The sequence below is a fragment of the Oncorhynchus kisutch genome, linkage group LG20 (assembly GCF_002021735.2).
Source record: "Oncorhynchus kisutch isolate 150728-3 linkage group LG20, Okis_V2, whole genome shotgun sequence".
Classification (NCBI taxonomy): domain Eukaryota; kingdom Metazoa; phylum Chordata; class Actinopteri; order Salmoniformes; family Salmonidae; genus Oncorhynchus; species Oncorhynchus kisutch.
The window spans coordinates 34,542,320-34,614,408 of record NC_034193.2 but is presented as its reverse complement, the minus strand read 5'-3'; the positions used below and the strand labels follow the sequence as shown (position 1 = coordinate 34,614,408).

The following is a 72,089-nucleotide window of genomic DNA, read 5'->3' as shown; positions in this document are numbered from 1 at the left end:
ATCAAATCACATTTTATTGGTCACATACACGTGTTTAGCAGATGTTTTTGCGGGTGTAGTGAAATGCTTGTGTTTCTAGCTTTGACAGTGCAGTAATATCTAACAATTTCACAACATATACCCAATACACACAAATCTAAGTATTTGAATCTAGGTTTCTCTGTAGACATGATCCATCCCACCAGGGTGGAGGAGAACCTGTTTCAGTGGTTTTGACCAGATAGACACCTGAAGACACACAGTATAGTGCCTCACATGTACTCTCCTAAGATTGGACTTTTCTATACCACGTATCACGTGACTGTATACAAAACTGCCAATGGTAGAAAACTCTGCCGGCGGTATACAGTGCATTCGTTAAGTATTCAGTCCTCTTCAGACCCCGAACCCTGTTTTTACACATTTTGTTACGTTACAGCCTGATTCTAAAATTGAATAATTTTCAATCTACACACAATACCTCATAATGACAAACCCAAAACATTTTTAAAAACATTTTTGCAAATGTATTTACTTAAGTATTCAGACCCTTTACTATGAGACTCGAGCTCAGATGCATCCTGATTCCATTGATCATCCTTGAGATGTTTCTACAACTTGATTGGAGTCCACCTGTGGTAAATTGAATTGATTGGACAAGATTTGGAAAGGCACACATCTGTCTATATAAGGTCCCACAGTTCATGTCAGAGCAAAAACTAAGCCATGAGGTCAAAGGAATTGTCCGAAGAGCTCTGAGACAGGATTGTGTTGAGGCACAGATCTGGGGAAAGGTACTGAAAAATGTCTGCAGCATTGAAGGTCCCCAAGAACACAGTGGCCTCCATCATTGTTTCATGGAAGAAGTTTGGAACCACCAAGACTCTTCCTAGAGCTGGCTGCCCGGCCAAACTGAGCAATCGGGGGAGAAGGGTCTTGGTCAGCGAGGTGGCCAAAAACCTGATGGTCACTCTGACAGAGCTCCAGAGTTCCTCTGTGGAGATGGGAGAACCTTTCAGAAGGACAACCATCTCTGCAGCACTGCACCAATCAGTCCTTTATTGTAGAGGGCCAGACGGATGCCACGCCTCAGTAAAAGGCACATGACAGCCAGCTTGGAGTTTGCCAAAAGGCACCTAAAGGAACCTCAGATCATGAGAAACAAGATTCTCTGGTCTTATTAAACCAAGATTGAACCCTTTGGCCTGAATGCCAAGCGTCACATCTGGTGTAAAACTCCCACTTAAAAAGATGAGAGAGGCCTGTAATTTTCATCATAGGTACACTTCAACTATGACAGACAAAATGAGAAAAAAAATCCAGAAAATCACAATGTAGGATTTTTAATGAATTTATTTGCAAATTATGGTGGAAAATAAGTATTTGATCACCTACAAACAAGCAAGATTTCTGGCTCTGACAGACCTGTAAATTCTTCTTTAAGAGGCTCCTCTGGCCTCCACTCGTTACCTGTATTAATGGCACCTGTTTGAACTTTTATCAGTATAAAAGACACCTGTCCACAACCTCAAACAGTCACACTCCAAACTCCACTATGGCCAAGACCAAAGAGCTGTCAAAGGACACCAGAAACAAAATTGTAGACCTGCACCAGGCTGGGAAGACTGAATCTGCAATAGGTAAGCAGCTTGGTTTGAAGAAATCAACTGTGGGAGCAATTATTAGGAAATGGAAGACATACAAGACCACTGATAATCTCCCTCGATCTGGGGCTCCACGCAAGATCTCACCCCGTGGGGGCAAAATGATCACAAGAACGGTGAGCATAAATCCCAGAACCACACGGGGGGACCTAGTGAATGACCTGCAGAGAGCTGGGACCAAGGTAACATGGCCTACCATCAGTAACACACTACGCCGCCAGGGACTCAAATCCTGCAGTGCCAGACATGACCCCCTGCTTAAGCCAGTACATGTCCAGGCCCGTCTGAAGTTTGCTACAGAGGATTTGGATGATCCAGAAGAAGATTGGGAGAATGTCATATGGTCAGATGAAACCAAAATATAACTTTTTGGTAAAAACTCAACTCGTCGTGTTTGGAGGACAAAGAATACTGAGTTGAATCCAGTGAAGCATGGGGGTGGAAACATCATGCTTTGGGGCTGTTTTTCTGCAAAGGGACTAGGACGACTGATCCGTGTAAAAGAAAGAATGAATGGGGCCATGTATCGTGAGATTTTGAGTGAAAACCTCCTTCCATCAGCAAGGTTATTGAAGATGAAATGTGGCTGGGTCTTTCAGCATGACAATGGTCCCAAACACACCACCCGGAAAATGAAGGAGTGGCTTCGTAAGAAGCATTTCGAGGTCCTGGAGTGGCCTAACCAGTCTCCACATCTCAACCCCATAGAAAATCTTTGGAGGGAGTTGAAAGTCCGTATTGAGATAAACTTTTGTTATTGACCAATTACTAATTTTCCACCATATTTTGCAAATAAATTCATTAAAAATCCTACAATGTGATTTTCTGGAATTTGTTTTTTCATTTTGTCTGTCATAGTTGAAGTGTACCTATGATGAAAATTACAGGCTTCTCTCATCTTTTTACGTGGGAGAACTTGCACAATTGGTGGCTGACTAAATACTTTTTTGCTTTGGTTGAACTGCAGATTTGTTGATTGATTGTTGTGTGGCTTTTTTAAAGGGGCAACCTAGTTTTTAAACAGCAACAAAATGGCAGCCCAGAGTCCTAAGCTGTGTTAGAATACTCATACTAACCGCACTATTTGTGATGTTAATTGAGTATATAGTATGCTTATTGGTCATAGTATGATGTAGTTAGTATACCAAAAGTTCCCGGATGTCGTACTAAATTCGCCAAAATATGACGCAGTACTTTAGGGCCCATAATGCAATTCTTCAGGAAACGGTCGTGGCTTCACATCGTTTTCAGATTTGAAGAAAATGGAGGAAAATATGCAGCCAAAGTCCAACAAGAGCCAATACAAATGAACTGCTTTAAGTAATTATGACAAATGTTGAGCAATGTAATAATGTGATGACTTTACAAATAAGTTACACGTTATGTTAGCAACACTATCCTTACAAAACGCATAGTATATCTTTACAGCAGTATGTACCAGTATGTGAGCTAGCTACCTAACGTTAGTTGTCTACTTATACATCAAACTTGCCAGTATAGTAACTATATTCTAACTAACTACCCAATGTTTATGGACTTGATTAGAGCGCAGAATAACTGATGAATTTAATAAAGCTCATCACCCGTTGAATATGCCATCTGCAAAAAAGCTCAAATTAAATTGTTGCCAGCAGCACAGTTAGTCACCAACGCTCTGGATAACATGAAAACAACCTAACCAGCTCTGCTAGGGCAAGTAAAATGGTAAGAGTGAGGTTTTCTCTGATTTGTGTCTAGCAAGCTATCCAACGTTAGCCAGTTAGCTTGGGTGCTTTACTGTCATTGTGAGGTCGAACACTTGGATCAACCCTACTCCTCACCCATATAGTATTTGTTTACAAACAGTGGCCTTATACAAGCTTATGTTTTGGTTTCTGGTGGGGTAATACGGTTGAAACATTTGAGGCATTTATAAGTTATATTCTTCAAGAATCAATGGTTATATAGTAAATTGGTCTTTCTATAACTACCAGTGTAGATTTCCTGTGGGGGTCAAATTGTTAGAGCTGTTGATAAGTCATTGTATAATATTCTGGCAATTATTTTCATGCCATTACATTAAAGGCGAGAGATTGTCTTTTCTTAGTAAGGTGTTGCTCAAATAATGTTAGCTGCTAATCGCTAGTTAGCGGGCTAGCTAGCTTGCGAAATGTATTAAGAGTCAGAGCAAACGTAGCTAGCTAATACTGCCTGGTACCAGTGCTGGTGTAGGCCTAGATAAGCATGTTTGTGCAGCGGTATCTTATCAGAGAGGAGTAAGCGAAGTATGAAGATGTTGGCTAGCTAGCCGTCTACATGAAGTAATGTAACATCTAATTAGGGTCACCTGGAAACACTGCCCAACACTTTGGTTCCTACCGTGTCTTCTTCTTCTCTGAGGTTTATTGTCAGACTACACTCATCAGGTGTATTGCTGCCACCTACTGTACGGGGATGTAAAAAATAACTAAAACGCCCCAGAAAATTGGGATTAACAAATCATACTAATTACGTAAAATAAAATAAAACACGGCCCAAATTCACTCCACTACCCTGAATTTCAAACAAAAATTGGACTATTCAGATCTCTACACAGGTTCAGGAACCTGGGAGGGGGGAACGTCTTCATTCAGTACTCCCTGTAACATTTCGTCTGTGAAGTCCTGGAGATCCAGAAATCCATTTGCCACCTTCACAATGATGTCTAGCTTCTTAGATGTTTTATTAGTTTATTATTAATGCAATTTATCACTCCGGCAGTGAGGGCAATGCAAATGCAATTTTGTCGTCGAAACTCCTCCATGCTAATGCGGAAACTGCTAGTTTTGGACGAAGGTTACTAATAATTTATTAATGCAATTTATCACTTGCTCTATAAACACAACAAAGTCCACCTCTTTCACTATTAGTCTGTTGGGATCCTTCGCCTGCATGGCTTCACTGCAGACTGTGGGACATGAACTACCTTCTCCTCTCTACTCCTTCAGCAATTTTCACTGCCTCCACATAGGACACCTGCTAGATGGGCCTGATCATCCTAGCTACTGTGACATCCTTCATCCGTACAGGGCACTCCGGGAACTCGGGAACGTGATTCCCATCACAATTACAACATGCTTCATCTGACTACGACATATTTATTCCTTCGACAAACACTTGCCACATGTACAAACTTTTTTACAATTGTAACACTGCAGCGGCTTCTGTATATCTCACTTACCCAGGTTTTACATAAGATTGGAGAACCACTTCACCAAACCACAGTAAAACCTTCCGTCTATCATTCATTTTAATCAACGTGCGTCTACCTGAAATGTTTAACCTAAACCACACAAAGCTTTCTCCTTTTGCGCTGTTGACACACAATCAGAATCATACCGCTTCTGGTCACTCAAACCGATTCCACTTTACCCAATTCATCCTTCACCATCTTTGAGACCGTTAACAGGTCACCCACAAAAACATCCTTGCTGATGATTCCCACTCTGACCCTAAACTGCTGTTCATTACCAACTTTAGCCCTTTTCACTCCACTGTTCTTCACCATCGTCCACTCACTCTCACCAACTGTACTCACTCCAAGAGAATCCCACAATGCTTCCTCTATTGCTCCTCCAGTCATCCCCCGGACTCCCTTGCTCTGTGCTGTGAAAGATGTGAGAGTTTGCGTTCTCAAAGTAGCACCTATATTGTTCTCATTCCAGCACATCTGTTGCTTCACCAACTTTTTCTCCCTTTTTCTGCACTACTTGCTGTCATTTCCCTTCCTGATTTCCCTGTCTTGGATGTCTCCACCATGCTCCTACTCTGTCAGTAATTCCTCCCTGGTTTATTAATTGGTAGTCATGTCAAACAACAATATATTCAAGGTGCTGCACATTCTATTCCAAATCTAGAATTAGAATCGTCATTAAGTTTCCATGATTTCAACAGTTCACCAGTTAACTAAGCCTATAATGTGGACACCAAGGATGTGGATACCAAGGAACTTGAAGCTCTCAACCTGGTCCACTACAACCCCTTCGATGAGAATGGGAGTTTGCTCAGTGTTTAGTCCCAGGTTACTTAGCTTAGTGATGAGCTTTGAGGGCACTATGGTGTTGAACGCTGAGCTGTAGTCGATAAATAGCATTCTCACATGGGTGTTCCTTTTGTTCAGGTGGGAAAGGGCAGTGTGGAGTGCAATAGAGATTGCATCATCTGTTGGGGCGGTATGCAAATTGGAGTGGGTCTAGGGTTTCTGGGATAATAGTGTTGATGTGAGCCACGACCAAGCCTTTCAAAGCACTTCATGGCTACAGACGTGAGTGCTACAGGTCGGTAGTCATTTAGGCAGGTTAACTTAGTGTTCTTGGGCACAGGGACTATGGTGGTCTGCTTGAAACATGTTGGTATTACAGACTCAGACAGGGGATGAAAATGTCATGGAAGACCCTTGCCAGTTGGTCAGCGCATGCTTAGAGTACACGTCCTGGTAATCCGTTTGGCCCTGTGGCCTTGTGAATGTTATCCTGTTTAAAGGTCTTACTCACATCGGCTGCGGAGAGTGTGATCACAAAGTCGTCCGGAACAGCTGATGCTCTCATGCATGTTTCAGGGTTACTTTCATCGACACGAGCATAGAAGTGTTTTAACTCGTCTTGTACGCTCGTGTCACTGGGCAGCTATTGTCTGTGCTTCCCTTTGTAGTCTGTAATAGTTTGCAAGCCCTGCCACATTCGATGAGGGTCAGAGCCGGTGTTCAAGGGGTATATCAATCTCCCCAGGGTAGCAGTAATACGTTGAGAGATTTGTCCACAAAGGGTTTCCCCTCCCATAGGTGGCTCATTATTGGGATTCATTGCTGATTCCTACCTGAAGCTCACTATGAAGTGTCTAGTGATACAGGTAAAGGGCCCTGTTGGAGATTGCTGGTTGGTAGTGGAGTCGAGGGAACAAGCAGGGTTGGACACGGCCATGTTATTATCCCACACAGTCTCTGTGGTTCATATGAACCCCGTTCCTGGGAATTAGATTTGATTACAAATCGTCCCAGTCTGTTACCACAGAAGGGGTCCGTTTGTCTCATTTCCAGCTAGGTTACGAGGCGCTTTGTCATTTCCAGAGTCCGTTTATTTTGGTACTGTCCATATGTAGCTTGTTTTTGGTCACAGAATGGCTGAAGAAGTGCAACATTTTACCTGGAGCTAACTATGCAGAGCATAGCACATGTCAGATGACTTTAGCTTCCCTCCAGGCCTGAGGTCACATGCTCTCTAGTAGGCTTAAATTAAAGATATGGAAAAAAGGAGGGGCAATATAGTCCGCTATTATCCTCAGTAATTTTCCATCTAGATTGTCAGACCCCGGTTGCTTGTCATTGTTGAAAGACAACAATTTTTTCACCTCTTCCACACAGACTTTACGGAATTCTAAATTACAATGCTTGTCTTTCATAATTTGGTCAGATATACTTGGATGTGTAGTGTCAGCGTTTGTTGCTGGTATGTCATGCCTAAGTTTACTATCTTGCCAATGAAAAAATCATAAAAGTAGTGGGCTTTGAGCCATCTGATTCAGTTAATGATGGAGCAGAGTTTGCCTTTTTTTCCCAAAATTGTATGTAAGGTTCTTCAAAGCTTTTTATTATCATTCTTTGTCATTTATCTTTGTTTCATTGTGTCGTTTCTTCTTTTTATTCAGTTTAGTCACATGATTTCTCAATTTGCAGGATGTTTGCCAATCAGTTGTTCAGCCAGACCTATGTGCCATTATTTTTCCCTCATCCTTCTCAACCATACCATTTTTCAATTCCTCATCAATCCACTGGTATTTAACAGCTTTTACAGTCAAAACTGTCAAAATATCGTCTGTGTGTATAACAGAACTGATATTGCAGGCGAAAATCAAACCCAGAAGTGGCTTCTATTTTGAAAGCTCCATGTTTCATAGCCTGCCTTCGCTCCATTTAAAGGGATATCAACCGGATTCCCTTTCCTATGACTTCCCCATGTTGTGAGCAGTCTTTAGACATAGTTTCAGGCTTTAATTGGGAAAAATTAGCGACAAAGATCAGATCACGTCAGAGGTTTGGCAGGGTGACAGCAGCGTTTTTCGTGTGCAACAGAGTGTGTCAGCCATTTTCTCTCTCAATCCTACTGAAGAAACTATAGTCCTCTTTACATATTATTGATTATTTATTAAATAAAACAGCTTGAGGATTGATTATAAAAACGTTCGACATGTTTCTCACGAACTTCACGGATACTTTTTGGAATTTTCGTCTGCCTCGTTGTGACCGCTCGAGCCTGTGGGATTTCTGGACATACGGCGCCAACCAAATGGAGGTATTTTGGATATAAAAATAATCTTTATGGAACAAAGGGAACATTTATTGTGTAACTGGGAGTCTCGTGAGTGCAAACATCCGAAGATCATCAAAGGTAAGCGATTATTTTTATTGCTTTCTGACTTTCGTGATCTACTTTTATGCTAGGTGTATGTGATTTTTTTGTCTACTGAGATGTTCTTACATAAACGCTTGGATAGCTTTTTCCAAAAAGCTTTGTTGAAATCTGACACACCAGGTGGATTAACAACAAGCTAAGCTGTGTTTTACTATATTGCACTTGTGATTTCATGAAAATGAAATATTTGTACTAATTTATTTTGAATTTGGCGCTCTGCAATTCAGCTGAAGTTGATGACAATTATCCCGTTAAAGGGATCGGTGCACCAATAGGTTTTAATGGGTGCATGCTTATAAGTAACTGGGATAAGCAATTTCATAAATACTTGCAGCATCTGGTTTCTCCTCATTACTCACCACAGAGCAGCAAATATTATTTACATCAACATAGGAATCCCCCGTTTTATTAAATAACTGAGACACACAAATGGCTCGAGGGAACAAGAGAAAAAAAACTCTTCCTTAGCATTCTCCTCACTCTGCTGCTGGCCTTCTGACGTTACGCTTTCCAGTAAAAGGCTCCAACAGCAGTCGGCAACCATTTCCATTTGTAGTGCCAATTTATCTGACCATTTCTACTGATCTGGTGCCAGTTATGATTTTCATATGCACATTTTACTGGAACAGTTTCCTTTAATTTATAATAGTAATAATAATTATAATAGTCTTTATCTCAAAATCATGATCTGTGGTTAATCTGTATTCTACGTATATAAATCAAAATTAAAATTATACAAATCTAAATAACTTTTATTGCCATTGACAACTATGTAAAAATAACCTACATAAAGCCAACAAATAAAAACAGCTAGAAAATATCCAGATAAAAATAAATCACATTGGCTGCGCATGGCCTGTCTACATAGAACTTGAAACAATATATCAACTATCACCTAGGTCTGTCCGAAACGTGATAGCAACATTGTATAAAATATTCTGGGCCCTCAGTTTCCTGCACCAGTGAGTTTGGGACAGACACAGCTGTAGGCTATTTGTGAAAGGGATAAAAAATCAGGTATTTTATGACATTTCCACTGGATCAGAGGATTACATTTTCCCCTTTCATGTCGAGTGGTTATCAAGAGTGAGAGCTGGAAATATTTTACAAATACTTTGAGGAACTATTGTCATTCGCCAATTGATTTTAGTAAGACTTTGTTTACTTGCTGTTTGAGGCGAAGAAAAAATTGCTTTGAGAAGCTCCACAAATCATTAGTGGTGGTGTGTAAATACTATCAGACATCCCCAAATAGGTGCATCGCTCTCTGCCCTCTGTGTTTGCTAAAACGCAATTTGGTTGCAGAAACTCCTCCATGCTAATGTGGAAACCACTAGTTATACCAATAACGTAGACTTACTGTAGGACCCGTAACTTCACCTAACATAGACCTACTGTAGGACCCATAACTTCTCCTAACAACAACATAGACCTACTGTAGTACCTATAACTTCACCAAACAATAACATAGACCTACTATAGGACCCATAACTTCACCTAACAATAACATAGACCTACAGTAGTACCCATAACTTCACCTAACAACAACATATACCTACAGAAAGGTGCCTATATTGGAGACCAAAAGTTGTCTGGCACATTGCTTAGGATTTCAACAACTTTAAAAACGTATTTCTAGCATACATACGTCGATGTTACGACTAACATGAAAACAAGACAAAATATGACTTGTTGTTCACTTGACTGTCTTAAGACAAATGTCAAATAATTAACATACATTACTGACGTCATTATCACTGTTATACAGTGGATTTTTGCTGTTATGGGCCTTAAACCATCTGTTTGACTTTTTGTTCACACAGGAGAGAGACGTGACTATCGAGGATCCTCTGGGGGCCCTCAACAACCTCATGATGCTGATGAGGCAGAGAATAGTCTCTCCACGTCAAAACACCTCAAGAAACACCAGCAGAGACCCACAGGGAAGAAATCTCATTGCTGCTCTGACTGTGGGAACGGTTGCAAATCTTCATCAGAACTTAAAATACACCAGAGAACACACACAGTAGAGAAACCATACTGCTGCTCTGACTGCAGGAAGAGTTTCTTAAGATCAGATTCACTAAAAATACACATGAGAATTCACACTGGAGAGAAATCCTATTGCTGTGATCAATGTGGGAAGAGTTTTACAACATCTAGCTTTCTGACTGTACACCAGAGAACACACACAGGAGAGAAGCCTTGTAGCTGTGATCAATGTGGGAAGAGTTTTCCTACATCTAGCCAGCTGACTTCACACCAGAGAACACACACAGGAGAGAAATCTCATAGCTGTAATCAATGTGACACGAGATACTCCGATAAAAGATCTCTGATTAAACATCAGAAAATACATGAAGGAGTTGTTTAATGATATCATTGAAATAATGTCACAATGTAGAATGTTTTAACATTGTAGTAGGAGTATTTTAATGATGTCACAATGTAGAATGTTTTAACATTGTAGTAGGAGTATTTTAATGATGTTCTACCTTTTCGTTTGCCCTGTTCAATTGATAGCAGCATGATATGGATATAAGCCTCAGGGGAAAATCCAGGCTCTGAATTGAAAGAGTATTATTTAACAAAAAGTGACTAACAAAATAAGAGTTGTGTTACACTTACTGTGTTGGTGACCCACTTGAATCAAAATGCAACACTTCAAAATGTAGCTAGCTGTTTTCTACAAGTAAAAAATAATACAGGTAATATGATAATTGTTGCAGATATTTGTGTGAAAACACAAGGACGCAGTATAATAAATTGGTCTATTATCTATTTTATTAACAATCTAACATCACTCCAGTATTTATTTACAACATTCAAGTGCTAATTGTCTTTATTCCACTACTGAAGAAGCATGACTCAAATCACCTACTCATATTTCAAACAGCCAGCCTGACAAAATATTTATTTATTTATTATTCCATGCCTCACCATTAAGTGAATTATTGTCAATGTATATTAACACAGGGGTGAACATTTGGTTTTGATTTTCATGTTTACAATTTGTAACATTTAGTAATTATTTAATGCAACCAGTTGACCATTTTTGGTACAATTATATTGACAATGTTGCCCTGCTTTTTGGTACAATTATATTGACATTGTTGCCCTGCTTTTAGAATATCAGGATTCATTCTCAGATGTGCCAACCCAAATGTACTAGAGCATGACATTGGGGACTGGGCCCCGATCCAACAACATGCCTATCTACTGAACCCTGAAAAGAGAGAGAAGCTCCGCAGTGAGGTGGAAAGTTACTACGGATATTGCAGGTGTTGGTTGCTGATTGTCTCAAGGGTGGGCAGTCAGCAAGTTTAGGGTTTAGCCAATGCTTTGCCATGGATCACAATTATTTTGTTCCAAGAGGCGAGAGTTCAAAAATATAGGATATATTTGTCTTAAGGTGGAGGGTGTTACAGGCTTTGGTTTTTCCATTTTTGTTTTGAGGTTGGACTTTAGCACGTCTAGCGCGTCTAGCTCGTTAGCACGTCTAGCTCGTTAGCACTGATTGGTGTCACCTCGTTAGTCAGTAAGTGTTACACCTGTGCTGGTGTAGCAGTGTAATGTTGTTCCACCTAGATTATGCACCAAGCTGCACACAAGGACCAATTCAAATAGGCCAGGTCAAGAGGGGATGTTAATAATTTGATAATAATAATTCAGTGTATTTTTTAAATGTAATTACAGCTGCATAGCGAACGTTTTTCAAACACTTTTATTGTACATACATATGATTGTAAAAGTTTTGTATATTTTGGTTTGGCCCATCGCGGGTTATCTGTATTTCCATACCCCATTATTGTTCTCTTTTGCCTGACCTTCGGCTAGCAAGGTATGTTGTCCTTGGCTCCGAAATTGTTTAATATAAAACCGTCATAATGTTACACATTGTACTGTTATGCTACCATAAGTTTGTTACGATGTGGATAGTATAAAGATTTATGTTAACAAGTTTCACAAAGCTCGCTAACTAGGGTATCTATTGTAACTTGTGAGTACTTGGGACAGTGTTTGAGTGAGTGTCCATGTGCTTGCACAGGTGCCTGAGAGCTAGGACTGCGTCAAGGGTTAACATAATGTGTGTTGTCTCTTCGTCTGCAGGGCAAATAAAAATAATTCAAGTAGCAGACCTTCAGTTGTGGCAGCGTCCTAATTAAAAGTACACAACGCAGAATGAACCACGCTACAAACTGGTGCCGTGACCTGCGGACTGGTCAGCTCAAGCCGACCACCGGAGCTGTGCGTGTGGATGAGATGCGCGATCTGCGCATGCGCCCTCGTTGATGGTTTGCTATAAGTGAATGTTTACTGTAAATTGTGAAGGTGAATGTAGCATATTCACTAGATAAGGGTATTGGTGTTTATTTGCATGTTTTGAGGGAATATGTTTATTGCATTTTTTTTGTATGCAGTACATTACATTGTATTTTAGTGCTCTATTGAGCCATAGAAGACTCAAGTCCATAAGATGAGTTATGCTGGGGATTTTAGTGTGGGTAGAGGGAGGGGTGTCCTTGCATTTACACGATTTGTACAGTCAGCTCCTGGGAGTAGAGTGTTTGCTAGTCCTGAGTTTACAAGCACTGGTAGGGGTAGGCTGTTTACTCCACCTGACCAGGGTATCCCACCTCTGTCTCTTGATGTACCATCATCCCCAGTCCTCAGTAATAATGGGACACCTCCGAGTCAGCTGAGTGACCTTATTAAGCAGATTGGGTCAGAGATAGGATAATCTATCAGAGCGAGTTTACTGCAGCCTGGGGCTTCAAGTCTTTCTCCTGCCCGTTCCCCTCACCAACCCCAGCAGTTTCCCCTGCCTGAACAATGTGCGTCAACTTTTATTGATGCGTCCAAGCTGAATCTGGTTGTGAAGTCAGAGGTAAGTACTCTGTCCTGGAGTGGGAGGAGCTAATGGGAGTCTACCTAGAGAAGAGGGGTTACACGGTCTGAGAATGTTAGGGAGGTGATGTCTAATCCAAGATGGCGTAGCAGTCGGACGTCTTGTCGTGTCGTGTCCCTTGTATATATCGTTTTTTTACATATTTTTCTTCGCATATTTTTTAAAACATTTTGCTAAACCTCAACTTCGAAATACTCTCCTGCAACCCGCCTCACCCAATGTAGCGCGGATCAGCTTTTATTCTAAAGTACTTATATTTACTTCGGATCCGGAACCCCTCAACTGAAGCTAGCCAGCTAACTACCAGCAAACCATTGCTAGCGGTCATCAGCTAACTGGTCATCAGCTAACCTTTAGCTCGGAAAGCTCTCGCCAGTTCGAACAACGCGACTCTAACCAGAGCATAACGGACCTATTATTTTTTTGTATTTTTATCCCCGGATTCCCACCGCAAACGGAACATTTTCAGCTGGATCTTCACAACTAGCTAACTAGCTAACCGCAACCCCGAATGATTACTCCTGGCTAGCGTTTCCATCCACTTAGCTTGAAGCTAGCCCGGCCAGAGCTCCTGTGCTACCACCGAAGCATACTCCTGGGCTACAATATCCGGACCCACGACTGGTCTATCGATGTCACCGCATGAAGAGGCATAAACAGACTCACCCCATCGCGACGTCCCCCAAATACTAACTTTCTAGCCCTTGCTATCTGCTTGCTTGCTAATTCGGCCTGCTAACTGCTAGCTTGTTTAGCCCCGGTCCGCTAACTGCTACCTTGCTCAGCCCCGGCCTACTAACTGTTAGCTTGTTAGCACAGGCCTGCTAACTGTCACAGGCCTGCCGCGTCCCCAGCCAGCCCAATCACTCACTGGACCCATATTTACTTTCAATCTCTTTTCGATTTTTAAATCGATTATACCCTCCGGTAACCTGCCTCACCCAATGTGATACGGAATCGCTATTATTTTTTACATGTTTTTATTATTTTTTTAGAACACATTCAAGAACCTCCAGAAGCTAACTAGCTACAAGCTATTTAGTCATTGTTAGCCACTGCTAGCGGCTTTACCTTCTGCACGGCCAGCCAGTTTTTTTTACCTGGATAATACTCGACAGTCCCATCCACCGCTGCCCCCTGGACACTGATCACTTGGCTACATAGCTGATGCATGCTGGACTGTCCATTAATCACGGTACTCCATTCTGCTTGTTTATGTTTTATCTGTCGGCCCCAGCCGCACTCAGGTGTAGTTAATCCGACCCTCCCTGCCCAGTCAACGCCATTTTACCTGCTGTTGTTGTGCTAGCTGATTAGCTGTTGTTGTCTCACCTACTGTTTAGCTAGCTCTCCCAATTCAACACCTGTGATTACTGTATGCCTCGCTGTATGTCTCTCTCAAATGTCAATATGCCTTGTATACTGTTGTTCAGGTTAGTTATCATTGTTTTAGTTTACAATGGAGCCCCTAGTTCCACTCTTCATACCCCTGATACCTCCTTTGTCCCACCTCCCACACATGCGGTGACCTCACCCATTATAACCAGCATGTCCAGAGATACAACCTCTCTCATCATCACCCAGTGCCTGGGCTTACCTCCGCTGTACCCGCACCCCACCATACCCCTGTCTGCGCATTATGCCCTGAATATATTCTACCATGCCCAGAAATCTGCTCCTTTTACTCTCTGTCCCCAACGCTCTAGGCGACCAGTTTTGATAGCCTTTAGTCGCACCCTCATACTACTCCTCCTCTGTTCCGCGGGTGATGTGGAGGTAAACCCAGGCCCTGCATGTCCCCAGGCACCCTCATTTGTTGACTTCTGTGATCGAAAAAGCCAGAAGCCTCCTCCCTAAGTTTGTTTTACTCACTGCTTTAGCACACTCTGCTAAACCTGATGTCCTTGCCGTGTCTGAATCCTGGATCAGGACGGCCACCAAAAATTCTGAGATTTCCATACCCAACTATAACATTTTCCGTCAAGATAGAACCGCCTAAGGGGGAGGAGTTGCAGTCTACTGCAGAGATAGCCTGCAAAGTAATGTCATACTTTCCAGGTCCATAGCCAAACAGTTCGAACTACTAATTAAAAAAATTACTCTCTCCAGAAATAAGTCTCTCACTGTTGCCGCCTGCTACCCCCCTCAGCTCCCAGCTGTGCCCTGGACACCATTTGTGAATTGATCGCCCCCCATCTAGCTTCAGAGTTTGTTCTGTTAGGTGACCTAAACTGGGATATGCTTAACACCCCGGCAGTCCTACAATCTAAGCTAGATGCCCTCAATCTCACACAAATCATCAAGGAACCCACCAGGTACAACCCTAAATCTGTAAACAAGGGCACCCTCATAGATGTCATCCTGACCAACTGGCCCTCCAAATAAACCTCCGCTGTCTTCAACCAGGATCTCAGCGATCACTGCCTCATTGCCTGTATCCGCTACGGAGCCGCAGTCAAACGACCAACCCTCATCACTGTCAAACGCTCCCTAAAACACTTCTGTGAGCAGGCCTTTCTAATCGACCTGGCCCGGGTATCCTGGAAGGACATTGACCTCATCCCGTCAGTTGAGGATGCCTGGTCATTCTTTAAAAGTAACTTCCTCACCATTTTAGATAAGCATGCTCCGTTCAAAAAATGCAGAACTAAGAACAGATATAGCCCTTGGTTCACTCCAGACCTGACTGCCCTCGACCAGCACAAAAACATCCTGTGGCGGACTGCAATAGCATCGAATAGTCCCCGCGATATGCAACTGTTCAGGGAAGTCAGGAACCAATACACGCAGTCAGTCAGGAAAGCTAAGGCCAGCTTCTTCAGGCAGAAGTTTGCATCCTGTAGCTCCAACTCCAAAAAGTTCTGGGACACTGTGAAGTCCATGGAGAACAAGAGCACCTCCTCCCAGCTGCCCACTGCACTGAGGCTAGGTAACACGGTCACCACCGATAAACCCATGATTATAGAAAACTTCAACAAGCATTTCTCAACGGCTGGCCATGCCTTCCGCCTGGCTACTCCAACCTCGGCCAACAGCTCCGCCCCCCCCCCCCCCCCCCCCCCGCAGCTACTCGCCCAAGCCTCTCCAGGTTCTCCTTTACCCAAATCCAGATAGCAGATGTTCTGAAAGAGCTGCAAAACCTGGACCCGTACAAATCAGCTGGGCTTGACAATCTGGACCCTCTATTTCTGAAACTATCCGCCGCCATTGTCGCAACCCCTATTACCAGCCGGTTCAACCTCTCTTTCATATCGTCTGAGATCCCCAAGGATTGGAAAGCTGCCGCAGTCATCCCCCTCTTCAAAGGGGGAGACACCCTGGACCCAAACTGTTACAGACCTATATCCATCCTGCCCTACCTATCTAAGGTCTTCGAAAGCCAAGTCAACAAACAGGTCACTGACCATCTCGAATCCCACCGTACCTTCTCCGCTGTGCAATCTGGTTTCCGAGCCGGTCACGGGTGCACCTCAGCCACGCTCAAGGTACTAAACGATATCATAACTGCCATCGATAAAAGACAGTACTGTGCAGCCGTCTTCATCGACCTTGCCAAGGCTTTCGACTCTGTCAATCACCATATTCTTATCGGCAGACTCAGTAGCCTCGGTTTTTCGGATGACTGACTTGCCTGGTTCACCAATTACTTTGCAGACAGAGTTCAGTGTGTCAAATCGGAGGGCATGCTGCCCGGTCCTCTGGCAGTCTCTATGGGGGTGCCACAGGGTTCAATTCTCGGGCCGACTCTTTTCTCTGTATATATCAATGATGTTGCTCTTGCTGCGGGCGATTCCCTGATCTACCTCTACGCAGACGACACCATTCTATATACTTCCGGCCCGTCCTTGGACACTGTGCTATCTAACCTCCAAACGAGCTTCAATGCCATACAACACTCCTTCCGTGGCCTCCAACTGCTCTTAAACGCTAGTAAAACCAAATGCATGCTTTTCAACCGTTCGCTGCCTGAACCCGCACGCCTGACCAACATCACCACCCTGGATGGTTCCGACCTTGAATATGTGGACATCTATAAGTACCTAGGTGTCTGGCTAGACTGCAAACTCTCCTTCCAGACTCATATCAAACATCTCGAAAATCTAATCAAGAGTCGGCTTTCTATTCCGCAACAAAGCCTCCTTCACTCACGCTGCCAAACTTACCCTAGTAAAACTGACTATCCTACCGATCCTCGACTTCGGCGATGTCATCTACAAAATTGCTTCCAACACTCTACTCAGCAAACTGGATGCAGTTAATCACAGTGCCATCCGTTTTGTCACTAAAGCACCTTATACCACCCACCACTGCGACCTGTATGCTCTAGTCGGCTGGCCCTCGCTACATATTCGTCGCCAGACCCACTGGCTCCAGGTCATCTACAAGTCCATGCTAGATAAAGCTCCGCCTTATCTCAGTTCATGCTAGGTAAAGCTCCGCCTTATCTCAGTTCACTGGTGGCAACACCCACCCGTAACACGTGCTCCAGCAGGCGTATTTCACTGATCAGCCGCCTTTCGTTCCAGTTCTCTGCTGCCTGTGACTGGAACGAATTGCAAAAATCGCTGAAGTTGGAGACTTTTATCTCCCTCACCAACTTCAAACATCTGCTATCTGAGCAGCTAACCGATCGCTGCCGCTGTTCATAGTCTATCGGTAAATAGCCCACCCATTTTTACCTACCTCATCCCCATACTGTTTTTATTTATTTTATTTTATGCTCTTTTGCACACCAATATCTCTACCTGTACATGACCATCTGATCATTTATCACTGCAGTGTTAATCTGCAAAATTGCAATTATTCGCCTACCTCCTCATGCCTTTTGCACACAATGTATATAGACTCTCCTTTTTTCTACTGTATTATTGACTTGTTAATTGTTTACTCCATGTGTAACTCTGTGTTGTCTGTTCACACTGCTATGCTTTATCTTGGCCAGGTCGCAGTTGCAAATGAGAACTTGTTCTCAACTAGCCTACCTGGTTAAATAAAGGTGAAATAAAAAATAAAATAAAAAATGTGGATGTGACAAGTCTGGATGCGTAACAACCCTGTTGTCACAGATCTTAAGGCAGTGTTCAGTGTTTTCAAGTAACACTTTGGGGGTACCGTCTGCTCAGGTATACCATTAGCTGATTTCTATTCAATGAAACCATATGCTAATGAGGGTCCACTAGATTTCTGGATTAGGCTTAACAAAGCTGCAGATGCAGCTGAACAGTACCTTGTCCAATCAGTGCTCAGAGTTGGCAGTCATGTTTGTACGGAACTGTCCTGATAAAGAGTTGGCCCAAGTGTTCAAATGCAAACCCCTTCGTGACTGGACAGCCAGTGAGGTACAGGATCGTTTGGATGAACTGTTAAGGGAGCGTAAAGCATGTAGAACACAACTTCCACAGCAGGTGGCTGCTGTCTTTGACTCTCCCCAGGAGGAAGTGGATCCTGAGAGCAGACCTAATGTATCATCTTTTTCTCAATGTGGCCATGAACCAGAACAGGCCCCATCTGTATCTGAGGGTGGGACATTAGAGAAAGTTTTGAGTATGTTAGAGAAGGCTCTTCTCAGCAATACTCAGTCTGTGAACAGAGGGCCCCCTTAAACAGTTCCCCAAATGTGAGCGTGAGTGCGCTGTCTGTGGAAGCACTAATCACTGGACTAAAGCTCACTGTCAGATGCACCAGCTTCTGTTTCAACTGCTTCTCTCCTGGCCACATGAGCTTTGACTGTAGTGAGACTGGGAAGCGAAAGAGCCCTGGATGTGGACAGACTGGCAGGTCTGGAAAACTAGAAAGTCTCCATTCTGAGGAAGGCAATGTGGGGCAGTCTAATTTTTCCTCCACTGATGATGATATCCAATCTGTTTATTCTTATTTTTGTGAGTCAGTACCCAAGAACAACACAGTCATTTTTCAGAACACAATGAGAATTACTCAGAATGACAGTTTGTTTTACTCCACCGTGCTGGTACAGGATAAAGTTGAGCTGAAGGGGAGTTTAGATAGTGGGTCCATGGCTACTAACTACTCTGTGCACAGATATTGTACCTCGGTTGAGGGAGGCAGGAGTGGTAGAGGGGAACTGTCTAGCTCCTTCAGACATCATCCTGGTGGGTTGTGGTGGGACGCAAACTAGCCCAGTGGGCATGTGTGACCTAAAAATACAGCTTTATGGCTTCAGTTATGTCGTCCCAGTGCTTATTGTAGATAGGCAGGTTGATGAACTCATTGTGTGCACTAACGTGTTGAAGTCTCTGATTAGACAGTTGAAATCAAATGACAGCTACTGGCGGGTGGTGGGTACGCCAGGTCCTTCTGGCCAGTGTGATGACAGCCAGTTCCTATGTCTCCTATCAAATCTGGAGAGATGGAGAGGAGACTCCATCCCAGATAAAGTGGGCACCATTAAGTTGAAGAGAGCAGTAACGCTCCAACCCATGAGTGAGCATCTGGTGTGGGACCGCCTACCCCCAAAGACAAAACTCTCTGTGGGCAGTACTGTTGTTGTCGAGCCCAGCACGTCTCGTTGTGTGAATCGACACATACTAGTAGGGAGAGTAGTTACGCCTCTGTGGGGGGATGGATGGCTCCCTGTGAAGATTGTGAATCCAACAACTTCGCCAGTTACCCTGAGACAAAATGCTAAAGTGGCAGATGTGTACCCTTGCATTGCATTGGAGGATTTTGATGATGTCAAGCAGCAAGCAGCTTACCCGAACGTGGCAAAAGTACAATGTGACAGCTCACCTGGCAGTCTGACAGCTAAGAGTTCAGTTGGTGGCAGTGCAGTTAATGGCAACAGTACACTGAGCAATCTTGGACTTCAAGGCCCTTCAAGGTTTCACAGTTCTGGAAAGACAAACTTGTCAGTTTAATTGAGAAGTATGACACAGTGTTCTCTAGACATAGCCTGGATTGTGGAGAGGCAAAAGAGTTCTGCCATCGCATATGGCTGACTGATGTCTGCCCATTTCGATTACCCTATAGTAGGCTTTCTCCAGCTCATTACCAAAAACTCAGTGAAACACTGGACAATATGGAGGAAAAGGTCATCGTCAGAAAATCCAGCAGCGAGTATGCCTCACCATTGGTGTTGGTATGGAAAAAGAATGGGGACTCGCGTCTATGTACTGACTTTAGATGGTTAAACGCCCACACAGTAAAGGATGCTCATCCCCTGCCTCATCAGGCTGATGTACTGGCTGCGCTGGGAGGTAATGCCTTCTTCAGCACAATGGACTTGACCTCAGGGTACTACAATGTGCCACTGCATGAAGAGGATAAGAAATACACTGCCTTTACCTCTCCTTTAGGTCTGCACAATCGTTTACGAATCGAGTACAATCGTTTACCTCAAGGCCTTTGTAACAGCCCAGCTACTTTTATGAGAATGATGCTGACCATCTTTGGTGACCAAAACTTTCTAAGTCTCCTTTGCTATTTGGATGATCTGATGGTTTTTGCTAAGATGGGGGAAAAGAGTCTGCAGAGAGTTGAGATGGTTTTTCAGTGGTTGCAGGAGCACAATCTTAAACTGTCTCCATCTAAGTGAACATTTTTGAGGAGGTCTGTTAAGTTTTTGGGCCACATCATTTCTCAGGAGGGTGTAGCCACTGACCCTGCTAAGGTTCAAACCATTGTAAATGTGACTGAGAGTGAGATGATGGAAGCTGATGGTGTCACTCCGTCTCCTAGCAAAATCCATTCTTTCCTTGGTATGGTATTATACTATCAACACTACATTGAGAATTGTTCCATGGTTGCTAGGCCATTGTTTCAGCTGACTACAGGTCAGAAGTAGGCTTCTACACCTGCATTGCTTGCTGTTTGGGGTTTTAGGCTGGGTTTCTGTACAGCACTTTGAGATATCAGCTGATGTACGAAGGGCTATATAAATAAATTTGATTTGATTTGATTTGAAGTATCCTAGGAGAGGCAAGGGCAGAAAGAGGCCTGGTGTCTCTCGCAGGCTGGACTGCCGAATGTCAACTTGCTTTCGAAGCTTTGAAAGCAGCACTAGTTGACTAGGCACTGCTGGCTCATCCAAATTTCTCTCAGCCATTTTTACTTTATGTTGATGCATCTACTAGTGGTTTGGGAGCTGTACTATTCCAAGTGCAAGATGGGAAGGCCATAGCCAGGCCAATAGCTTTTGCTAGTAAGTCTCTTAATCATGCACAATCCAAGTATCCTCCTCACCGGCTGGAATTTCTAGCCATGAAATGGGCCATTCATGATAAATTCAGCCATTGGCTGCGAGGGCATACGTTTACTGTGTGGACCGACAACAATCCACTCAAATATATTCTTACAAAGCCGAGACTTGATGCATGCGAGCAGAGATGGGTTTCAAAGCTGGCACCCTTTGATTTTGATATTCAGTACATACCAGGGCCCAAGAATGTCGTTGCTGATGCTTTGAGCAGAGAGCCATTTGTCCGCTCCAAAGTTCTGCACCGACTGACCCAGAATTCCATATGATGTCCTGCTGGAGGAAACCAGAGGTCTTCGAGTGGATGATGTACAAGACATGTTTCGTCTCCCCTGTGAAAAGCCCGAGGCTGGCTGTAGAACGTCTATGGCTCCGGGGAGTGAGTTGAATAGAGCTGGAGACGATGTCAGTGGGATGGTTTCCTGTGAAGAGGTGTCTGCTGTCCTCCATGCTCACCGCCAATGGGATGATGGTGCCACAGTGAGGGTAGTTTCACATGTGCAGCACCTTGAGAAGTTGATGTCCATGGGTCAGAGCCCTTTACCTGTCCCTACACACAAGGAGCTGTATGATAACCAGTCACTGGATCCTGTCATCAGCAGAGTCGTGTTCTTTGTAGATAGAGGCAGACGCCCATCTAGGAGAGAGCGAGTCCTTGAAGCTAAAGAAACAGTTTATACTCTAAGACAGTGGGGAAAACTCACCACGCGGTTAGGGATTCTGTATCGTGCCTCAAAACACCCAGTGAGTAAGAAGAAAATATTCCAATATGTCGTACCTGTGTCTTTGAGAGGCGTTGTGTTGAAGGGAGTTCATGATGATGCTGGTCATCAGGGTCAGCAGCGCACATTGTGGCTCGCGAGACAGCGGTTTTACTGGGAATCTATGGAGAAGGATGTCAAGGAATACATGGCCCACTGTAAGAGATGTGTGTTGAGTAAAGCACCTGAGCCTGAAGCAAGAGCTCCACTTGTCTCCATTGTGACAACAGCACCTTAAGAATTTGTGTGTATTGATTTCTGGACTGCAGAAGATTCAAACAACAAGTCTATTGATGTGTTAGTAGTGACTGATCACTTTACTAAGCTGGCCTGTGCGTATCCATCTCCAAACCAGTCTGCTAAGACTGTTGCTCGTGTTCTCTGGAATAATTTCTTCTGCATTTATGGGTTCGCTGATTGTATCCATTCTGACAGGGGTGAGAGTTTACTTTACTTTTACTTTACTGGCACAGTCCCCGCAGCCGGACAACTTTCTCACGGTTTCTGGAAGGAAATGCTGTAGGAACGCTCAACCGGTGTCGCTCATTCAGCCGACAGAAACTTTCAACCGTCTGAGACGCCGAAGCTTCCCACCATTAGCTCTGACAAATTGAAAACTCTAGTCATTGGCGACTCCATTACCCGCAGTATTAGACTTAAAGCGAATCATCCAGCGATCATACACTGTTTACCCGGGGGCAGGGCTACCGACGTTAAGGCTAATCTGAAGATGGTGCTGGCTAAAGCTAAAACTGGCGAGTGTAGAGAGTATAGAGATATTGTTATCCACGTCGGCACCAACGATGTTAGGATGAAACAGTCAGAGATCACCAAGCGCAACATAGCTTCTGCGTGCATATCAGCTAGAAAGACGTGTCGGCATCGAGTAATTGTCTCTGGCCCCCTCCCAGTTAGGGGGAGTGATGAGCTCTACAGCAGAGTCTCACAACTCAATCGCTGGTTGAAAACTGTTTTCTGCCCCTCCCAAAAGTTAGAATTTGTAGATAATTGGCCCTCTTTCTGGGACTCACCCACAAACAGGACCAAGCCTGACCTGCTGAGGAGTGACGGACTCCATCCTAGCTGGAGGGGTGCTCTCATCTTATCTACCAACATAGACAGGGCTCTAACTCCTCTAGCTCCACAATGAAATAGGGTGCAGGCCAGGCAGCAGGCTGTTAGCCAGCCTGCCAGCATAGTGGAGTCTGCCACTAGCACAGTCAGTGTAGTCAGCTCAGCTATCACCATTGAAACCGTGTCTGTGCCTCGACCTAGGTTGGGCAAAACTAAACATGGCGGTGTTCGCCTTAGCAATCTCACTAGGATAAAGACCACCTCCATTCCTGTCATTACTGAAAGAGATCATGATACCTCACATCTCAAAATAGGGCTACTTAATGTTAGATCCCTTACTTCAAAGGCAATTATAGTCAATGAACTAATCACTGATCATAATCTTGATGTGATTGGCCTGACTGAAACATGGCTTAAGCCTGATGAATTTACTGTTTTAAATGAGGCCTCACCTCCTGGCTACACTAGTGACCATATCCCCCGTGCATCCCGCAAAGGCGGAGGTGTTGCTAACATTTACGATAGCAAATTTCAATTTACAAAAAAAAAAAAGACGTTTTCGTCTTTTGAGCTTCTAGTCATGAAATCTATGTAGCCTACTCAATCACTTTTTATAGCTACTGTTTACAGGCCTCCTGGACCATATACAGCGTTTCTCACTGAGTTCCCTGAATTCCTATAGGACCTTGTAGTCATAGCAGATAATATTCTAATCTTTGGTGACTTTAATATTCACATGGAAAAGTCCACAGACCCACTCCAAAAGGCTTTCGGAGCCATCATCGACTCAGTGGGTTTTGTCCAACATGTCTCTGGACCCACTCACTGTCACAGTCATACGCTGGACCTAGTTTTGTCCCATGGAATAAATGTGGTGGATCTTAATGTTTTTCCTCATAATCCTGGACTATCGGACCACCATTTTATTACGTTTGCAATTGCAACAAATAATCTGCTCAGACCCCAACCAAGGAACATCAAAAGTCGTGCTATAAATTCACAGACAACACAAAGATTCCTTGATGCCCTTCCAGACTCCCTCTGCCTACCCAAGGACGCCAGAGGACAAAAATCAGTTAACCACCTAACTGAGGATCTCAATTTAACCTTGCGCAATACCCTAGATGCAGTTGCACCCCTAAAAACTAAAAAAATGTCTCATAAGAAACTAGCTCCCTGGTACACAGAAAATACCCGAGCTCTGAAGCAAGCTTCCAGAAAATTGGAACGGAAATGGCGCCACACCAAACTGGAAGTCTTCCGACTAGCTTGGAAGGACGGTACCGTGCAGTACCGTAGAGCCCTTACTGCTGCTCGATCATCCTATTTTTCTAACTTAATTGAGGAAAATAAGAACAATCGGAAATTCCTTTTTGATACTGTCGCAAAGCTAACTAAAAAGCAGCATTCCCCAAGAGAGGATGACTTTCACTTTAGCAGTGATAAATTCATGAACTTCTTTGAGGAAAAGAGTATGATTATTAGAAATCAAATGACGGACTCCTCTTTAAACCTGCGTATTCCTCCAAACCTCAGTTGTCCTGAGTCTGCACAACTCTGCCAGGACCTAGGATCAAGAGAGACGCTCAAGTGTTTTAGTACTATATCTCTTGACACAATGATGAAAATAATCATGGCCTCTAAACCTTCAAGCTGCATACTGGACCCTATTCCAACTAAACTACTGAAAGAGCTGCTTCCTGTGCTTGGCCCTCCTATGTTGAACATAATAAACGTCTCTCTATCCACTGGATGTGTACCAAACTCACTAAAAGTGGCAGTAATAAAGCCTCTCTTGAAAAAGCCAAACCTTGACCCAGAAAATATAAAAAACTATCGGCCTATATCGAATCTTCCATTCCTCTCAAAAATTTTAGAGAAGGCTGTTGCGCAGCAACTCACTGCCTTCCTGAAGACAAACAATGTATACGAAATGCTTCAGTCTGGTTTTAGACCCCATCATAGCACTGAGACGGCACTTGTGAAGGTGGTAAATGACATTTTAATGGCATCGGACTGAGGCTCTGCATCTGTCCTCGTGCTCCTAGACCTTAGTGCTGCTTTTGATACCATCGATCACCACATTCTTTTGGAGAGATTGGAAACCCAAATTGGTCTACACGGACATGTTCTGGCCTGGTTTAGATCTTATCTGTCGGAAATATATCAGTTTGTCTCTGTGAATGGTTTGTCCTCTGACAAATCAACTGTAAATTTCGGTGTTCCTCAAGGTTCCGTTTTAGGACCACTATTGTTTTCACTATATATTTTACCTCTTGGGGATGTTATTCGAAAACATAATGTAAACTTTCACTGCTATGCGGATGACACACAGCTGTACATTTCAATGAAACATGGTGAAGCCCCAAAATTGCCCTCGCTAGAAGCATGTGTTTCAGACATAAGGAAGTGGATGGCTGCAAACTTTCTACTATTAAACTCGGACAAAACAGAGATGCTTGTTCTAGGTCCCAAGAAACAAAGAGATCTTCTGTTGAATCTGACAATTAATCTTAATGGTTGTACAGTCGTCTCAAATAAAACTGTGAAGGACCTCGGCGTTACTCTGGACCCTGATCTCTCTTTTGAAGAACATATCAAGACCATTTCGAGGACAGCTTTTTTCCATCTACGTAACATTGCAAAAATCAGAAACTTTCCACTGTCCAAAAATGTCCAAAAATGATGCAGAAAAATTAATCCATGCTTTTGTCACTTCTAGGTTAGACTACTGCAATGCTCTATTTTCAGGCTACCCGGATAAAGCACTAAATAAACTTCAGTTAGTGCTAAATACGGCTGCTAGAATCCTGACTAGAACCAAAAAATGTGATCATATTACTCCAGTGCTAGCCTCTCTACACTGGTTTCCTGTCAAAGCAAGGGCTGATTTCTAGGTTTTACTGCTACCCTACAAAGCATTACATGGGCTTGCTCCTACCTATCACTCTGATTTGGTCCTGCCGTACATGCCTACACGTACGCTACGGTCACAAGACGCAGGCCTCCTAATTGTCCCTAGAATTTCTAAGCAAACAGCTGGAGGCAGGGCTTTCTCCTATAGAGCTCCATTTTTATGGAACGGTCTGCCTACCCATGTCAGAGACGCAAACTCGGTCTCAACCTTTAAGTCTTTACTGAAGACTCATCTCTTCAGTGGGTCATATGATTGAGTGTAGTCTGGCCCAGGAGTGGGAAGGTGAACGGAAAGGCTCTGGAGCAACGAACCGCCCTTGCTGTCTCTGCCTGGCCGGGTCCCCTCTTTCCACTGGGATTCTCTGCCTCTAACCCTATTACAGGGGCTGAGTCACTGGCTTGCTGGGGCTCTCTCATGCCGTCCCTGGAGGGGGTGCGTCACCTGAGTGGGTTGATTCACTGTTGTGGTCATCCTGTCTGGGTTGGCGCCCCCCCTTGGGTTGTGCCGTGGCGGAGAGCTTTGTGGGCTATACTCAGCCTTGTGTCAGGATGGTAAGTTGGTGGTTGAAGATATCCCTCTAGTGGTGTGGGGGCTGTGCTTTGGCAAAGTGGGTGGGGTTATATCCTTCCTGTTTGGCCCTGTCCGGGGGTGTCCTCGGATGGGGCCACAGTGTCTCCTGACCCCTCCTGTCTCAGCCTCCAGTATTTATGCTGCAGTAGTTTGTGTCGGGGGGCTGGGGTCAGTTTGTTATATCTGGAGTACTTCTCCTGTCCTATTCGGTGTCCTGTGTGAATCTAAGTGTGCGTTCTCTAATTCTCTCCTTCTCTCTTTCTTTCTCTCTCTCGGAGGACCTGAGCCCTAGGACCATGCCCCAGGACTACCTGACATGATGACTCCTTGCTGTCCCCAGTCCACCTGGCCATGCTGCTGTTCCAGTTTCAACTGACCTGAGCCCTAGGACCATGCCCCAGGACTACCTGACATGATGACTCCTTGCTGTCCCCAGTCCACCTGGCCATGCTGCTGTTCCAGTTTCAACTGACCTGAGCCCTAGGACCATGCCCCAGGACTACCTGACATGATGACTCCTTGCTGTCCCCAGTCCACCTGGCCGTGCTGCTGCTCCAGTTTCAACTGTTCTGCCTTATTATTATTTGACCATGCTGGTCATTTATGAACATTTGAACATCTTGGCCATGTTCTGTTATAATCTCCACCCGGCACAGCCAGAAGAGGACTGGCCACCCCACATAGCCTGGTTCCTCTCTAGGTTTCTTCCTAGGTATTGGCCTTTCTAGGGAGTTTTTCCTAGCCACCGTGCTTCTACACCTGCATTGCTTGCTGTTTGGGGTTTTAGGCTGGGTTTCTGTACAGCACTTTGAGATATCAGCTGATGTACGAAGGGCTATATAAATACATTTGATTTTATTTTATTTGATTTACTTATTGCAGAATTGCTTCAGTTATCTGGTGTTGAAAAGTCCCACACCACACCTTATCATCCCATGGGTAACGGTCAAGCAGAACGTCTGAATCGCACACTGGGTGGGATGATTAGAGCTCTGCCAGCTAGGTCCAAGGCTAAATGGCCTCAGATGTTGAACACATTGACATTCTCCTATAACTGCACTGTTCACGAGACTACTGGGTTTCCGCCCTTCTTCTTGATGTTTGGACGCACCCCTAGGTTGCCGGTAGATGTTATGTTTGAAAGTGTGCTGTTGGATGGGGACACAGTAGATGGGTAAGTGGGTAAGTATGTCCAGTCTCTAGTGAGGATCTGAGAGAGGCCATGACATTGGCCCAGCAGCATGCCAGTAAGCCACAAAAGAGACAAGCCGAGGTCTACAACAAACGGTCTAAGGGTCACTCGGTGCAGAATGCAGACAGCGTTCTACTTGCTAACAAGGGGGAGAGGAGCCAGAAGAAACTGGCTGATCACTGGGAGAGTGTGGTGTACATAGTGGTTATGAAGAACAGCTCACTCAACACATATCGTATCCAACACCCTACCACTGGACGCATCAAAACTGTGCATAGGAACCTGATTATGCCAGTCAACTTTCTGCCTTTTGCCTTCGTGGGAGGAACCTGAGGGTCACTGATCTCTATCGAGTGGTGACGTGATCTCTGAGATGTCTGCAGAGTCCATCCAAATGGATGGGAGGGACGCCAGGACTGTCCACTGGGTAGCAGGCCTTACTGAGTTTTCTGGGAGGATACTCCAAGAGGATGGTGAAGTCCCAGCTGATGGAAGTGAGGTGGAACAACCGTATGAAGTCCCCTTAAGTGAGGTGTGCTCAGCGGAAGTGGACCAGAGAGATATCCACGAAGCTCACAAGAGTTCTAATTGCGAAACTCCATTCAGTGTCGATGATGCTGTGACAGATAATGTTACCTTGGTTGAAGATGCTTCGTCAGTGTGGTCTGTGACAATCTACCAGGATTCTGATCAGTCGCCTGACACTACTAGTGTTGAGTCTGTAACTGAAAGTGTGCTGGCTCCGGATATGCCGATCTGTAATACTCCCCACCCTGAGGTTAGACCTCTGAGCACGGTTAGTGCTGTCTGTGACATTCCTGCTAGGTTTTTGGGTGAGGGTGTTCGGACTAGACTAGGTAGACTTATTAAGCCAGTGGATAGGCTAATCCAAACTATGTCTATACAGGAAATGAAACAGTTCTTGGTTTCTCAGAAACGGTAGGATATTGCCTACCTTTTCTTTTTTGATATATATATGTCGTAATCTAAGCGTGTCTTAGAATGATTTGTGGGTTTGTCTAATATACTTGACAATTCATGTAACTTTGTGTGTAGTCCGTTGGCATAAAATGTACATGCCATTTTTCTTATACGGTTGAATAAGGGATTAGCTACCCCTTATTTTTCCTAATCCTTCGCGGGATAGTTTTTCATCTGATCGACCATTTGTGGGTCTAGAATTAAGGGACTACACGGGGTTACTCTGTCGCCCAGCGGGTGGGTAATGTGTTTTTTTCTTTCTTTGCTTTGTTACCTTCGAGGTAATGTGTTTTGTGCCTATAATCTAGTGTAAAACAGTGGGGTGAATGTAGCAGTGTGATGTTGTTCCACCTAGATTATGCACCAAGTTGCACACAAGGACCAATTGAAATAGGCCAGGTCAAGAGGGGATGTTAATAATAATAATAATAATTCAGTGTATTTTTTAAATGTAATTACAGCTAATGTTTTTCTTTGGTGTACAAACACTTTTTCATATCAATATTGTACATATATGTGATTGTAAAAGTTTGTATATTTTGGTTTGGCCCATCGTGGGTGATCTGTATTTCCATACCCCCTTATTGTTACAAGGTATGTTGTCCTTGGCTCCGAAATTGTTTAATATAAAACCGGCATAATGTTACACAATGTACTGTTATGCTACCATAAGTTTGTTACGATGTGGACAGTATAAAGATTTATGTTAACAAGTTTCACAAAGCTCGCTAACTAGGGTATCTATTGTAACTTGTGAGTACTTGGGACAGTGTTTGAGTGAGTGTCCATGTGATTGCGCAGGTGCCTGAGAGCTAGGACTGCGCCAAGGGTTAACATAATGTGTGCTGTCTCTTCGTGTGCAGGTATGTCTTTTATTTTGTCTGAATTATGATCTGTATCATTTTACTTGTGTTGAATGGTGTGCTGTTGTGCGTTGAATGTGTGCACGCAGCACCTGTTATTTCCTTTTGATTCTCTTTTGCCTGACCTTCGGCTAGCAAGGTGCCTGAGAGCTAGGACTGCGTCAAGGGTTAACATCATGTGTGGTGTCTCTTCGTGTGCAGGGCAAATAAAAATAATTCAACTAGCAGACCTTCAGTTGTGGCAACGTCCTAATTAAAAGTACACAACGCAGAATGAACCAAGCTACACTGGCTTGTCCATCTCCTTAGTGGGAAGGTGTTTCACCTGAGCTGGTCCAGGATCTATTTAAGAGTGTCTGGCCCAGTGCTCCAGTTGTCTTGATAGATGTGGAGAGTTAACACCTTTAGTTGCTCCACCTTTTTGGTTTGCTTCCTGTCTTTAAGTTTGGTGTGGGTTTTTCTTTTGTTTGCCTCTTCTTGGGCAGATTTAGTGGGTCTCATGGTGGTCGTCTTTTAGGTCACAGTTGTTGTTACCAGTCAATTTTCAATCGATGCCCCCATAGTGTCTTCCAGAGCTCCTCCTAAAAAACAAGTTACTGTATGTTTTGGGTTGGATGAAGCATCATATTAATATTTTAATCAATGGCACTTCCTTGCAATGCTCATTAATTTCTGTTTATTTTCATTGTTTTTTCCTGTGAAGCCATTGTGTTGCATCTATGTCTGAAATGTGCTGTAAAAATAAAGCTTGATTTGATTTGAACATATTGCAAAACAAATTAACCCAATGACTGACCAATCAACAGACTCTTGGTCCCTCTTAGTATGAAAATCATTATCAATCCCACTTTTCAAGCCTGCTGAAGGCGTGGTGGAGTGGTAAACACCACCCCCGGCTCTACCAGGGGCTTGAGGTGGTCTCTCACAGCTCTGATTATGTCATGTTCTGTGGCCTTGCCGTTCCATTTCTTAACTGCCCCTGCAACACAGAAACACATTTAGTCATGTTACATATTACATAAAACACTGGATATGGAGCATCTATGGCCTCAGTTACACCTGGCACCTAAATGTGACTTTTGTCATCTGATCACTCCAAGCTGCATTAGGTTCAGATCTCCCAGTATGGGCCTTTGACATAGTCTGGACGCAGTCAAGCCACTGAATATGCATAAGCAATGTAAAGAGATGGGGTGTTTCTAACTAAATGCTTGTGTTCCTAGCTCCAACAGTATTATCTAACTAAATGCTTGTGTTTCTAGCTCCAACAGTGCAGTAATATCTAACTAAATGCTTGTGTTCTTAGCTCCAACAGTACAGTATTATCTAACTAAATGCTTGTGTTCCTAACTCCAACAGTATTATCTAACTAAATGCTTGTTTATAGATCCAACAGTCCAGTAATATCTAACTAAATCCTTGTGTTCATAACTCCAACAGTGCAGTAATATCTAACTAAATGCTTGTGTTCCTAGCTCCAACAGTAATATCTAACTAAATGCTTGTGTTCCTAGCTCCAACAGTGCAGTAATATCTAACAATTTCACAACAAATACCTAATACACACAAATCTAAGTAAAGGAATAAGAATATATAAATATATGGACGAGCGATGTCAGAGCGGCATAGACAGATACAGTAGAATAGGATAGAATACAGTATATACATATGAGATGAGTAATGCATAGACTAAGATACAGTAGAATAGGATAGAATACAGTATGTACATATGAGATGAGTAATACATAGACTAAGATACATATGAGATGAGCAATACATAGACTAAGATACCTATGAGATGAGATACATATGAGATGAGTAATACATAGACTAAGATGGAATTCTTTCCTGAACATTTTAAAATTTGATGATCTAGTTTCGTTGGTGGAGCTTAAACACTTGATCGATGTATATATCATAGAAGAGTGTAATTGTGTTTAGGACAGCTGTTTTTAGTCAAGACTTTCGTGTTTTTAACGTAAAATGTTATTGTTGTACTGTGTGTGTGTTTATAGCTTTGTTTAATGTTGTGTTAGTTTATGTACGTTGTTTTGTCTGAAACGTTGTTCCCCCTGCTGCTATTGGACCAGGTATCTTTTGGAAAAGAGATGTTATCTCAATGAGAAAAACCTGTATAAATAAAGGTAAATAAAAATAAAAATATTGTTTCATCGCTGCAACTCCCCAAAGGGCTCAGGATTCGAAGGTCGAGTCATGCGTCCTCTGAAACATGCCCCGCCAAGCCGCGCTTCTTAACAGCTGCCCGCTTAACCCGGAAGCCAGATGCACCAATATGTCGGAGGAAACACTGTTCACCTGACGACCGAGGTCAGCCTGCAGGCGCCACAACCAGTCGCTAGAGTAGTAAAGCACTAACCTGAGCAGTATAGACCTAGTCTGTTCATTATATACATCTACATGATGTATTGTTACACCATGTAGGAGCAGTATAGACCTAGTCTGTTCATTATATACATCTACATGATGTATTGTTACACCATGTAGGAGCAGTATAGACCTAGTCTGTTCATTATATACATCTACATGATGTATTGTTACACCATGTAGGAGCAGTATAGACCTAGTCTGTTCATTATATACATCTACATGATGTATTGTTACACCATGTAGGAGCAGTATAGACCTAGTCTGTTCATTATATACATCTACATGATGTATTGTTACACCATGTAGGAGCAGTATAGACCTAGTCTGTTCATTATATACATCTACATGATGTATTGTTACACCATGTAGGAGCAGTATAGACCTAGTCTGTTCATTATATACATCTACATGATGTATTGTTACACCATGTAGGAGCAGTATAGACCTAGTCTGTTCATTATATACATCTACATGATGTATTGTTACACCATGTAGAAGCAGTATAGACTGACAGTAGCTGGCTACTTATTTAGATTTAGTTTGACTTAATGAAACTGCCTTTAATGTTCTGCAGTAAACATTTTTTATTAGCACTAATCAATCAATACTTTCTTGTCTTTGTATGTCTCAATATAATAGTATTATTTAATTACATCCATTTTAAAATAATCTTTATCTGAAGATAAAATATGATCCTCAACTGCGTTTCCCCTCCAGTCAGCAGACGGCGGATGTGCGTCTTTCAGGCTACGCTGCCAGCGTGACGTATAATCTAGGGGACGGTTCTTTAGAAACAGCTCGTCAACCACCTCGGTATCTTGCTAGCCAATATAGCCGAAAGATTCAAGCTATTTAGACGCTTTTGGTGTATATTACCTACTGTGTTTTAGACACACTTATATCGTATCTACTTGTTTACCTATTTAATTTAATATTACGTTATTTTGTATTAGTCAGCTATAGTAGCTGGCTGGTTAAGTTAGTACTAGCATAGTCGCTAATGATAGATAGCTAACATCCCCGAACATGAGCTCCCTAAACTACTCCCCTCCTCTTAAAGAAGCTCTGGGGATGAACATTGTCGTGAAAGATGAGAAGGAAGAGAAGGATGTCACAGTAAAACAACAAGTAGAGGGTGAGGCTGTTACAGTGAAAGAAGAGAGAGACGTTTCAGTTAAAGAAGAGGAAGCCGCGTTCAGAGTGAAAGAGGAGGAGGATGTTGCAGTAAAGGAAGAGAAAGAGGATGCAGTTTTCAGAGTGAAAGAGGAGGAGGGGGAGATGACTGTCACATTGAAAGAAGAAGAGGTGGAGAAAGGAGATCTGATTAACACCAGTAAGTTCTGCCTTAAATTTGTAGTTCCCTCGTCAATACCTCTTCAACAGAAGGCCCTGGGATGATGACTGATATGTCTAGAATCAGACGACTTAGAGAACAAGCTACCCCTTGTTTTCTCTGTTCTGTTTCCAAAAAGTGACTTCACATATATAGAATTGAGAATGGTCTATCTGCTGGCCGCAGACTGGGGGGCATGTAGTGATTTTCATGTAGTGATGATTTACTACACACCGTGCCCCCCAATAGTGCCATGTGAGAGTTGGGTTGGCTCCACCAAAGATTATGGATATACTGACAAGATGTGTCTCTGCCCTAACAAGGGGAGTCGTTGTCCACAAAGCTTCACTGCGGGTTGTCTAATCTCCCACCTATCCTTTCTTTGGATTGGTGGATACATCTTATTATTGTAATCTATTGTTTATATTCTATGACGGTTGTTGACGTCAACCACCTGTATTCAATGGAGAGAGAGAGATGCTAAGCTACAAGCATGAATATGCATAGCGATCTGGAGACAACTCCTATAGTGTTTTTATCAAAGTTGTCGGTATGTCACATGTCCACATAATAACTTAATCATTATGGAACTTCTGTTGGATCCAGTAAACATCACGTAGCAAATAAGCCATTCATTTGGTTGTTGACCAAATTTGACACTTTCCACATTGGGTTGATAATTGTTTCCACTTGGATACAACCTACTGTAACCTACTGGCTTGACCTAGAGAGATACAACCTACTGTAACCTACTGGCATGACCTAGAGAGTTACAACCTACTGTAACCGACTGGCATGACCTAGAGAGATGCAACCTACTGTAGCCGACTGGCATGACCTAGAGAGATACAATCTACTGTAGCAGACTGGCATGACCTAGAGAGATGCAACCTACTCTAGCCTACTGGCTTGACCTAAAGAGATAAAACCACTTGGATACAACCTACTGTAACCTACCGGCATGACCTAGAGAGATAAAACCACTTGGATACAACCTACTGTAACCTACTGGCTTGACCTAGAGATTTACAACCTACTGTAGCCGACTGGCATGACCTAGAGAGATACAATCTACTGTAGCCGACTGGCATGACCTAGAGAGATCTAACCTACTGTAGCCTACTGGCATGACCTAGAGAGATAAAACTTACTGTAACCTACTGGCATGACCTGGGGCGGCAGGTTAGAGCGTTGGGGTAGTAACCGGAAGGTTGCAAGTTCAAATCCCCGAGCTGACAAGGCACAAATCTGTCGTTCTGCCCCTGAACAGGCAGTTAACCCACTGTTCCTAGGCCGTCATTGAAAATAAGAATTTGTTCTTAACTGACTTGCCTAGTTAAATAAAGGTAAAAAATAATAAAATACAACCTACTGTATTCTACTGGCATGACCTAGAGAGATACAACCTACTGTAACCTACTGGCATGACCTAGAGTTACAACCTACTGTAACCTACTGGCATGACCTAGAGAGCTAAAGTTTTACATTCCTGGATTTTAAATGAATATTTTCCAGTAATAATGATAATTTGTATCTTCCTATCCACATATGGGCTCCCTCTCCTTTGTTTTCCACTCTACACCAATAACAGACAACTACAATCATACAGCCTGGATTCGAACCAGGGACTGTAGTGACGCCTCTTGCACTGAGATGCAGTGGCTTAGACCGCTGCATCCGTGTGTGTGTGTTAACTATTTAACTGTACTAGAATGCTTAAAAGGCAGCTAAAATGTTAAATATCGGTTATCGGAATCGTTTTTTGGGGCAAAGAAAATATTGGATATCAGTATTGGCCAAAAAATGTAATATCGGTCTCAGGATATTGCTGCGAGAAAACCCCTCTATGCTCACACAGCTCTCCTGCACCTTTATCAGATCCTCAGCGATTCACGCCAGCCTCCAGAGAGGTAGTCAGGTGTAAAGTGCTGCAATCATCATGGTGTGGAACTGTTGTTTTCAGTGAGGCAATAACAGGCACAGTCTCGTTTCACAGATTATTTCAATCTGCTTTGAAAGTATCAGAAACATCTTCTATTTAGGTCTGAATTGTAGCAACTACCTCAGTTGAAATTAAATCTGTCTCCGAGCATAGTAGCTTGATGGTCTCGAATAGAGGTCAACCGATTATGATTTTTCAATACCGATACCGATTATTGGAGGACCAAAAAAGCTTGGTTAATTCTGAATTAACACTTATTTTATCTTAATATAATACATCAATAAAATCAATTTAGCCTCAAGTAGATAATGAAACATGGTTTAAACAACAATTTGGTTTAAATAATGCATAAACAGTGTTGGAGAAGAACGTAAAAGTGCAATATATGCTATGTAAGAAAGCTAACGTTTCAGTTCCTTGCTCAGAACATGAGGACATATGAAAGCTGGGGGTTCCTTTTAATATGAGTCTTCAATATTCCCAGGTAAGAAGTTTTAGGTTGTAGTTATTATAGGACTATTTCCCTCTATACCATTTGTATTTCATTAACCTTTGACTATTGGATGTTCTTATAGGCACTTTAATATTGCCAGTGTAACAGTATAGCTTCCGTCTCTCTCCTCGCTCCTCCCATGGCTCGAACCAGCAACAGAACGACCACAGCCACTACATCGAAGCAGCGTTACCCATGCAGAGCAAGGGAAACAACCATCCCAAGGCTCAGAGCGAGTGAAGTTTGAAACGCTATTAGCGCACGCTAACTAGCCAGCCATTTCACTTCGGTCAAACCAGCCTCATCTCGGGAGTTGATAGGTTTGAAGTCATAAACAGCGCAATGCTTGACACACAACGAAGAGCTGCTGGCAAAACGCACGAAAGTGCTGTTTGAATGAATGTTTACGCGCCTGCTTCTGCCTACCACCGCTCAGTCAGATACTTAGATACTTGTATGCTTGTATGCTCAGTCAGATTATATGCAACACAGGACACGCTAGATAATATCTAGTAATATCATCAACCATGTGTAATTAACTAGTGATTATGATTGATTGTTTTTTATAAGATAAGTTTAATGCTAGCTAGCAACTTACCTTGGCTTACTGCATTTGCGTAACAGGCAGTCAGTCTCCTTGTGGAGTGCAACAAGAGAGAGGCAGGTCGTTATTGCGTTGGACTAGTTAACTCTAAGGTTGCAAGATTGGATCCTCCCCCAGCTGACAAGGATAAATTCTGTCTTTCTGCCCCTGAATAAGGCAGTTAACCCAGTGTTCCTAGGCCATCATTGAAAATAAGAATGTGTTCTTAACTGACTTGCCTAGTTAAATAAAGATTAAATAAAGGTGTAAAAATAATTGGCAATTCGGCGCCCAAAAATACAGATTTCCGATTGTTATGCAAACCTGAAATCGGCCCTAATTAATCGTCCATTCCGATTAATCGGTCGACCTCTAGTCTCCAATGTTCATTTTAGCGCCCCCAGACAAAACCGCACACCCGGTTCAAAGTGCAAGTCTCTGGGCTTTCAGTCTCAGGAGAGGGCGTTGATGAAACTGAGTCTTGATTTTAACGAACTCCCCCAAACAAGACCAAATCTTAACAAATCATAGACTTATATGTTTCACAAGTTTTGCCACACAGTACAGCACAGTAGACAACTAAGTAACTAGATACTCTGTTTGTCTTTGACAGGAGAGAGACCAGACTCTCCCTCTGACAGCGGGAAGAGTCCTTCAGGGGAATCAGACCCAGAGACGCCCAAAGCAATAGGAGGACATCACTGCTCCCACTGTGGAAAAAGTTTGAACAAGTTAGGGAGCCTGAAGAAACATGAGGACACACACAGGAAAAAATACTTTCCAATGTTCCCAGTGTGGAAAGAGTTAACGAATTAGGGTACCTATTAATACATAAGAGAATACACTCTGGAGAGAAGCCTTACCACTGCTCCAAATGTGGAAAGACTTTTACCTGGTTAGGGAGCTTGAAAACACATGAGAGAATACACACTGGAGAAAATACTTTTCAATGATCCCACTGTGGAAAGAATTTTACCCAGTTAGAGAACCTAAATCAACACAAGAGGACACATACATGGGAGAAGCCTTACCAATGCTCTCAGTGTGAAAATAGTTTTGGGGGTATAGTGAGCCTGAAACAGAATAAGAGAATACGCACAGGAGAGAAGCCTTATCACTGTTCCCAGTGTGAAGAGTTTTAGATGGTTAGGGACCATGAAAATGCATGAGAGGACACACTGGAGAAAAGCCTTACCACTGCTCCCACTGTGGAATTACTTTTACCTGGTTAGTAAACATGAAATCTCATGAGAGAATACACACAGGAGAGAAGCCTTATCAATGTTCCCAGTGTGAAAATAATTTTAGGGGTTTAGTGAACCTGAAACAGCATGAGAGGACACTCCCACAAGAAAATCCCTACCAATGCTCCCTGTGTGGAAAGAGTTTTACCAAGTTAGGGGGTCTGACAAGGCATGAGAGGACACACACAGGAGGGGATAAGACGTAATCTCTGTGTGGCAAGAGATTTAACAGGTTAAGGAATCTGAATAAGCATGAAAGAATACATACACAGGAGGAGGATACATACCACTGCTCTCATTGTGGAAATACATTTTCCCAGTCAGAGAACCTGGAATCACACAAGAGAATAGAGAGGCTTTGTTCTGATTCATGTTTTTGACTTAGAATTTGTTTTTGTTTGTTCCACTTTAAATCATACTGTTTATATGAATTCTTATTCAACAATAGACGTGATTTTGTATTTCGAGACATATCTAAAATCAGATTAAATTGTTAAAATGTGTATTTTGTTTTGATTCGTTGATATGACCCCTAATGTTCAGTATATGGTTTGGATATTTTAAAATGGTGGCCTGAAAAGAGTGATTATTTTCTTCAACAACGAGAAACCTTCTTTTCACGTCACTTTTCATACAGCTACGATCGGAAGTGGCTTTTTTCGTAGCAGGTTAGGATAATTAACGTAGCAGGTTAAGAGACTGAGCTTAATGTTAGCGAAAATACTCTCCTGTGGAAATCACTTCCGGTCGTAGCTGTATCAAAGTGGCGTGAAAAGAGTGTATCCCCAACAATAACAGCTAGCCACTTTGGTAGCAAGAGAGCCAAGAAAGACTAAATACATATTTTGGTGTATATACTCACTGTGTTTTAAACACACTTCTGTCATCTTCTGTCCTATAGCTGTAGGCCTCTGTCTGTTATTATATATCTCTGCTCAGCCTATAAACATGACATTATCTATTATTATAGAGCTCTGCTCAGCCTAAAACATGACATTATCTATTATTATTATAGATCTCTGCTCAGGCTATAAACATGACATTATATATTATTATAGATATCTGATCAGCCTATAAACATGACATTATCTATTATTATAGAGCTCTGCTCAGCCTGTAAACATGACATTGTCTATTCATAAAGAGCTTTGCTCAGCCTAAAACATCACATTATCTATTATTATAGAGCTCTATTCAGCCTAAAAACATGACATTATCTATTATTAAAAAGCTCGCATGAGAGCATGATCATAATACTGTAGTCTTCTGTCTTTATCATAGAGCTCGGATGTAATCAAACCTATTGTTTTGATGGATTTCTTCTCATTAATCTCTTAATGGATCAATGGTAAAAAAACACTACTCAGACAACAAGGGAGCAGTGTGTTCATGGGTGGCGCTGTAATAAGCATTCAAAGACTAAGGCCTTTTCTCAATTAGAGGTGCTCATCTCCTCCATCCTTTCTGGCCTTCTGGAATTGAGACAAACTTAATGAAAATGTGCTTGTGTAAAATGAGACTCTCCTTCTTTAATCTTGCTTCAGCAAATTATGTTTCCACTGTGGAATCCCAAAATAAATGCTAGTTGGGTCATTCTACTATAAAATATACTATACTCCTACTATTATACTACTATATTCCTACTATTATACTACTATATTCCTACTATTATATATACTATACTACAATATTCCTACTATTATAGATACTATACTACTATATTCCTATTATATATACTGTACTATACTACTATAGTCCTACTATTATATATACTATACTACTATACCCCTACTATTATATATACTATACTATCCTATATTCCTACTGTTATATATACTATACTGTACTACTATTTTCCTATTATATATGCTATACCATACTACTGCATTCCTACTATGTTTTGCTATACTGCTATATTCCTACTATTATATATATACTACTATATTCCTACTATTATATATACTATACTACTACCTTCCTACTATTGTATATACTATACTACTATATTCCTACTATTACATGTACTATACTATACCACTATATTCCTACTATTTTACAGTGGAGCAGAAAAGTATTTAGTCAGCCACCAATTGTGCAAGTTCTCCCACTTAAAAAGATGAGGCCTGTAATTCTCATCATAGTTACACTTCAACTATGACAGACAAAATTAGGGGGGAAAATCCACTATACTATACTTCCATATTCCTACTATTATATATACTATACTACTATATTCCTACTGTTATATATACTATACTGTACTACCATTTTCCTACTATTATATATACTATACCATACTACTGCATTCCTACTATTTTTTTGCTATACTGCTATATTCCTACTATTATATATACTACTATATTCCTACTATTATATATACTATACTACTACATTCCTACTATTGTATATACTATACTACTATATTCCTACTATTACATGAACTATACTATACTACTACATTCCTACTATGATCGATACTATTCTATATTATACTATCCTACTATATTCCTACTATTATACTATACTACTATATTCCTACTATTATATATACTATACTATACTACTATATTCCTACTATTGTATATACTATACTACATTCCCACAATTATATATAGTATACTACTATCCTACTATTACATGAACTATACTATACTACTACATTCCTACTATGATCGATACTATTCTATATTATACTATCCTACTATATTCCTACTATTATATATACTATACTACTATATTCCTACTATTATATATACTATACTGTACTACCATTTTCCTACTATTATATATACTATACCATACTACTGCATTCCTACTATTTTTTGCTATACTGCTATATTCCTACTATTATATATACTACTATATTCCTACTATTATATATACTATACTACTACATTCCTACTATTGTATATACTATACTACTATATTCCTACTATTACATGAACTATACTATACTACTACATTCCTACTATGATCGATACTATTCTATATTATACTATCCTACTATATTCCTACTATTATATATACTATACTACTATATTCCTACTATTATATATACTATACTATACTACTATATTCCTACTATTGTATATACTATACTACATTCCCACAATTATATATAGTATACTACTATATTCCTACTATTATATATACTGCCCTACTATATTCCTACTATTATATATACTATAGTACACTACAATATTCCTACTATTATATATACTATACTACTATATTCCTACTATTATATATACTACACTACTATGTTCCTACTATTATATATACTATACCATACTACTACATTCCTACTATTTTTTGCTATACTACTATATTCCTACTGTTATATATACTACTAAATTCCTACTATTATATATACTGTACTACTACATGCCTATTATTATATGTACTATACTACTATATTCCTACTATTATCTATACTATACTATTATATATACTATATTATACTATCCTACTATATTCCTACTATTATATATACTATACTATACTTCCACATTCCTACTATTATATTTACTATACTACTATATTCCTACTATTATATATACTATATTTTACTACCATATTCCTACTATTATATATTCTATACTGTACTAGTATATTCATACTGTTATATATACTATACTACTACAGTCCTACTATTATGCTATACTATACTTCTATTTTCCTACTATTATATATACTATACTACTATATTACTACTATTCTATATACTATACTTTTCTACCATATTCCTACTTTTATGTATACTCTACTATACTACTATATTCCTACTATTATATACACTAATTTACTACCATATTCATACTATTATGTATACTATACTAATATAATTCTATTGTATACACTGTACTACTATATCCATACTATTATATATACCATACTACTACATTCCTACTATTTTTTGCTATACTACTATAGTCCTACTGTTATATATACTATACTACTACATTCCGACTATATGTACTATACTATACTACTATATTCCTCCTATTATCTATACTATACTATTATATATACTATATTATACTATCCTACTATATTCCTACTATTATATATTCTATACTATACTTCCACATTCCTACTATTATATATACTATACTATACTACTATATTCCTACTATTATATATACTATACTTTACTACCATATTCCTACTATTATATATACTATACTGTGCTAGTATATTCATACTGTTATATATACTATACTACTACAGTCCTACTATTATACTATACTTCTATTTTCCTACTATTATATATACTATACTACTATATTACTACTATTCTATATACTATACTTTTATACCATATTCCTACTTTTATGTATACTCTACCATACTACTATATTCCTACTATTATATACACTATAATTTACGACCATATTCATACTATTATGTATACTATACTAATATATTCCTTCTATTGTATATACTATACTACTATATCCATACTATTATATATACTCTACTACTATATTCATACTATTGTATATACTATAATATACTACTATATTCCTACCATTATATATACTATACCACTATATTCCTACTATTATACAGTGTAGCAAAAAAGTATTTAGTCAGCCACCAATTGTGCAAGTTCTCCCACTTAAAAAGATGAGAGAGGCCTGTAATTTTCATCATAGTTACACTTCAACTATGACAGACAAAATTAGGAAAAAGAATCCAGAAAATCACATTGTAGGATTTTTAATGATATATTAGCAAATTATGGTGGAAAATAAGTATTTGGCCAATAACAAAAGTTTATCTCAATACTTTGTTATATAACCTTTGTTGACAATGACAGAGGTCAAACTTTTTTTGTAAGTCTTCACAAGGTTTTCACACACTGTTGCTGGTATTTTTGCCCATTCCTCCATGCAGGTCTCCTCTAGAGCAGTGATGTTTTGGGGCTGTTGCTGGGCAACACGGACTTTCAACTCCCTCCAAAGATTTTCTATGGGGTTGAGATCTGGAGACTGGCTAGGCCACTCCAGGACCTTGAAATGCTTCTTACGAAGCCACTCCTTCGTTGCCCAGGCGTGTGTGTGTTTGGGATCATTGTCATGCTGAAAGACACAGCCACGTTTCATCTTCAATGCCCTTGCTGATGGAAGGAGGTTTTCACTCAAAATCTCACGATACATGGCCCCATTCATTCTTTCCGTAACACGGATCAGTCGTCCTGGTCCCTTTGCAGAAAAACAGCCCCAAAGCATGATGTGTCCACCCCCATGCTTCACAGTAGGTATGGTGTTCTTTGGATGCAACTCAGCATTTTTTGTCCTCCAAACACGACGAGTTGAGTTTTTACCAAAAAGCTATATTTTGGTTTCATCTGACCATATGACATTCTCCCAATCTTCTTCTGGATCATCCAAATGCTCTCTAGCAAACTTCAGACGGGCCTGGACATGTACTGGCTTAAGCAGGGGGACACGTCTGGCACTGCAGGATTTGAGTCCCTGGCGGCGTAGTGTGTTACTGATGGTAGGCTTTGTTACTTTTGTCCCAGCTCTCTGCAGGTCATTCACTAGGTCCCCCCGTGTGGTTCTGGGATTTTTGCTCACCGTTCTTGTGATCATTTTGACCCCACGAGGTGAGATCTTGCGTGGAGCCCCAGATCGAGGGAGATTATCAGTGGTCTTGTATGTCTTCCATTTCCTAATAGTTGCTCCCACAGTTGATTTCTTCAAACCAAGCTGCTTACCTATTGCAGATTCAGTCTTCCCAGCCTGGTGCAGGTCTACAATTTAGTTTATGGTGTCCTTTGACAGCTCTTAGGTCTTGGCCATAGTGGAGTTTGGAGTGTGACTGTTTGAGGTTGTGGACAGGTGTCTTTTATACTGATAACAAGTTCAAACAGATGCCATTAATGCAGGTAACGAGTGGAGGACAGAGGAGCCTCTTAAAGAAGTTGTTACAGGTCTGTGAGATCCAGAAATCTTGCTTGTTTGTAGGTGACTAAATACTTATTTTCCACCATAATTTGCAAATAAATTCATAAAAAATCCTACAATGTGGTTTTCTGGATTTTTCCCCCCTCATTTTGTCTGTCATAGTTGAAGTGTACCCACGATGAAAATTACAGGCCTCATCTTTTTAAGTGGGAGAACTTGCACAATTGGTGGCTGACTAAATACTTTTTTGCTTCACTGTATATACTATACTACTATATTCCTACTATTATATATACTATACTACTAAATTCATACTATTATATGTACTATACTATACTAATATTTTCCTACTATTATCTATACTATACTACTATTATATATACTATACTATATTATACTCTCCTATCCTACTATATTCCTACTATACTATACTTCCATATTCCTACTATTATATGTACTATACTATAGTACTATATTCCTACTATTATATATACTATCCTATCTTATTATATTCCTACTGTTATATATACTATACTACTATATTCCTACTATTATATATACTATACTATGCTATCCTACTATATTCCTACTATTATATATATACTGTACTATTATATTCCTACTATTTTATATACTATACTATCCTACTATATTCCTACTATTTGGTGCCTTTTGGGATTTTTAAAATATTTTTTATAAAAAGTGTACCTCATGAGAGCCAGTTTTCATCATAGCGCTTGACGGTTTTTGTGACTGCACTTGAAGAAACATTCAAAGTTCTTGACATTTTCTGAATTGACTGACCTTCATGTCTTATTTGAGCTGTTCTTTCCAAAATAATGACTTGGTCTTTTACCAAATAGGGCTATCTTCTGTATACCACCCCTACCTTATCACAACACAACTGATTGGCTCAAATGCATAAAGACTCTTCCCACAAATTAACCTTTGATTTGAATAACTTTTGACAAGGCAGATCTGTTAATTTAAATGTATTCCAGGTGACTACCTCATAAAGCTGTTTGAGAGAATGCCAAGAGTGTGCAAAACTGTCATCAAGGCAAAGGGTAGCTAATTTGAAGAATATCAAATATAACATATTTTGGTTTGTTTAACCCTTTTTTAGTTACAACATGATTCCATGTGTGTTATTTCATAGTCTCCTGTGAAGACATCAAAACTTTCTCACTTGACTGTCTTAAGAGAATTGTAAAATAATATTAACATTCATTAAAGACTTCAATTGTTGAACAACATCATGGCTACGCTGTGGGCATCACCTTTTTCAGTAGATTTCTACTGTTGTGTGCCTTTAACCACCTGTTTGACTTATTCATTCACACAGGAGAGAGACGGGACTATCATGGATCCTCTGGGGAACCTCAACAACCTCATGATGCTGACGAGGCAGAACAGTCTCTCTCCAGGTCAGAACACCTCAAGAAACACCAGCAGAGACCAACAGGGAAGAAACCTCACTGCTGCTCTGACTGTGGAAAGATATTTTCAAAATCATATACATTACAATCACACCATAGAACACACACAGGAGAAAACCCGAATAGCTGTACTCAATGTGGGAAGAGTTTTGTTTCATCTTACTATTTGACTATACACCAGAGAATACACACAGGAGAGAAACCTCATGGCTGTACTCAATGTGGGAAGAGTTTTGCTCAGTCAAGCTGCCTGATATCACACCAAAGAACACACACAGGAGAGAAACCTTATAGCTGTGATCAATGTGGGAAGAGTTTTATTCAGTCAAGTCATCTTAAAGCACACCAGAGAACACACACAGGAGAGAAACCTCATAGCTGTGATCAATGTGGGAAGAGATTTACTCAGTCAGGTGGCCTGATATACCACCAGAGAACACACACAGGAGAGAAACCTTATAGCTGTGCTCAATGTGGGAAGAGTTTTGCTACATCTAGCAATCTGACTATACACCAGAGAACACACACTGGAGAGAAACCTCATAGCTGTAACCAATGTGGGAAGAGTTTTGCTCAGCCAAACAACCTGATATCACACCAGCGTACACACACAGGAGAGAAATGTCATAGCTGTGATCAATGTCACAAGAGATACTCTCGTAAAAGATCTCTGATCAAACATCAGAAAATACATGCATGAAGTTGTTTCATGATATCAATGAAATAATGTCACAATGTAGAATGTTTTTAACATTGTAGTAGGAGTATTTTAATGATGACATGATGGCATGATAATGATGGCAAAGTTGTCTAATTACTATGTCATCGTATTTCCAGGACACTATAGTGTCTTCTCAGATAATGGTAGCTAGCTAACTATTCTTTTCACTGTTGTTTAAGCTGCAGTCAGAGTCCGTCAGAATGTCCCAATGTAGAACCCTAAACGTTTGTCCCCTGTTTAATTGATTTCAACATGTATTGAATATTAGCCTCGGGAAAAATCCAGGCTCTGAATTTAAAGAGTACTATTTAATGCAACACTAAAATGCAACACTTCAAAATGTAGCTAGCTGTTTTCTACAAGTTGTCCTCTAACCAGTGATGTACACATTATTCCCAGATTCTGTGTGGTTTTTGAGCTGTTAGTTTTAACAGGACGTGCAACCTCATCTCCATCCTCTCGGCACAATTGATTTCAACATGATTTGATGAGTTATGACCAATAAGTGTTGTGTTCCTTTGTTTAGCGACCCCTACATTTAAATGCATCACTCCAAAATGTAGTCGACTGTCTTCTGCAGGTTGTCCTCTAACCAGTGAGGTAAAAGATATCTCCCATTTCCATGTGTTTGTTTAGTTGTGTTAGTTTCAACAGCACATGCAACCTGATTTCCCCCGTAATTGATATCAGTGATTTATTGCTACTTGTCAAAACAACAGTGTTTTTGGTGCTTGTGCAGTTTATAAGCTGCTTGTTTAAAAAAATACAAGTAATATGATTATTGCGGCAGGTGTTTGTGTATATAGCACATGTTATGTTTAAGTTTTCAATTTATCCCAAACTGTTTCTGCATATTGGTTATTGATTTAGACACGTGTTTTGACATTGGGGATATCCCACCTAGCAAAATGTCATTGCAAAGATGTTGTGCAATGCAACCAAATATTTCATATTTACAATTAATGTAACATTTAGTAATCATAATTATTATTATATATTTTGGGTACAATTATATTGATATTGTTGGCCTGCTTTTAGAATATCAGGGTTCATTCTCAGATGTGCCAACCCAAATGTACTAGAGCATGACATTGGGGACTGTGCCCCGATCCAACAACATGCCTATCTAATGAACCCTGAAAAGAGAGAGAAGCTCCACAGTGAGGTTGAAAGTTACTACGGATATTGCAGGAGTTTCCTCTTGAAATCAGATATGTCCGTGGTAAGGACAACTTGGTTGCTGATTGTCTCAAGGGTGGGCAGTCAAAATTAGTGTTTTGCGTTTAGCCAGTGCGTTGCCATGGATCACAATTTATCTTGACTGCATGTGTTTCCGTATTGGAGTTGGGTTGTGTTTGGGCTCGTTCCAAGGGGTTGAGAGTTCTAGAAGCTAGTGAGTTTTAGGATTCTATAGAAAGAAAAAATGAGAAACGATACGATTGTATACTATTATTTAAAATGTGTTTTTTCTTGTTTTTAATTTTTGACAGCCAGCAGATACCTTGTTTATATTGAAGGTGAAGCATTGTAGTTGATTATAATGTGAAATGGAAGTTGTTTTCTGTTGGTGGTGAGAAAACATGTCCAACAAAAATATAGTGATTGGTGTCACCTCGTTAGTCATTATGTGTTACACCTGTGCTGGCTTGTCCATCTCGTTAGTGGGAAGGTGTTTCACCTGAGCTGGTCCAGGTTCTCTTTAAGAGTATCTGGCCCAGTGCTCCAGTTGTCTTGATAGATGTGGAGAGTCAACACCTTTCAGTTGCTCCACCTTTTTGGTTATTTGCTTCCTGTTTATAAGTTTGAGGTGGTGGGGCGGGTGCACCATCGTCCGTGAGGAGATGGCGCAAAGTACATCTGGACCGTCGGTTCCGGGGATTGGACTGGCCAACACAGTGCGCTTTTCTTGGCGGGGAAAAGAGATGGAGCCTTGGGGGAGAGAAACCTTCGGGAGGAACATCCTAATGGGGCACCTAAAATTGAAGGTTAAAGATGTTCTATGCCTTCAGGGGAACCCAATGGAGAAGGGGTTTGATGTAACCCTATATTTGGAAGAAAAACACAATGAGATTATGAAGACGGTGACGGAAGGGAAAGAAGAAGGTCCCCTGTGTCATTACACGGTGACCAGCCTGGCAAGAAACAACTTCAGGGTGGTCACCGTAACCATGTACAATCCGCACGTGAAGGACGAAGAAGTGAGGGCCTTTCTGGGGAGGTACATGGACAATGTCTCCTCAGCGAGGTACCTCAGGGACTCCCTGGGTTTCTGGAATGGGAAGAGAGGCTTCCAGGCGTTACTCAGGGAGTCCCCGAAGAGTGTGGATGGCTACCTCCATCCTCCGGCAATGTTCTCCCTGGGGGCTGACAGGGGAACCCTATACTATGCACGTCAGCCCCCGTTCTGCAGGCGTTGTATGGCCTACGGCCATACCCTGGCCTCGTGCAGTAACAAGAAATGTCGTTTTTGTGGGTCGGAAGAGCACGAGGCCAGGGAGTGTGACGAGCCCAAGGCTTGCCACGGGTGTGGCTCCAGAGAACACCTGTGGCGTGATTGCCCGGATCGTCACAGGTCATACGCGTCTGCAGCTGGGGGGGGAGCGGGGGATGGGGGGAGGAAAGAAAGGACGCGGGCGGATTGTACGGATGGCACAGGGGAAAAGAAGGCAAGAGAAGAGGATGGAAAGAAGGAAGAATTGAGAAGAAAGAGGCGGGAAGAAGGAAAGAGTGGAAAAGAAGAGGAGAAGGAAAAGAAGGCAAAAGAACGTAAAGGAGCGGTGAAGGGGACAGTGGTGCGAGAAGGAGTGGAAGAGGGAACGGGGACAGTGACGGAGAAGGAGGGAGGAGTGGAGGTGGGAGGGGGGAGATGGGGGGAAGGAGTGGGGGGACAGCCTGCCAGGCTTCCTCGAGGTCGAAATGAGGGATTTGGTGGAGGAGTTAGCGGGGATGGGACGTTGTGTCTCCCCGCTACCTCCTTCACCAAAGAAGAAAGGGATGAAGAGGGGGAGCTTGGCAGGAAGTGAGAGGGAGGGGGGTGTGGAGGGGGGGGGGGGGCTAAGAGAGTGGCGGGGGGGGGGGGGGGGGGGGGTAATTTGTCCTCCCGGTTTGCCTCAGCCCCTTGCATTTTAGTGGATGACTCCAGTGAGGGGTCGGTGGGCTGTTTGCTAGAGGGATCCCAACTCCTGTTTGAGGAGATGGGGTCCCCTACATGCAGCCCCGAGGCAAACAGGGAGGGGGGGATGGTGGGTGGGGAGGGAGGACCCAACACACTGCCTGGGTCATGGGTTGGGATGGAGGACGGGGGGGGCGTCAGGAGAGGAGAGGACGTCCCCGCCGGTGGAGATGGACCAGGGGAGCATCGGGTGAGTCTCCTGTTCTTTTTTGGTTTTTGGGGGTTTTCTTTGTTGTTAATAATTAAATTAATAGTTCTGTTTCTTTTTTTAGTCTAAATGTTAGGGGGTTAAGGAATAATGTTAAAAGGAGGGCGGTTTTTTGTTATTTAGAGGGTGTGGGGTTTGATTTCTGTTTTTTACAGGAGGTTCACCTGAGGGATGGTGGGGATGTGTGTAGATTTAAGAGGAAGTGGGATAAGGGGGAATCTTTTTGGGGCATAGGAGGGGTGCACTCAACAGGAGTAGGGATTTTGTGTGGGCATGGAGAGGTTAAAATAGAGAACACTTTTGTAATAATGCAGGGTAGAGTTTTGGGGATAGATGTTAAGTTTAGAGAAGCTAGATATAGGTTAATTGGGGTGTATGGGCCACAGGTGGCGGCAGACAGGAGGGAGATGGTAAAACTGTCTGGCGCCCCTGTGTGTTACAAACAGGCACTTGGTGATAGGAGGAGACTTTAATATAGATTTAGGGGTAGGCGGTGATAGCAGTGCAGGTGCCATCTCTGGGCTAATGGCTTGCCATGGTCTGGTTGATGGTGGCCTGCACACTACTCCGGCAATGGTCGGTCCTACATGGCGCAACTCCAGGGGGGGTCTTTGGGTCAGTTGTCTGGGCGGCTGTTGCCGGTTTTCTTCACAGATCACGACGGGGTGTTCCTGCAGGTGGGGTCGCCAGTCTGCCTCTTCGGTAGGGGGTACTGGAAGTTAGATCGGGATATACTGGAGGAGAAGGCTTTCGTTGACGCATTTTTTTGTTTCTTTCGGAGGCTTGACGGCCTCCGGTCCATGTGCGAGGGGGTGTTAGAGTGGTGGGATTTAGTTAAGGTGAGGATTAGGGCTTTTATAATAGGATATTGTAGAAGGAAAAAAAGGGAGGAAAGGAGGGAGGTGGATCGTATCCAAAGGTTAATTGAACTCGAGTACGAGGCAGGCAACCTCGGCGGGTCGATTGACTGGGAGAGATTCGCAGCCCTAAAGGCGCAGCTCAGGGAGCTGCAGGAGCAGAAGGCTCGAGCTTTCCTGGAGCGTGCGCATAGTGGCTTTCTAGAACATAATGAGACTTGTTCCGCTATGTTCTTTAAGTCGGTTAGGGCCAGACAGAGTAGGAAGGTAATGCATGGAGTTAGGGAAGAAAATGGTAGTATAGTAAGTAAACCAGAGGAAATGGTCAGGGTGACAACTGATCATTTCCAAGGTTTATTTAAGGAAAGGGAAATAGATGTAGAGCAGGGAAACGTGTTTTTAGAACACTTGTCCCGGCGGTTGCCAGAGGACATTAGAGACGTGATGGAGGCCCAGATCTCACTAGAAGAGGTTGAGAGCGCTCTTAGGAGGATGGGAAAAGGGAAGGTGCCTGGGATGGATGGGCTGCCGGCTGAGTTTTACCTCAAGTTTTGGGGTATACTTGGACCAGTGGTTCTCGAAGTCTTGAAGGCCATCCTTGAGACGGGGGTCCCGGGGGGATCAATGGCTGTTGGTGTGCTGTCACTTCTTTATAAGAAGGGGGAAGCAACTGACCTTGGCAACTGGCGGCCATTGACCATGCTGTGCGTAGATTACAAGATTCTTGCAAAGGTTTTAGCAGACCGGTTGCGCACAGCCCTTCCCTACGTCGTCCACGAGGATCAGACGTGCGGGGTAGAGGGCCGCTCTATAAGATGGAACCTACAGTTGATCAGGGATTCCATCGCTTGGGTTGAAGATAGAGGGCTGCCTTTAATGGTAGCAGCGCTAGATCAGGCGAAAGCTTTTGATCGCGTGAATAGATCTTTTCTATTCAGGGTGTTAGGTAGATTAGGATTTGGGGAGAAGTTTATAGGATGGATCCGTACTTTATATGTCGGAGCGGGGTGTCGAGTTAGTGTAAATAGTCACTTAGGTGACGTTTTTGACCTCTCGTCTGGGGTCAGGCAGGGATGCCCACTCTCGGCTCTCCTCTTCGTTCTGTACATGGAGCCTCTGGGGGCTGCCATTAGGGCAGACACAGGGGTGGAAGGCTTGTTGATCCCTGGAAGTGGTGGGCTGCGTGTTAAGATGACGCAGTACGCCGACGACACTTCCTTGCTGTTGTGCAAGGACTCGTGCCTGACAAGGTCCCTTGCCATCTTTGGGGATTTCACCCGAGCGTCGGGAGCAGTTCTGAACCATGCAAAGTTTTCCGTCAAGTTTTTCGGAAGATGGCGTGGTAGAACGGATGTGCCTGGGGGGTTATCTCTCTGTGAAGAGACCTCCGGCTCAGCGACGCTAAACTGGAACATGCGTATTGCAGTGGTACAGAGGAAGCTAGCAATGTGGAAGGCTAGGTATTTGTCTTTTATGGGCAAAGTCCTGGTCCTAAAGGTGGATGTGTTGCCGTCTCTTTTGTATTTGGCATATATCTACCCATTGCCGGCTTGTCTGAGGAGGCCTCTAGTGAGGCTTGTGTTTCAGTTTATGTGGAGTGGCAGGTGCGAGTGGGTCGCCAGGGCACGCATGATCTGTCCCATCGGGGAGGGAGGTAGGGGGGTACCACATTTCCCCCTCAAGCTGGACTCAATTTTTGTTTCTTTCTTGTTAGCGGAGCTTGCTCAGCCAGTGATACACCCGTCCGGTTACCTCCTGCGGGTGTTCTTCTCGTATCAGGCGAGAAGCGTAATGGTGTGGTCTAACACGGGTCCTCGGGCGGAACAGCTGCCGTGGCACTTTGGTCATGCGGCCAAGTGGCTGCGTGCGCACCCCGAGGTTGAAGTTGCCCGAGTAGGTTTAGACCACAGGCACCTGTACGAGGAGGTCAGGCAGGCAGGGAGTCCTGCGCCCGTAGCGGGCATCTCGTCAGTGGTCTGGGAGGGAGTGCAGGTGCGGGGCCTGGACAACGGGCTCAAGGACCTGAATTGGTTGAGCCTTCATAAGCGTTTGCCGGTACTTTCCATCTTGTACCGGTATAGTTTGGTGCGATCCCCCACCTGTCCAAGATCTGCTTGTGGCAGGGAGGAGACTGTGCGCCATGCCTTCTGGGACTGTGCCTTTGCCGGACTAGTATGGGCTAGGGCACAGGTGATGCTAGGTGTGGTTAGGAGTGATTTTGTTTTGACATGGGCTAGGCTAGAGAGAGGCGTAGGGAGAGCAAAGGGAACGGATAGGGACAGGTTTCTGGTCTGGCTTCTCATGAGTCTCTTTAAAAAGGGACTGTGGGAAGCCAGGAAGAATTTAGTCAAGACAGGGAGAGATTGGGGGGTGGAAGGGATAGTGAGAAGGGTGGAAGGTGATTTGAGGGGGAGGATGAAGAGGGAGGAGAGGAAGTGGGGGAAGCATGCGGCACGGGAGAGGTGGAAAGGGGGTTTAGGGCTGGGAGTGTTAGAGTGAGTTTGGTAAGGGGATAGATTAGGGAAGGGGAGATAGGGAAAGGGTTAGGTATTGGTTAGGTATGACGGGGAGGGACGATGCTCCCCTGAGGTTTGTTTTTGTTTGATGTTTTTGTAAATATAATTTTATTAAGAATGAATGAGAATTATGATTTTGTAATAGTATGAATGGTATTGATTGTAATAAATTATTTTAACCACCGTTTTGGTTTGCTTCCTGTCTGTACGTTTGGTGTGGGTTTTTCTTTTGTTTGGCTCTTGGGCAGATGTAGTGGGTCTCATGGTCAGTGTCTTTTATGTCCCAGTTGTTGTTACTAGTCAACTTCCAGTGGACACCCCTATAGTGTCTTTCAGAGCCACTCCTAAAAAACAAGCTTATATTTTGGGTTGGATATTGCATCCAATTAATATTTTAATCAATGGTATTTCCTTAGAATGTTCATTAGTCCTTCAGTTGTTAGTCTTCTGTTTGTGTACTAAATAGTTTTTATTTTCATTTAGTTTTTTTCCTGTGAAGCCATTGTGTTGCATCCATGTCTGAAATGTGCTGTATAAATAAAGCTTGATTTGATTTCAACATATGAACCCAATGACTGACCAATCAACAGACTCTTGGTCCATCTTAGTATTAAAAACAGTTTCACTTTTCAAGCCTGCTGAAGGCGTGGTGGAGTGGTAAACACCACCCCCGACTTTACCAAGGGCTTGAGGTGGTCTCCCACCTCAATTCTTGACTGCCCCTGCAACACAGAAATAAACACATTTAGTTATATTATATAAAACACTAAAAGATATGGAGCATCAACGGCCTCAGTTACACCTGGCACCTAAATGTGACTTCTGTCATCTGATCACTCCAAGCTGCATTAGGTTCAGATCTACCAGGATGGGCTTTTGACATCGTCTGGATGCAGTCAGGCCACTAAATATAAATAAGCAACGTAAAGAGGTGGGGTGAATGAGTGGGGAAAAGTACATTCTACACAAATGACCTTCATAATAGCAAAAAACAAATGTCTGTCTGAGGGGAAAATAACTCATACAGGTGAAAGGGGTGAGAAATGACACCCATGTCAGTGGACAATTTGCACTAATGTACATAAACATAGATGATGGAACATATTCCCTTTTGCTTATGTGATGAACCACTAAGGGGACATTAATATTTACCATCTAAACCATGTGTGACCTTTCACCTCTCTGGCTGTAGAACTGTTCTTCCTAACCAATCCCTCAACAGCTCTCTGACTGAGCTCCACCCTCACTGGGTCTTCAGAGGAGAGGAAGGCTGAGGAGGGATGGAAGGATCAGTCAGTCAAAAAAAGTGTAGAGCTGCTGTTTGACAAAATCACTATTTTAGTAGTTCATTAAAGTAAATTAGGATTTATGACTGCTGAATACCAACTATCAATCACTTACATAATTTATTTTCAGGTAGAGATACATCCTCGGGACGTCCCTAGTCCGTTGAAGTTGACATTTAAAATGGTTAAGTTAGGGGTTAGGGTAGGGATGTCCCAAGGATTCCAGATAGTATTGACCATCATGCATTCTTTGGTCTTTTTTACATAGCAGGTGTAAAATAAACAGACAAGACAAGTGGACACGCAATGCATTATGGTCATTGCAATTCAATTATACCAATGGATGATGGAACATATTCCCTTTTTTTTCTTCCTTTATTCAAATTGACGAGTCAGTTAACAACTAATTGACGGCCTAGGAGCAATACCTTCCTAGACAATGTGCTGGACAGTAATTATTAATATGGCTCGTGGACCCTGTGTAACTTTACGAGAAAGAAAATACGGACTGCAGGCGACAGGCTCAGGACACGGTTGATTGGCTGTCAGACAAGGTTCATTACACTTCTAGCTGGTAGGACTGGATTATACTATAGCTGAGATCCCAATACCCATGTAAACATAGCTTCCTGACAGATCAATGAGGTTAGATCCCAATACCCATGTAAACATAGCTTACTGACAGATCAATGAGGTCAGATCCCATGTAAACATATCTTACTGGCAGATCAATGAGGTCACATCCCAATACCCATGTTTTGTGAACAGGTCGATTGTAGCGGTAGTCATTTCGACGGTGACGTACTTTACAGTTATTTAGACCGCAGTGGTTATTGGAGTTGTTGTTTCCTGGAAGAAACCGTCGTTGTGCATCATCTTTCAACGCTCCAACACCTGATAATGACCAAACCTGTATAGGCTATTTGGGAATTAAACTTTAATCAACCTGAAAGCGTTGCTTCATAGTAGAAACATCTGTTGGGTTGGCATCATTTAGAAGTAGTTTTAAAATTCATACTTATTACAAATCTGCAGTTGTCTGACTATTATATTATTATTTAATGAAATAAATGTAAAAATGCACTTTTTGCCTGGAAATAAAATAAACATTTATCTGCGTTTCCCACTCCAGTCAACAGGTGGCGATGTGCGTCTTTCAGGAGATGCGCGTATTTCCGGCGACGGGATCAGCATGACGTATAATCCCGTGGACGGCACTCTTCTACAACAACATCTAGTCAGCCACCTCGGTAGCTTCCTAGCCGATACATTCAAGCTGTTCAGACTGCTTCGGTGTATATTTTCCTCTGTATTTTAAGCATAATTCTGTCATATAACTAGTTTCCCAATTTAATGTCATATTTCCGTTTCGTCAGGTAACGGTAGCTGGCTTGATAAATTAGCATATCACTAGGCTAGTCGCTAACTAGCTAGGTTAGCTGGCTAACATCACCGACCATGGGGTCTCTAAACTACCCCCCTCCTGTTAAAGAAGAGGAGGTCTGCTGGACGGAGAAAGAAGCTCTGGGGCTGAACATTGTTGTGAAAGAGGAGAAGGAAGAAGAGGATGTTGTGACAGTAAAACAAGAAGTAGAGGGTGAGGCTGTTACAGTGAAAGAAGAAGAGAAAGATGTTTCAGTGAAAGAAGAGGAAGACGCGCTCAGAGTGAAAGAGGAGGAGGATGCAGTTTTTGGAGTGAAAGAGGAGGAAGGGGAGATGACTGTCACATTGAAAGAGGAGAATGAAGAACAGGAGGAGGAGACAGGTGATCTGATTAAAACCAGTAAGTACTGTCTTAAAAACAGGAGCACAAACTATTGTTGAACTGGTGCGTGTTTTTAAAGCAGCATTCTGCTGAATGTTTATGCTTGAATATGTTATTATTTAATGTAGGAATTGATAACTACACTGTAAGATGTGTATACCACCAAAGAGCAGGTCACCAACAAAACCTTAACAATGGATGAGCAAATTCACAACTTTAATGTCACTCAGAATTGACAAACAAGATATAAATGACACGGGATGTGTGTTACTATAGTAACCCGTGGGGGTGATGTGTGTTGCTATAGTAACCAGTGGGGGGGGGGGGGGGTGATGATGTGTGTTGCTATAGTAACCAGTGGGGGGTGATGTGTGTTGCTATAGTAAACCGTGGGGGGTGATGTGTGTTGCTATAGTAACCCTTGGGGGTGATGTGTGTTGCTATAGTAACCCTTGGGGGGTGATGTTTGTTGCTATTGTCACCTGTGGGGGGAGTGAACACCCAGAGAGTGGACATCTTTGAAAACAAAACCAGGAAGCAACTTCATCATTACCCAGAAATTATTTGATGTTGAGATTAAAAACGTCTGCATTGGCCCTTTAATGTCAAATACATAAGGGTTCTTTCAATTAAAATAGTCAACAAGAAACAAAAATAATATTAACTACGACTACATACACCCTTCTAGCTAGCTGACCACCGATTTTCATTGCAATTCATGTAAGTTAAGTTAGGTTTTGGTTAAGTTAGGTTGGTTAAGAGAGATTTCAAAAGAGTAATATGTACACATTTTGTGCAACATTTAACCTGAAATATAGCTAACAGTTTGCTAATGTTGCTAGTTTAACGTAGTTGCTAAATGTTGATATAACTGCTTAGTAACCAAAAAGGAAAGATACTGTAAGTGTTAGATAATACATATCACGAAAACAGCTGAATGTTGTCAAGCTATAGATAGATAGAGCTCAGTCTATAAACATGACATTATCTATTATTATAGAGCTCTGCTCAGCCTATAAACATAACATTATCTATTATTATAGAGCTCTGCTCAGCCTATAAACATAACATTATCTATTATTATAGAGCTCTGCTCAGCCTATAAACATAACTGTGCTGCCATCCTGTTATAAGGTAACAGATTATTTTATTACAATGGTTAAATTGGATTTTCATTGTTCAATGGTGATATTTGTCCCCTAGTGGATGTTTCTGGTACTTAGAAAGACTACGCAAACAGGAAGTAGAGAATTTGTTCTGCACGCATAGAAGCAGCTACAAACAACGCTACGGTGCAGGTCTTTCAATGTAGTTATTTCTTGTCACGCTTCAGCCTTGGAAAATATTTGTTTGTAAGTTCGATTCAAGCATTTAGCTAATGATGATAATCTTGTTATTGACAGAGTTGCTTACATATCAATGTTGGATGCATTTACTCACAAATTGCAATGCCTTTAAATGTTTGTCGTTAGCTGTATTACTTTGCTCGTGCGTCATGCAAACGAATTGTAAAATATACAATACTGTAGTTTTGTTACTGTTCCTAGTGTAATATGCTTTGTTATTCTACATAAATGGTTGTACATTATTAGAGTAATGAAAGGAGCCAATTACCATATGAGTAACAATTAGCTATATGGTTTGGCATCATGCCAGATGCATGGTACCTTAGCACGTGCTTTGTATTTATGCAACTTCAAATGTATAATGTACAGCTACAGTATGTCGGTGTGAATTGAATACTAAAAGTATATTCTTTTCTGTATTTTGCAGTTTCACAACATAAACGTTTTCAATATATTCATTCAAGAAAAGTCATGCCTTGGGAGTTTTATTGAAGACTTAGTTGTTAGCTATCTGTCTAGTTTTGCATGGGAACGCAACTCAAGGGCAGAATAATGACATTATCTATTATAAAAGAGCTCTGTTCAGTCTATAAACATGACATTTTCTATTATTATAGAACTCTGCTCAGCCTATAAACATGACATTATCTATTATTATAGAGCTCTGCTCAGCCTATACACATGACATTATCTATTATAAAAGAGCTCTGTTCAGCCTATAAACATGACATGATCTATTATTATAGAGCTCTGTTCAGTCTATAAACATGACATTATCTATTATTATAGAGCTCTGCTCAGCCTAAAACATCACATGATCTATTATTATAGAGCTCTTATTATGACATCAAGACATTCCCTGAGGAATTAGATTTGGAGCTCTACATCATTTGTTTTTAAATCTCACTGTCACCAAGTTTATTTTTAATGATGTAATGTTGTGAAAACTGACCTCAGGTTATTGAGGGATCTTCTTTATTTAATGCAGGTGTCATTCAGGTCTCTCTGTTTAACTAAATAATCTGTTTGTCTTTGGCAGGAGAGAGACCAGACTCTGACAGCGGGAAGAGTTCCTCAGAGGAAACAGACCTGGAGACGCCTAACCAACACCACTGCTCCCACTGTGGAAAGAGTTTTAGGTGGTTTGGGAGCCTGAAAATGCATGAGAGAATACATACAGGAGAAAAGCCCTACCACTGTTCCCACTGTGGAAAGAATTTTACTCAGTTCGGGGCCCTGGTTGGGCATGAGAAAACACACACAGGAGAGAAGCCTTATCACTGCTCCCACTGTGGAAAGAGTTTTAGGTGGTTAGTGAGCCAAACAACACATGAGAGAATACACACAGGAGAAAATACTTTCCATTGTTCCCAGTGCAAAAATAGTTTTAGGTGGTCAGGGAGTCTGAAAAAGCATGAGAGAAAACACACAGGCGAAAAGCCTTTCCAACATACTAATACACAGAAGGAGAAGATATACCACTGCTCTCATTGTGAAAATACATTTTCCCAGTCAGAGGACTTGAAAACACATGAGAGAATAGAGAGACTGTGTTCTGACTTGTGTTTTTGACTGAGAATTTGTGTTTTTGTTTGGACTGTCAGACTTGAGTTTACTTTTTGTAGTGTTAATTAATCAATTAATCCATTGTTTGAAAGGATTAAAAATACATTGAAAACATCAAAAATACGTTCTGTATAGCACTACAATCTACAACGCCATGTAAAAACAAGATGACATGGAGGTTAAATAAAGTGTGCTTTATCAATGGAACATATTGTGACCCGTCCACTTTGGGGCGCTGTATAGTCATAATATCCATAACAACTACAGGTCAAACAGGGAAATGGCTCCAATCGTTTATCCACCATTCATTTTTCCCATAGGGCTGTGTTTTGTTTAGGCTCACCCTGGTGTGATGTTTTGATAACCATGTAAATAACCATGTAAATCTCTCTAGGACAACGTGACTGAGGGCACACCGTGTGTTGTGAATCTGTTGTAATGTTTTTAAAATTGTATAACTGCCTTTATTTTGCTGGACCCCAGGAAGAGTAGCTGCTGCCTTGGCAGGAACTAATGGGGATCCTTTATTCACAGATTTGAAAATGACAATAAGCATCAAAGTAGATGACATGCAAGACTTCAAATAATAATAAACTTCTTCCATTATGTATGATGGAGGCCACTGTGTTCTTGGGGACCTTCAATGCTGCAGAAATGTTTTGGTACCCTTCCCCAGATCTGTGCCTCGCCACAATCCTGTCTCAGAGCTCTACGGACAATTCCTTTGACCCCGTGGCTTGGTTACCTGTGGGACTTTATATAGACAGGTGTGTGCCTTTCCAAATCGTGTCCAATCAATTGAATTTACCACAGGTGGACTCCAAACAAGTTGTAGAAAAATCTCACGGGTGATCAATGGAATCAGGATGCATCTGAGCTCAATTTCGAGTCTCACAGTAAAGGGTCTGAATACTGTAAATAAATGTGCAACAATGTCTAAAAACCTATTTTAGTTTTTTCATTATGGGATTTTGTGATGTCGTTATGGAGTATTGTGTGTAGATTGATGAGGGAAAAAATCTGTAATGTAACAAAATGTGGAAAAAGTGAAGGGGTCTGAATACATTACGAATGCGCTGTATATCCCTGGTAGAGTTGTATACCCTTGGCAGTTTTGTACACAGTCATGTGACACATGGTCTAGAAAAATCCAATCTTAGGAGAGAACATGGGAGGCACTATATCTGCAGGTGTTTATCTGGTCAAAACCACCGATACAGGTGCCCCTCCACCCTTTGGTGGGATGGATCATGTCTACAGAGAAACCTTGATTCGAATACTTAGATGTGTGTGTATTGGGTATATGTTGTGAAATGGTTAGATATTACTTGTTAGATATTACTGCACTGTCAGAGCTTGAAACACAAGCATTTCGCTACACCCGCAATAATATCTGCTAAACATGTGTATGTGACCAATAAAATGTGATTTGATTTTGATTTGAAATAAATGTCCTATTTATCAAAGGTGCTTTTGCCTGGGGTCAAAATTACTCCAAAGGATTTGAATTATTTAAATGTCCATATTGATACAGAAACACTAAACCATGATTTAGATTTACTAACAAGTTGATTGACAAAGTAGTGAAAAATTGAATAGAATTGAATAAACCACATTTTGGCTATGATAAAAGATATGCCTCTGGGGTCAAAATGATCCATGTCAGAATTATGCTTCAATGCAAATATGTAGTGGGTGAAAAGTTTGTTTTAATTTCTCACTCATTAAAATGTGTACTGGGTGTAATATAGTTTTACATTCTCACTCATTAAACACGAATTGATCAACACATGCTTCTCTTTGAACGACTTTATATAATATTAAACGTTTATGAAATAAATGAAAAATAAACGTTTGGTTCATCAACTGCGTTGCCCACTCCAGTCAGCAGATGGCGATGTGCATATTTTAGGTTCAGGCGACGCTGCCAGTGTGACGAATAATCTAGTGGACGGTACGCTCCTTCAACAATAACAGCTAGTCAGATACCTGTGTAGCTTTCTAGCAAACATAGCTACAACATTCATGCTCTTTACACTGTTTTGGTGTATATTAGTCGCTGTGTATTAAACACACTTCTGTCGTATGTACTTGTTGGCCCATTTAAATATATATTTACGTTGTTTGTCAGCTAGCTGGTTAAGTTAGCTTAGAACTAGGCTAGTCGCTAATGCTAACTAGCTAACATCTCCGACCATGAGTTCACTAAGCTACTCTCCTCCTGATAAAGAAGAGGTGGTCTGCTGGACGGAGAAAGAAGCTCTGGTGAAAGAGGAGGAGGAAGAGAAAGATGTTACAATACAAAAACTAGTAGAGGGTGAGGCTGTTACCGTGAAAGAAGAAGAGAAAGACGTTTCAGTGAAAGAAGAGGAAGACTCGTTCAGAGTGAAAGAGGAGGATGCAGTTTTTGGAGTGAAGGAGGAGGTTGGATATCTGTTTAACACCAGTAAGTACCGTCTCTGCAATCATTGAACCAATATGCAGTAAAGGGGTTCTACACTTTAATGTTGTTCTGTAGGAATGGCTGAAGCTACACTGTAACGTGTAGAACATCAAGAGTGGACCATCAACAAAACGTTAACAATTGATGAAATGAATCCAATGACAATGCCTGAAATACTGTATTCATCAATATCTCCTATTAGATTAGCCCAATATGTAGTCTTAAAGGGGCAATCAGCAGTTGTTACATCCATTTTGGGACTTATACATTAATGATATGTACCCACCTGTTTCTTGAAGAATTCACTTATAAATGCCTCATGAACTTAGTTCAACTGTTGTACCCCATCAGAACCCAAAATGTACGCTTTTTTTACTCCAATGGTCGTCAGTTAATATAAACAAACACCGTATATACTCAAAACATGGATAAAACTAGAATGTTGATATCATGGATGGTTGCATTTCTCCAGCCCCATCCCTCAGCTTTTTACCGAAAAGGGCAGGGAGTTCACTTTATTGTTTCTACTGCTGATTGCTGCCAGTGGTAGACTGGCTCTAGCAGCTAAAATATTCAAATATTCCATCTAAATGAATTAATTCTCAATTGCGATACATTTCTACAAACATAAATCGCTGTACTTTAATATCACATCAACATAATTTTACACAATACTTTCATATCACATCAAAATATGTTCTAATACTTTCATATCACATCAAAATTATATCAAATTCTTTCACATCAAAATGATTTTATGTGGTTTTAAAGCTTCTGAACCTGGTGGCTGGTAAATGCTGCCATGGGATGGCAATGTTTCAAATAGATCTAGTTTGTGTATCACTAGCACTTGCTATCACCAGAAATATTTTCAGAAATTAGGATATTGGAAACTCCTTTCGATTTGAATTAACAGCTTAAAGAAAAGAACATTGGCATGAATTACCCTCCGTGAACAAGAAGCAAAACATTGCAAATATTTTCAAAGATGTGAGATAATTAACTTGTTCTCTGTAATATCGAGTAGCTTTGCAATCATAACATTACGTACTTTCAAGGAAAATAGGCATGTTTCTCGACTCATACCCTGACTTTAAAAAGGGATTTTTGTGAGAATTAGCTTAGAAACATTTTCTGGAATAGTTTTTATTCGAAAACGTTTTTGTTTACTTGCCTGCCTATTGGATTCGGAATGCACTGTACTGTTCATCTCTGAAACTCACTGAGATAATTCCTTTGATACAGCAGTAGCAATACAGGGATATAACATCTACAGAAAAGACAGAAATGCTTATGTGGGAGGTGTTGCTGTATACAGTGCATTTGGAAAGTATTCCAAATTGCCTTTCTCCACATTTTGTTACTTTAAAGCCTTATTCTAAATTTGATAAAATTCTTATGGCTTGGGGGCAGTATTTTGACGTCTGGTGCGCGCCCTTCGTTTTTTTCCCTTATTATTGAATACTCTATTGTCCGTTTGAAATATTATCAATTATTTAGACAACCGACATCCTGAAGATGAATTATGAACATCGTTTGACAAACTTTACCGGTACAATTAGGATGTATTAGTCTGCCTGTTTTGACCGCCTTTGAGCCTGTGGATTACTGAACACAACGCGCCAACAAAATAGAGTTTTAGGGAGATAATGAGGGACTTTATTGAACAAAACAAACATTTATTGTGTAGCTGGGACTCTTGTGACTGCAACCAGATGAAGATCTTCAAAGGTAAGTGATTAATTTTATCGCTATTACTGACTTTCGTGACTCCTCTATTTGGTTGGAAAATGTTTGTATGCTTTTGTAAGCGAGGCGCTGTCCTCAGATAAGCGCATGGTATGCTTTCACCATAAAGCCTCTTTGAAATCTGACAAAGACGCTGGATTAACAAGAAGTTAATCTTTAAACCATTGTATAACGTGTATTTTTGTGAATGTTTATTATGACTATTTCTGTATTTTGAATTCGGCACTCTGCAATTACACTGAATGTTGTCGAGGTGGTTTGCTAGCGGAACGCCTGCGCCAGGAAGGTTAAACCTGGAGGTTCAGATTAAAAATCCAAAAGTTTTCAGACTAAGCTGTTTTGGCTCTGGGAGTGTATTGTCCACAGGTGAACATGTCATGGAAATGAATAGAACATGCAAGTATAGAAAGACTGCCTACTGAAGGAGGGTGAAGATTGAAGCAAAGCCCAAACAGGGACTTGGACCCTCAGATTAAAAGCCTGATCATTTGTTATTGTCTGCTTGATTTACAGTAGGGTCTCATTAGTCTGTTTGGACACAGAAATACTTGGCTCATAATGTGTAGAGAACTGTTCCTTGATGGATAGGCTATTGTACAACACACAGAGCTATTTTCTTATTCAGGACATTTAGAATGACAACACGTTACAGAGTAGCCTAGTGGGATTATTCACAAAATTATCAGGTTATGAAATGTCATGACAAAGACATTTTATTGTCCATGTTTCACCTGAAATATTACATTATTTATAGTCCTAGGTCTTTGTTGTTGTTAGGTGAAGTTATGGGTCCTACAGTAGGTCTATGTTATTGTTAGGTGAAGTTATGGGTCCTACAGTAGGTCTATGTTGTTGTAAGGTAAAGTTATGGGCCCAACAGTAGGTCTATGTTGTTGTTAGGTGAAGTTATGGGTCCTACAGTAGGTCTATGTTATTGTTAGGTGAAGTTATGGGTCCTACAGTAGGTCTATGTTATTGTTAGGTGAAGTTATGGGTCCTACAGTAGGTCTATGTTGTTGTTCGGTAACGTTGTTAGGTAACATCCTACTGTAATATTCAGAATACATTGCGAAAACTAAAATCTTCGCTCACCATTTTGGCTCCATGCAGATATACTTCATCGATAACTAGTGGTTTCCTCATTAGCAGATATACTACATCCATAACTAGTGGTTTCCTCATTACCAGATATACTACATCCATAACTAGTGGTTTCCTCATTACCCAGATATACTACATCCATAACTATCGGTTTAACATTAGCAGGGAGGAGTTTCTACAACCAAATTGTTTGCCCATTGCCCTCGTGCCGCAATTGTTAGCAAACACAGAAAGGGGCCTGTATTGGAGACCAAATGTGCCTGGCACACTGCTTAGGGATTCGGCAACTGTAATGACTTATTTCTAGCCTACAATCATCAATGTTATTATTAATGTGTAAACAAGACAAAATATGACTATTGTTGCTCACTTGACTGTCTTAAGACAATTGTCAAATGATTTTAGCATTCATTACAGATGACAATTGTTATACAAAATCATGGTTATGCTCTGGGCATCACCTTTTTCTAGTGGATTTCTGCTGTTGTGGGCCTTTAACCATTTGTCTGACCTTTTTGTTCACACAGGAGAGAGACGGGACTATCGTGGATCCTCTGGGGAGCCTCAACAACCTCATGATGCTGACGAGGCAGAGAAGAGTTCCTCCAGATCAGAACACCTCAAGAAAAACCAGCAGAGACCCACAGGGAAGAGAACTCACCGCTGCTCTGAATGTGGGAAGAGATTCACCTCCTCAGCAGACCTCAAAAGACATCAGAGAATCCATACAGGAGAGAAACCTTATAGCTGTGCTCAATGTGGGAAGAGATTCACCACCTCATCAGGCATTAAAATTCACCAGAGAATCCACACAGGAGAGAAACCGTATAGCTGTGCTCAATGTGGGAAGAGATTCACCACCTCATCAGGCATTAAAATTCACCAGAGAATCCACACAGGAGAGAAACCTTTTAGCTGCTCTGACTGTGGAAAGAGTTTTGGTACTTCAGGATGTTTAAAATCACACCAGAGAACACACACAGGAGATAAACCTTATAGCTGTGATCAATGTGGGAATAGTTTTACTAAAGCTGGCAGTCTGACTAAACATCAGAGAACACACACAGGAGAGAAACCTTTTAGCTGCCCTGACTGTGGAAAGAGTTTTGGTACTTCAGGATGTTTAAAATCACACCAGAGAACACACACAGGAGATAAACCTTATAGCTGTACTCAATGTGGGAAGAGTTTTACTCAGTCAACCAGCCTGATATCACACCAAAGAACACACACAGGAGAAAAACCTTATAGCTGTACTCAATGTGGGAAGAGTTTTACTCAGTCAGGTGGCCTGAAATCACACAAGAGAACACACACAGAAGAGACAGCTTATGGCTGTACTCAATGTGGGAAGAATTTTGTATCAATTGGCTATCTGAAGAGGCACCAGAGAACACACATAGGAGATAAATATTTTTGTTGTGATCAATGTGGGAAGAGTTTTGGTACATCTGGCTATCTGAAGATACACCAGAGAACACACAGGAGAGAAACCTTATAGCTGTGATCGATGTGGATACTCTGATAAACGATCTGATAAAACATTAGAAAATACATACATGAAGGAGTTGTTTCCTGATATCAATTAAATAATGTCACAATGTAGAATGTGTATACATTGTAGTAGGAGTATTTTAATAATGTCACAATGTAGAATGTGTATACATTGTAGTAGGAGTATTTTAATGATGTCACAATGTAGAACCCTAAACGTTTGTCCCCTGTTCTATTGATTTGGACACGTTAAAACTGTGTTTTGACATTGGGCTATCCCACCCTAGCAAAATGTAATTGAAAATTTTTTGAAAAGAAGACTATGCCCGATGTCCAGTACACGTTTGGTTTTAGTTGAGAAGATTGTTTTTTCAACGTACTTGCAGCCTGAACACATGGACGCAGTATAATAAATGGGTCTATAATCAATTTTATTATTAATCCTACATCACTCCAGTATTTATTTACAACATCCAAGTGCTAATTGTCTTTATTCCACTACTGAAGAAGCATGACTCAAATAACCTCATATTTCAAACATTCAGCCTGACAAAATATATATATTTTATTATTCCATGCCTCACCACTCTTAATTATTGCCCATACATATTAACAAAGGGGTGTACATTTGGTATTTATATTTCATACTTACATTAGTAATCATATTTATTTAAGCAACCAACTGACAATTTTTGGGTACAATTACAGTTGAAGTCGGAAGTTTACATACACTTCGGTTGGAGTTATTAAAACTAGTTTTTCAACCACTCCACAAATTTCTTGTTAACAACCTATAGTTTTGGCAAGTCGGCTAGGACATCTACTTTGTGCATGACACGTAATTTTTCCAACTATTGTTTACAGACAGATTTTTAGGGTTGTATCTGGTGGGTTCCTTGATCATTTGTGAGATTGAGGGCATCTAGGATGGATTTTTGGTCACTTATGAACATTTGAAAATCTTGGCCATGTTCTGTTATAATCTCCTCCCGGCACAGCCAGAAGAGGACTGGCCACCCCACATAGCCTGGTTCCTCTCTAGGTTTCTTCCTAGGTTTTGGCCTTTCTTGGGAGTTTTTCCTAGCCACCGTGCTTCTACACCTGCATTGCTTGCTGTTTGAGGTTTTAGGCTGGGTTTCTGTACAGCACTTTGAGATATCAGCTGATGTACGAAGGGCTATATAAATAAATTTGATTTGATTTGAAGTAATTGAAGCCATCGGAATGTTGATTCAGCAGACAGTTGCTGTTGAAGTGAGAAAGGCAGGGATGTTCTCAATACGAATGGACACAACAGGATTTAACATCCAAAGACCAGTGTGCAGTAGTTCTGCGATATGTCACTGATGTTGTCCACAAGAGACTCATTGCGGTCATTGACTGTGAGTCATCGATTGGACAGTACTTTGTGGACCTTGTGAAACAGACCCTTGAGAAGATGGACATAGATATCAAACAGTGTGTTGGTAATGCAACAGCTCTCTGCTGGCTTCTCCATCTCGTTAGTGGGAAGGTGTTTCACCTGAGCTGGTCCAGGTTCTATTTAAGAGTGTCTGGCCCAGTGCTCCAGTTGTCTTGATAGATGTGGAGAGTCAACACCTTTAGTTGCTCCACCTTTTTGGTTTGCTTCCTGTCTTTAAGTCTTTAAGTTTGGTGTGGGTTTTTCTTTTGTTTGAATGTTCATTAGTCTTCCAGTTTAGTTTTTCAGTTATTCTGTTTTTTTATCCTCTTATGTTTGTGTATTAAATATGTGTTTATTTTAGTTTTTTATGTTTTTTCCTGTGAAACCATTGTGTTGCATTCATGTCTGAAATGTGCTGTATAAATAAAGCTGATGTGATGTACAATATTCCATGACGTTTCTATATGATAACAATAGCCTAATATATTTAATATGCCATGTACTATTTTTTAACCGTTTCACTAATTCATTTTAATGAACTTAATCATTATGATTCAACATCAGTTCACCGCCTCACCTCATACTGTATTGAAGCAGCAGCAGCTGTCTGCCCAGTTCAACATCAGTTCACCGTCTCACCTCATACTGTATTGGAGCAGCAGCAGCTGACATGATCGTTGATGCTAATAATCATGTTTTGAATCTGAGAGTAAATAGAGCCGACTACAACTCTAAAAATGAAGAGTTCAACTGGAGTTAATCTCAGATCCCCTTAGAACCGTGGTGTTCTTGGTATAAAAAAAAACCAGCCCCAAAAGGTTATTCAAAGAACTTGTTAGAAGGTGGGTTCATCGAGGAACTTCTTTTGTTGCTGGACTTCTTCCAGGAACTTCGCAATTACAACTGAAAACGATGGTGACAAGTTTGGATGCGACAACAAGTTAAAAATGTTAAGTTTGGGTTGATGTTTGGCTCTGAATATGTCTCGAAATAATGTATATATAATAATATAACATACTAATAATGAATAACGAAGACAATGATGGTTTTCTGTGAATATCTTCCATAACGTTACTATAGCTAATTACCGTAAATATTAGAAAGCCGGGTTTGACCGTAGGCGTTGTATGAGCTACAGTGCAGTACCGTTATCTAGCTAGATAACGTTATGTCCTAACTAGGCACAACTAGGTTTGGATTATTTCCCTGAACTATATTATTTCCCTGAACCGCTATTTAGCGCGCATCACCGCTAACTAGCTAGCCGTTTCACATTCGTTACACTTGCACGAGCAAGGGGAACCACTACTTCAAGGTCTCAGAGCAAGTGACGTCACCGATTGAAACGCTATTTAGCGCGCACCACCGCTAACTAGCTAGCCGTTTCACATCCGTTACACTAGACATGATTAATGAATCACAGTGCTACCTAAATATTCTCTCATAGTCCCCGCGATATGCAACTGTTCAGGGAAGTCAGGAACCAATACACGCAGTCAGTCAAGAAAGCAAAGGCCAGCTTCTTCAGGCAGAAATTTGCATCCTGTAGCTCTAACTCCAAAAAGTTCTGGGACACTGTGAAGTCCATGGAGAACAAGAACACCTCCTCCCAGCTGCCCACTGCACTGAGGCTAGGTAACACGGTCACCACCGATAAATCCATGATTATCGAAAACTTCAACAAGCATTTCTCAACAGCTGGCCATGCCTTCCTCCTGGCTACTCCAACCTCGGCCAACAGCTCCGCCCCCCCCCCCCCCGCAGCTACTCGCCCAAACCTCTCCAGGTTCTCCTTTACCCAAATCCAGATAGCAGATGTTCTGAAAGAGCTACAAAACATGGACCCGTACAAATCAGCTGGGCTTGACAATCTGGACCCTCTATTTCTGAAACTATCCGCCGCCATTGTCGCAACCCCTATTACCAGCCTGTTCAACCTCTCTTTCATATCGTCGGAGATCCCCAAGGATTGGAAAGCTGCCGCAGTCATCCCCCTCTTCAAAGGGGGAGACACCCTGGACCCAAACTGTTACAGACCTATATCCATCCTGCCCTGCCTATCTAAGGTCTTCGAAAGCCAAGTCAACAAACAGGTCACTGACCATCTCGAAACCCACCGTACCTTCTCCGCTGTGCAATCTGGTTTCCGAGCCGGTCACGGGTGCACCTCAGCCACGCTCAAGGTACTAAACGATATCATAACCGCCATCGATAAAAGACAGTACACTGTGCAGCCGTCTTCATCGACCTTGCCAAGGCTTTCGACTCTGTCAATCACCATATTCTTATCGGCAGCCTCGGTTTTTCTGATGACTGCCTTGCCTGGTTCACCAACTTTGCAGACAGAGTTCAGTGTGTCAAATCGGAGGGCATGCTGTCCGGTCCTCTGGCAGTCTCTATGGGGGTGCCACAGGGTTCAATTCTCGGGCCGACTCTTTTCTCTGTATATATCAATGATGTTGCTCTTGCTGCGGGCGATTCCCTGATCCACCTCTACGCAGACGACACCATTCTGTATACTTCCGGCCCGTCCTTGGACACTGTGCTATCTAACCTCCAAACGAGCTTCAATGCCATACAACACTCCTTCCGTGGCCTCCAACTGCTCTTAAACGCTAGTAAAACCAAATGCATGCTTTTCAACCGTTCGCTGCCTGCACCCGCACGCCCGACTAGCATTACCACCCTGGATGGTTCCGACCTAGAATATGTGGATATCTATAAGTACCTAGGTGTCTGGCTAGACTGTAAATTCTCCTTCCTGACTCATATCAAACATCTCCAATCTAAAAATCAAACCTAGAGTCGGCTTTCTATTCCGCAACAAAGCCTCCTTCACTCACGCCGCCAAACTTACCCTAGTAAAACTGACTATCCTACCGATCCTTGACTTCGGCGATGTCATCTACAAAATAGCTTCCAATACTCTACTCAGCAAACTGGATGCAGTTTATCACAGTGCCATCCGTTTTGTTACTAAAGCACATTATACCACCTACCAATGCGACCTGTATGCTCTAGTCGGCTGGCCCTCGCTACATATTCGTCGCCAGGCCCACTGGCTCCAGGTCATCTACAAATCCATGCTAGGTAAAGCTCCGCCTTATCTCAGTTCACTGGTCACGATGGCAACTCTGTGTTGTCTGTTCACACTGCTATGCTTTATCTTGGCCAGGTCGCAGTTGCAAATGAGAACTTGTTCTCAACTAGCCTACCTGGTTAAATAAAGGTGAAATAAATTTTTTAAATAAATCACAATTACATAATAATGTCTCTAGTCGGCCCAAAGGTTATCTTAAAAGCAGGTGAGGTGGCAATGATGGAACTGGGGGTTGGCTTCCTCTCTCACATCAAAACATATCTGCAGACTAGAGACATATGGAGAGATAGATCATGTTTAAGCCTTGTGTTTTTAAAATTTTTATTCTAACATTGTTAGTCATCAATCAGGAGGTGAAATGCAAAACTGACCTTGGATCATTAACTCTGGGACTACTGCATCTCTATCTGTATTTCAATGTAAAGCATCTCTTTAATAATACTTCCTGTATAATATAAACTGACCTTGGATCATTAACTCTGGGACTACTGCATCTCTATCTGTATTTCAATGTAAAGCATATCTTTAATAATATTTCCTGTTGTCCTGACCAAGTGACCTCTCACCTCTGATCATGCTGTGCCCTCTATGTAGCCAGTTCAGATAGAGGAGGGGTTCACCGACACAGCTGATATAACCTAGAGGATTTAGGGAGAAGGGGAGAGAGGGATGAAGTGAAGGAGAGAGACTGTTATTGAGAAAATAAGGTTGTTAAAGCGACAGTGTTCAACAGGAATCTGTGTGTGGCTTCACCTGGTGTCCACACCACACTAAGTGGCTGCAGAGTACTTTTATACCGAAAAACATGAACGGACACACGAGGACAAACAATATAGCTTAGTTATAGAAATAATGAAGTGTCTTAGTATTCTCCACAGTTGGCCCTCTTGCCTATTCTTTGAAGGTGGAAGGAGCCACAGTTATACATCTGAACCTGCTTACTGCACAACACAATCCATCAATCAGATTGATACATGAGTGTGTAGGTGTGAGTTATAGGGTGTCTAATTGTTCTACATTTTTTCAATATTAGTGATTTAAAATAGCCTGTTTTGTTTTTGCACAGACATCAAACCCTTACCTAAACAGCACCCTCACATGAGAAGTAGAAATCAAAGGGAGAAATACTGTGAATTGAATAACTGCAGTTGACATAGCTAAGTAAATGGAACAATACTTTTACTGCAATGTGAATGGCTGTTAAAAGAGCTTTTGGTTGTGCATAGTCTAGTCTATGGTGTTGCCAGGGAACAGCACCCTCTTTGAAGAAGTAGGAGGTGAATATCTCCAGCACACGGATTGCCTCTCTTGCTGTGTTGTTGGACCCCATCCTTGAAACATTCTGCAGAGCAGCAGACTTCTCCTCTGGCACACGGCGGCGAGCTGCAGATCCCCTCCTGGTCCTCGTGTCCATCCTCATGAAGTTACGCAGGACACAGGTAGCCTTCACACACCTGAATTGCTCCAGGAGGCAGTCCCAGATGACCCTGGTCACCCAACTGTGCAGCGCTCTACACATTAAGTGTAGGCAATCGTTTAGAAGGAATCTCCAGTTACAAGGTATCTGTAGGAATATGGAAGACAATGTAATTATTAGACTGTTACTGTTAAGGGAATTTTTATCAATGATGACTAATTATGTATACATTTCAATCAGGACTGACTAATCAGAATACTATTATGTTACTGTATATGTACTAATCCGAATACTATTATGTTACTGTATATGTACTAATCAGAATACTATTCTGTATGTGTATGAGTTTTCTTTCTTGATCCCAGTACTGAATATAATGTGTGTGAATGTGGTCGAGTTTAGAACAATGACTGTCTGTTCCTTGGTAGAAATGAATTAACTATATCTCCAGACTGACTAGAATGCTTATCTACACTGTCTGACCTTGGCTCTAGGCGAGGAGGGAAGGCTTGAAAACTATAGAGCCTTTCTACCAATGTCAAGAAGAGACGGAACATTTAGAAAACGCTGACGTCATTTTCAGTTTATAACCTGTGGTAAAATGTGTAAGGAGCAGTACTCTCGTGAATAAAGGCTGCTATTTGACTTTAAGACCGGGCTCTGTCCATTTCTATAAAATAAGGGTCTTACAAATTCTTATGAATTGACAGAGTGTTTAATTTTAATTGGGTATTAGAACAGAGAAATTAAATTCCTTCAACAGTTACATCACCAGGTCATTGTGGATTACTGAAGTATAATATCCATGATAACATTGGATTGATAGATGCATGGGCACACATATGTGCATGTGTAGCATGTGACAATAACAGGGTCATATCAAGGATAACACCACAAATGAATACATAAATACCACTTGAAGCTTGATGGTGAGTTGATAATTTGAATCAGCTGTGCAGTGCTGAGGCAAAAACCCTCAATGTGCCTCTTTGAGTCCCCAGGACTGAGAACCACTGCTCTTCATTGGGACCTCTTCATATGTAGACTGGCTTTCATAGAGCT

The 72,089-nt window shown here is 41.6% G+C and overlaps 3 protein-coding genes across 3 annotated transcripts; all 3 read left to right on the top strand.

Annotated features, from left to right (window-relative positions):
• Positions 1-32,666: 32,666 nt before the first annotated feature.
• LOC116355354 (gastrula zinc finger protein XlCGF17.1-like) lies at positions 32,667-45,572 on the top strand (the record flags this gene model as incomplete). The annotated part of the gene is made up of 2 exons (XM_031798767.1): positions 32,667-33,268; positions 44,791-45,572. Coding segments are annotated over exons 1-2 (1,089 nt in total), but the record flags the coding sequence as incomplete, so codon positions are not given.
• A 9,249-nt stretch (positions 45,573-54,821) lies between these two features.
• LOC116355359 (zinc finger protein 8-like) lies at positions 54,822-59,791 on the top strand. Its single transcript, XM_031798774.1, has 2 exons — positions 54,822-55,427; positions 57,795-59,791. The coding sequence occupies exons 1-2, from the start codon at positions 55,103-55,105 to the stop codon at positions 58,325-58,327; spliced, it is 858 nt and encodes a 285-aa protein (XP_031654634.1). The 5' UTR covers positions 54,822-55,102; the 3' UTR covers positions 58,328-59,791.
• A 3,116-nt stretch (positions 59,792-62,907) lies between these two features.
• Positions 62,908-66,954, top strand: LOC116355406 (gastrula zinc finger protein XlCGF17.1-like). The gene is made up of 2 exons (XM_031799099.1): positions 62,908-62,913; positions 64,213-66,954. The coding sequence occupies exons 1-2, from the start codon at positions 62,908-62,910 to the stop codon at positions 65,113-65,115; spliced, it is 909 nt and encodes a 302-aa protein (XP_031654959.1). The 3' UTR covers positions 65,116-66,954.
• The last annotated feature ends 5,135 nt before the right edge of the window (positions 66,955-72,089 follow it).

What these genes read in the sequence shown, in the direction of transcription:
- LOC116355359 (XM_031798774.1), top strand. Translation starts at nt 55,103, where the DNA reads ATGGGGTCTCTAAACTACCCCCCTCCTGTTAAAGAAGAGGAGGTCTGC. An exon ending in AGGTGATCTGATTAAAACCA is followed by an intron (nt 55,428 to 57,794) that starts GTAAGTACTGTC and finishes TGTCTTTGGCAG; the next exon opens with GAGAGAGACCAGACTCTGAC.